This window comes from Pelodiscus sinensis, chromosome 2 (genome assembly GCF_049634645.1).
Source record: "Pelodiscus sinensis isolate JC-2024 chromosome 2, ASM4963464v1, whole genome shotgun sequence".
Lineage (NCBI taxonomy): Eukaryota > Metazoa > Chordata > Testudines > Trionychidae > Pelodiscus > Pelodiscus sinensis.
Genome location: NC_134712.1, coordinates 122,216,691 through 122,288,779, shown reverse-complemented (window position 1 = coordinate 122,288,779; position 72,089 = coordinate 122,216,691). Strand labels below are relative to the sequence as shown.

At 40.6% G+C, this 72,089-nt stretch overlaps 1 long non-coding RNA gene across 1 annotated transcript; it reads right to left on the bottom strand.

Annotated features, from left to right (window-relative positions):
- Positions 1-20,882: 20,882 nt before the first annotated feature.
- On the bottom strand, positions 20,883-64,884 carry LOC142826772 (uncharacterized). Its single transcript, XR_012901007.1, has 3 exons — positions 64,552-64,884; positions 25,403-25,491; positions 20,883-21,221 (listed from the first exon to the last, which is right to left on the bottom strand). It is a non-coding gene; the product is annotated as an uncharacterized LOC142826772 (long non-coding RNA).
- Between the last annotated feature and the right edge of the window lie 7,205 nt (positions 64,885-72,089).

Genomic DNA, 72,089 nt, shown 5'->3' with positions numbered 1-72,089 from the left:
GAAAGGTGGCCTTCTGCATTTTGAAGTTCTACAGCCATTTCTGGTCATCCTATCCCTGCAGGATGATGAGGTCCCACGAGTCCGAGCTTGTCTCCCTTTGCCAGAAGTGGCATTCCATGGTGTAAAGGGAATTGAGGACCATGAACAGCATCAGGAGCACCAGGATCTAGGTGATCAGGCCACACTGGGGTTTATTCTGCTGGTCCTCGTCCTTGTCCTGCAGGAGCACATCCAGGCAGTCTGGAAGTACTGAGGCGCAGCACGAGGCCAGTGAGTCTAGCACTGCTTTGCAGCAGCTCTGGCTCCATGCTGTGAGTGCTTTGGCATCCACAAGGGCAACCAGAACACAAAAAAGCATGTGCCCACTGTATCCCTTTTTTGTCCTGCAAGAGGGGAGGTGGTGGTGAAGTGGTTTGTGAGGTGCAGCCATAGAGAGGACCCCCTGTAAGCATGTGTCACAGCTTTCCTGACCAAGCCACCATAGAAAGCCTCTACCCTCCTTAATGCCTTCTGGGGGCTCAAAGTCCAAAGCAGGCTCCATTCAGTTTGGGTGTGCTATTTTAGACTAATTCAAACTCAGTTGGATGCTTCCCCATAGTGAGAACACTCTCTTTTGCTTTTGTTATATCGGGAGTTCTTAAGTTGAATAATTTTAAAATAGGTTCCTAGTGTAGACATGGCCTTATAGTTGTGTCAGGAGACTTGTGCCAGCACTCTTCTAGTGAAGGGCTGCCAGTCTATTCCATTAAGGGTGTTCAATCTCCTTTGCTGCTTACTAATTTACAGCACAAGATTGATTTTTGTGTTTTTTCTACACGGAGAAGATATTATAGCTGATACCTTAACTCTCTCATTCCTATTCTGTTACTTTTACTCGCATTATCTTTGAATGACTACCTTTTTTGTCAGAAAGCTTTTACATTGGGTTGTCTCTTTTATTTTGCTTAGCTGTACCTGGATCTCCATCCTGTTCCTAAGTAACTTTCCATTCCCTCTCTCTCTCTCCTTCTCCCTCCCCAATATTAATGTGGAACACTTCCAATACATTACCAGCTCACCAAACATGTGAATCATAAACTCTGATGACTGAAAGCTTCAGTGGGGTAGCCAAATTAGTCTGTAATTGGAAAAACTTTAAAAAACCGAATAGTTTAGTAGCTAACAAAAGACTAACAAAACATGTAGATTGTATCATGAGACTTCGTGGGCACAACCCACTTCTTCTGATGACTGAAGCCACCCCTGGCTTTTCACCTATTTGGAATAATTTTTCTGTTACAGTTTTTCTGTGAATTGTCCCTCAGACAAAATCTTATTTCTATAAATTATCCCTCACTCTATTGTGCTCATTTTAATAACATGCACACTTTTGTCATACTAGAAAATTCTCTAGTCTATGGGCCATAACTGATGGGCTAATATTGTTAGTTGATAGTCTGAAATGTCCGGCACCTGAACTGTTTGTTTTATGTTAATCCAAAAAGGGCATCACAGCTTCGCTCCTGTCTCTCTGTCACAATTGCTACTACTAAGTTCCCATTTCTGTTATGATATCCAAATCAGATGCTGCTGTTTCCATCCAGACCCCAGACTGATTTTTTCAGCTATTGAAAGTTCATGTTTAATAAAATTATGCAGCTCTGCAGATAACTGCATTGCTTTGGTTAATGGTAAATCTGGAGTCTGACATATGCATCTCTTAACAGTCATGTTTTTAAACTAGGGCTGAAGTCCCAAACAGTATTGTCCTTAGTTGAGAATCTATTCAAGTTTACAAGTTTTGCTTTTCATTTTAAAATGTATTTCCTTTGCTGATCTATTGACTCTCTCTCTTTCTGAAAACAAGTGAAAAACTGTTGAATTTCACATGTAATATTCTTTCTCAAGGTACGTATTACTCACATTTCTGTAAGAATGACATCCACATTATTTCTTTTAAACTTCTTCACAAAGGTAAATGTTTTTAAAAACCCTAATATTGTTTCTTTAGCCAGAGGCAGCATTCAGGAAATATTACATTCCTTTGGCTTTTCCTTTAACACTATAAGAAATAAATCAGAAATTACTTATGAACTTCTAGATAATTCCGTTTTTTTTTCTTGTTCAAGTTTTACTCACAGAGCTACAAAAAGGGTAAAATCCAGGTCCTCTTATAGTCAACAGTAAGACTCCCATTGACTTCAGTGAGCCCAAAATTTCACCCTCTTGGGATTCAGAAGGTGTCACAATGTGTCTATTTACTCATCCATAGCATCTAGGACTAATGCAGTAGGTATGTTTGGAACCAGCTCTAAGCATTAATAATTGCACAAAACCAGACACTTGGGTACATTGTAGCATGAGGGATTTAATGGAAATAAATCCAATAATGCAACAAAACCAGGACCCCCGCTTCATGAGTGGGAAGCAGATTGTTAGCATGTACAGCAATGGCAATTGCTTTTTAAAGGATGCTGGGTGTGGCTGCTGAGCCCCAAATGATGGATCTGTAGCTTTAAGCAAGGCAGTGGTGGCATTTGGCTGGCTGGCTGACTAAACGAAGGGAACAGTGCTTTATGGCTGGGTGGGAAGATGAAAACTGCAGCAAAAGGAGTCAGCATGATCACTAACTCATTCCCTAGAAATGCAAGGCTTAAAAGGAGCAGTATGGTGCCTGAAGTCTCCCTTTTACACACAGCAGGTAAAAGCTGATAAAAGCCCTCTAGGTATTTACATGGGGTTGTCTGCACTGCACACTTAATCTACCTGGTTGTCCTAGATATCTAACAATGAATGTGTGCCCTGATTAAATCCATGTCACATGTCTCTTATCCTATTTCAGAATAGCCCCACAAAGGCACACAACAAGCTAAATCTAGCTAGAGGCATAAAGGGTAACAAGAAGATGTTCTACAAGTATATTAGGAACAAGAGGAAGACCAAGGACAGGGTGAAACAGTAACAGGAAACTTGGAAATAGCAGAGATGCTTAATGACTTCTTTGTTTCGGTCTTCACCAAGAAGATAGATGGTGACAGGATGCCTAACATGGTGGAAATGGGGTAGGTTTAGAAGTTAAAAGAAAAGAACAAGTTAACAATTATTTAGAAAAGCTAGATGTCTGCAATTCAACAGGGCCTGATGAAATGCATCCTAGAATACTTTTGGAACTGACAGAGGAGATATCTGAGTCTTTAGCTATCATCTTTAAAAAGTCACAGAAGTTGGGAGAGGTTCCAGAAGACTGGAAAAGAGCAAATATAGTGCCCATCTATAAAAAGGGAACTAAAATCAACCCAGGAAACTACAGACCAGTCAATTTAACTTCTGTGCCAGGGGAGATCATGGAGCAAGTAATTAAAGAATCCATCTGCAAACATCTAGAAGATTATAAAGGTGATAGGTAACAGCCAGCATGGATTTGTAAAGAACAAATCATGTCAAACCAATCTGATAGCTTTCTTTGGGTATGTCTACTCTAGCCCCCTCGTTTGAACTAGGGTCAAAATTCAAAATGATTTGGACAAACTAGAGAAATGGTCTGAGAAAAACAGGACGAAGTTTAATAAGGACAAATGAAAAGTACTTCACTCAGGAAGGAAGAATCAATTTCACACATACAGAATGGGAAGTGATCGTCTAGGAAGGAGTGGTGCAGAAAGGGATCTAGGGGCCATGATGGACCACAAGCTAAATATGAGTCAACAGTGTGACTCTGTTGCAAAAAAAGCAAACATGGTTCTGGGAAGCATTAACAGGAGTTTTGCGACCAAGGCATGAGAAGTCATTCTTCCGCTCTATTCAGCATTGATTAGCCCTCAATTGGAGTATTGTGTCTAGTTCTGGAACCACATTTCAAGATGTGGAGAAAGTCCAGATAAAAGCAACAAAAATTATTAAAGGCCTAGAAAACACAAGCTCCGAGGGAAAACTGAAAGAATTGGGCTTCTTTAGTTTACAAAAAGAAGACTAAGAGTAGATATGATAGTGGTTTTCAAGTTTCTAAAAGGGTGTTACAAGGAAGAGGGAGAAAATTGTTCTCCTTGGCCTCTGAGGATAGGACAAGAAGCAATGGGCTTAAATTGCAGCAAGAGAGGTTTAGAGTGGACGTTAGAGAAAGTGTCCTAACTGGTTAAACACTGGAATACATTTCCTAGGAGTGTTGTGGAATCTCCATCACTGGAGATATTTAAGAGCAGGTTAGACAGACAGCTGTCAGGGGTGATCTAGACAACTCTTGGTCCTGCCATAATGGCAGGGGACTGGATTTAATGACCTTTTGAGATTCCTAGCATTTCTTTAATTCCATAAATCTATAAATCACTCGCTCCTTTGAAAGATGGGGCTTTGGATTGCTGAGAGCTGCAGAATGTAGTCAGCACAAAGGTATGGTTGCCATTGTTTCATGGTTATTTAATGGTTACAGTAAAATAACTTAGTATTAAATGCAGGCCTTTCTGAGAAGAACACCAGAGTTAGCTACCTTGACATGAGTGTTTGGCTTCTGAATGGTTAACCCGCTCCCAATAATTGTATACAGCGTATACTCAGGTACCCATAGCATTTGTCATTTGCATATTAATGGAACAGATAAATTATGTGGCTTAGTGCATTTGTTTCACAACTCTCCCACCCCTCCACACCAACCACATGTTGCGAGTGTGAGTGAAAGAACAATCCTCGCATGACATGCAGTACTTGAAGGGACTCAGATACTGCAATGATGATGGTGGTATGAGAACCCCTGTAAGTCTATCATCCAGCCTTATTTCCAAGAGTGTTTAATAACTAAAGCAACATCCAAAATACGTAGAAATTATTGAGAATATAGAAAATCATTTACAAACTTTATATAATTAATATTCATATGCGTGGTTCACTGTGTGTTGCTAGAACACACAGTACACATTTCTCCGAAACCATAATACAAATGCAATAGTGCCCCCCCTCATGTTTTGTGAATATTGACTTATGAATATGCATAGCTTGATTTTCTTTTTTTGCAAAACAGATCATGTAACATATCCATTTTATAGCTACAATCATCTGGATCTCTATATCCTATTTTTGTGCATGTATCATTCTTGTATATAAAGTTAAAAATATGAAGTGTGGATTGTTTATAAATCTAAATGTGCAAATAAGAGCTATTACTGGTGCCCTGGAAACCTAATGGATTGGTGATCCATGTAACTTTGCTTGTCCTATAAACCCAAACTGTAGTTGGTCCTAGAAAAAAAATGGTGATTCCAACACCTGGTACTAAAATCTATGCTGGATTTCATAATTGACTTTTAGGGATTGGTTTTCTACGTGCTGTGTCCTTATACCTGAGTCCTCTTGCAGTTGAACTGATTCAGCATTTGTGCTACTCTGTGCGTAGGCTGGAGGAGACCAGAGAATCTAGCCCAGTCAGAGTTGTAGGGAGCCCGAGAAAGAAGAAAAGTGAATGTCAGCGGCATGATCAACACACTAGGCCGACAACCCAAGGAGACTTCTGTGATTGTCACAAACAGAGTTCACAATTCACAATGCGTATGAAAGAGAAATATGCACCTAACCTGCAGAAGCTTATTCTGAAAATTTGTAAAAGCAATGCCCATGTACAAGTAGAAGTTTATGTGCGAGCGTTGTGGGTGAGATCTGAGAATGATAGGTATCTGAATCTCAGATATGAGTATAGATTCTGCACCCCCCCTTTGTATCAGTGAGAGTAAGACTCAAAGCTCCAAAAGTTCACAAGAGCACAATGTGCTTTGGATCACAAGCATCGGAGAAGTCCCAGTGTACAAGGCTGCCGAGCTGCAACAGCAGGACTCAGTGAAGAGGTTACTGTGTCCTGCCTGCCAACAAGGGATTCAAAGGAAACAGACTATACGGGAAAAGGAAGATAAAATAGAAGAGGCCTCCTTGGATAAAGTACTGCATAAGAAATGTGAAGAGAGGAATCCATTTCTCCCTGTATGGAATATACTTACATGTCTATCACCAGGCAGACCAGTAAGCCTTAACAACTTCTAGATTTCTGATACCATTAACTCAGATTAAATCTTAATTGTTGTAGAACTGTCCATGTTCTCTTCATAGCTGATGTGTCTTTCAAATGGACACAGAGTGAGCAGCCAATACATTTAAAACTACATTGAAGAAAAACTGTTTGTGAGTTGCATTCTCAGTATAGGCAACTGTGTAGATCAGTGGACATGCATTTGGATTTGCTTAATGCTTTATTACTGATGCCCAAGGGCTTAAACACTCTCTCCAGGCGATTCACACCTGTCACAAACCCTAACTCTGTTTACAAAAATGGACAAGAGACATACATACAGTGCAGTTTTACAAATAGGAGGACAGAAATAAGAGGCCAAGACCTGAGACCAAGGTTATTTAAAAGGCAAAATGTATTGGCTCTTATCTTGTACACTTTCTTGAGGGTAAAACTCTCCCTGAAATCTACAGGACTGGATCCTTCCATTTTAGAAAGAAGGAAATGCCCAAACTCAAATCTATATTTTACACTAACAGACCCATCACAAACATTACAACCTTCTGCTCCAAATGCAAAGCATATTTAACTTTACTTTATCTAACATAAATACATAGTAACATACCTCCTTAAAAAATATACCCTACTCAGTTTCACGCTTTGTCGACACTGCTGGCTTTTGCGGTCAGAGAGTATGCAAATAAGCACTTAGCATTTTGTCCTGCTTCATTTGCATAATCTATTTGAGCTGTTTTTGCGCGAGGGGTTTTTGCACAAAAACAAGCAGTGTGGATGTTTCCTTTTTGTACAAAACCCCCTTTTTGCATAAGATCTGCTATGTCTACACTACAGCACTAATTCGAACTAACTTAATTCGAATTAGTTAATTCGAACTAAGCTAATACGAACTAGTGCATCTAGACCTAAAAACTAGTTCGAATTAGCATTTTGCTAATTCGAACTAGCATGTTCACATTGAGTGGACCCTGAACCAAAGTTAAGGCTGGCCAGAAGCAGTGCCGGCAGGGCATCAGGTTAGGACATAGAGCGTGGAGCTGCTGTCTCAGGCTAGCCGAGGGCTGTGTTTAAAGGGACCCGACTCCCACCCCGGACAGATAGTTCTCACGGTTCCCCGCTTGCTTGTCTACCTCAATGAGGGACAGCAAAGCAGTCCTGACTTGGAGTGTCCTGAGTGCCCAGACTCGGCACATCACAGCACTCGGCCATCAGCCTGGCTGCACTTGCCACAGGCTGCCATCTGGAGGGATCAATCGGGGGGGTGCAGGAGAGCTTCCACCCCGCGTTGCCCGCAGAACCACCCCAGTCCTCCCCATCGGGGTCTCGTACCCCATTCCTCCCTCACCTCCTTCCACTTACCCCTCCCTAGCCCCCCTTCCTGATGTAAAAAATAAAGGACATGTGTGTTCAAAAATAGAAACTCTCTTTATTGAACAAAACTGGGGGATTAACCTCTGGGGAGACTGGGAAAAGGAGGTGGGAGAGGGGAAGAGAGAGGGTGGAAGAGGGGAGGGGGAAACCTGGGAGGAGGGAGCTGGAAGGGGGAAGCCAGAGGAAGAAGGAGGAGGGGAAGTATAAAACTATGGTACGCCATATCTTCAGTACTGTGTACAGATGTGATCTCCTCACCCCAGAAAAAATATTTTGGCCTTGGAAACGGTTCAGAAAAGGGCAACTAAAATGATCGGGGTTTGGAACAGGTCCCACATGAAGAGAGGCTAAAGAGACTGGGACTTTTCAGCTTACAAAAGAGGAGACTGAGGGGGGATACGATAGAGGTCTAAAAAGCACGAGTGGTGTGGAGAGGGTGCATAAAGAAAAGTTCTTCATTAGTTCCCATAATATAAGGACTAGAGGACACCAAATGAAACGAATGGGTAGCAGGCTTCAAACTAATAACAGAAAGTTGTTCTTCACAAAGCAAATAGTCAACCTGCGGAACTCCTTGCTGCAGGAGGCTGTGAAGGCTAGAACTATGAGGGTATGTCTACACTGCCACCCTAGTTCGAACTAGGGTGGCTAATGTAGGCATTTGAAGTTGCAAATGAAGCCCGGGATTTAAATATCCTGGGCTTCATTTGCATCTTGCCAGGCGCCGCCATTTTTTAATCCCCCTTAGAGCGGACTCCGTGCCCGCGGCTATACACGGCACAGAGTAGGTAGTTCGAATTAGGCTCTCTAATTCGAACTACCAGTACCCCTCGTTCCACGAGCCTAATTAGAGAGCCTAATTCGAACTACCTACTCCGTGCCATGTGTAGCCGCGGGCACGGAGTCCGCACTAAGGGGGATTTAAAAATGACGGTGCCCGGCAAGATGCAAATGAAGCCCGGGATATTTAAATCCCAGGCTTCATTTGCAACTTTGAATGCCTACATTAGTCACCCTAGTTCGAATTAGGGTGGCAGTATAGACATACCCTAACAGAGTTTAAAGAGAAGTTAGATAAAGTCATGGAGGTTGGGTCCATGGAGTGTTATTAGCCAGGGGGAAGAAATGGTGTCCCTGGCTTCTGTTTGTGGAAGGCTGGAGATGGATGGCACGAGACAAATGGCTTGGTCATTGTCTTTGGTCCATCCCCTCCAGGGTACCTAGTAGGGGGCGCTGTCAGCAGACAGGCTACTGGGCTAGATGGACCTTTGTTCTGACCCAGTATGGCTGTTCTTATGTTCTAAGCTCATGGCTCAGGGTCGGGGGTCTCATTGGACCACCTTGATTTTTATGCAAACCTTTGCATGTGGCCTTTGGTGGCCAGGCTGGCAGCTATCCTGCCCTAGACGGCTACTTTCCTGTGTCTAGTGCGGAGGTCGTGGACATTGGAGGCCTCCCCCCAAACCTGGATGAGGTCCACGATCTCCGCACTAGTCCAGGTGGGCGCCCGCCTCTTGCGGCCCCGAGCTGGCTCCTGGGAGCCGCCAGCCTGGTCCCGGGAAGAGGCGGAGGGCTGGGTGGCAGCGGGTGGCTGGCTCATGCCGTGCCAGGTGCAGGGTCTGCTGGCTGGGTGCTGGCAGGCTTGCAACTGGCACGTGCACAGTAGCCAGACCGTGCCCCTTTAAGGGCTCCGGGGCTGGGAGGGGGGGGCAGAAGAATTTCCCTGGTCGTGCCCAGAGTGGCCACCAGGGCAAGCTGGGAAGGGCTAGCCTCCAGCTACTCAGCCCTTAATTCGAACTACTTAATTCGAACTAGGCGTTTGTCCTCATAGAATGAGGTTTACCTAGTTCGAATTAAGCGCTCCACTAGTTCAAATTAAGTTCGAACTAGTGGTTTGCCTGTGTAGCGCCTATGAAAGTTCATTCGAACTAACGACTGTTAGTTCGAATTAACTTTGTAGTGTAGACATACCCATCCTTATGCCTCTCCCGAGGGTTTTATGCAAAAAAAAAAAAGGCCGTTTTGTGCAAAAAGGAAATGTCCACACTGCTTGTTTTTGCGCAAAAACCTTTTATGCAAAAACAGCTCGAATAGATTATGCAAATGAATCATGACAAAATGCCAAGTGCTTCATTTGCATACTCTCTGTCAGCAAAAGCTGGCAGTGTAGACAAAGCCACAGACACCTTAAAGCAGGCTGGTTTTGAGCACATTCTGAAACATGAAGCCTTCTATGGTGTCTCAAATTTGGGATCCAAAACTACTAATTATATTTGAAAATGTTGGTCTTAGGCTTTAAGGCTAAGTTGTTCAAAAGTGGCTTCTCTTTGTGTCACATTCATTCATCTCCGAATACAAATTTTGACCATTCTTCCTTTTTCACATGTTTATGCATACAAGCAGAGCACAACTCATTTTCTGTGTTTACATCCATCAAACAATTATTAGTGCATTAAAATGCATATGTAAGTGTCTGAAAAATGCATAATATGCGCACGCAACATCCGTGCAAATATAGTCCTTATTGCTTAAAACATTTGCAGCATACTGTTCAAAGTTTAAATTCAAAATTATTTTTTCTGATGAATTATAAGTAATTTCAACTAGAAATCTACAATGAAAATGCCACCAATTCAATTGCAACATAACAGCACAAATACTACTGGTCAAATACAGATGCAAACAAATATTACTAAATTATCCTTGAAACTAGCACAAACAGCTTTGTTTAAACAAAAAACAAAACAAATTATCCCCCCCCCAAAAAAAACCCCACAGGAAACCCCTGACATTTTACATTATGCTTTTGGAAACCAGTGTTCTTATGCCACTAATATACTCATTTTTTCATTCAAACGATTTCCACATTCCGCAAGGGCTTTTCTATGTTAATAATTACTGCTGTGTCCCATCGTAGGTTCCCAGAAGTGTTACAACTGCAGATTAGATTTAATATTCCTGCTTCTATATACACCATCCAAATAGCTTTTCCTTGAGTTCTTTTAGACTGCATATTGATTTACTGTGCTTGCTATCCTGAAATGTTCATATACGCGGATGTCCTTATGCAGCACTCATACAAATACCATTTCCATTTTTTTAAAGAATCCTGCAGTCACAAGCTGTACTTTCACTACAATTAATGCATTATTTTCCAAGGTAAGAACAGAATTTTCTCACTGGGTCATGGTACCTTAACCCTAAATTACATTGGGGAGATAGATTGTTTTATTTATTTGTAAGATCTAACCAACATTTTTATGAAACCTACATAATAACAGCACTACAGAAGGGATTTTCAAAGGAGTCTAACTCTCAGCCCAAGTATACACTAGGGCTTTATTTCAACCCCCCCTTAGGTCGAACTTATAAGTGAAGCAGCCACACTTTTAAGCCAGCTATTTTGAAATAACGAGCTGCTTATTTCAAAATCTGTACTCCTGTTTTTCTTGAGGAATAGTTATTTTGAAATAATGGTAGTGTGGCTGCTCCGGTGACACTATTTCAAAATAACTACTCCTCAGAGTAATTCAAATTATTACTCCCCAGTGATTCCTGGGGCTCTAAGTCGAGGTAGTGCATTCTCATTAATAGAGCCAGCCTCAGACTAATTTTGAGGCATCCTGTTAGTGGGGACACACTATTTTTATTTTGTAAAATCAGGAATTATTAAGAAAAATGTAGTTATTTTGAAATAATTTGCTAGTGTAGACATGGCCTCACAGAATATCAATAGGCATCTTAATTACAAGTCTTAATTCCTTTGGCACCTTTGAAAATTCCACCTATTGTAGTTTTCTTCCCCCATCTGTAGATCTTAAAGAACTGATGGTCCTGGTTTGAGAAATAAAATATCTAATATATTGGTTTGAGTCAAAAGCCCTGAACACAACTGACAAAAAACATTGATTTCAGTGAAGCCAGAATTTCACCGTAGGAGTTTTTCAATATTTGCTTCCCTGGGCTCTGTTCAGGACCAATGAGATTTAAGTATTACTAACAACATTGTTTCTGTAGCGAGTCTTTTACCATTCTGCATTTTTGCATCCTAAATAGGAGATGAAAGAGAAAAAAAGGTTGAATGTTCCTGAAAATTAGGGCTCAGATGAAATGTGAAAAATATTTTCCACTTTGTAAAGTAACCTTAGTCAGAAAGTTAAAATAACTTTGTAGAATTATGACATGTTCACTTTTTGTTTTGATTTATATACACAATCCATGTTCTAACCATGTGAGGTTTCTTAACCCTTTATGATTAAAGGTTGTAAGTGCGGGACACTGCTACCTCCTTTGTGGTAATTTTGTATGGAGTTAAATGTGCTCTTAGAAGACTTACTGTACTGAACAAGGATAAGAAGTGCAACTCTGCTTTTCCTCTAATTTGGGGATTGTGCTGGGAGCTAATGGGTGACATATGCATGCAGATAGACACCTAGACAGAGGCAGTTGGCATATGCCCAGTGGTAAAAATCTGGGGAACCTTTTATGGTGATAGTTTAAGTCCTGAGATATTTTAGGTGACTCCAGAATTAATCAGTAGCTCAGTAGAAGTTTGAAGGCAATCTCAATCATGCTTTGGGTATCTTAGCTCTGGACCTAAATTATCAAATATCTTTTGAATGTTGTGACTTTTTAGTCTCATGAATCTCTAGTTCAAACACTAGTACTGATGAATGAGACCTGTTCAGAACCAGTTTAATAATACCAACAAATGTGATCAGTCAATAAATAAAACTTGATATGCTCCCTGGAATTTGTTCTTGGCTCTCATATCCCACTTTCATCTTTCTTCATAATTGTTTTAAAAATCATATCAACTTTAAAGCTACTGTTATCTCCTTTTTGTCTAATTCCATGATTGCCTTATTTATTATTGATTACTTGCCCATCTAGTTGTTTTCTATATTCTCTATGGGTACGTCTACACTTGCACCCGAGTTCGAACTAGGGATGCAAATGTAGGCGACCGAAATTGCTAATGAAGCGGTGATTTAAATATTTCGCACTTCATTAGTATAAGCTCGGCTGCGCACTATTCTGAATGCCAGCTGATTCAAACCAGGAAGTGCGCTCCAGGCCGTGGTAGTTCGAATCAAACTCCTTGGCTTGAACTAATGTTACTCCTCAAAAAATGGCTGCTGCCCTCCTTCAGGTCTGCGGTGTGCCGGAACTTGTGGGGGGGCTTCCATGCACCGTGGGAGGGGGAGTTGGCCCTGGAGGAGGTACGCATGGGGGCTTCCCTCCTCTGCTGGGGCAGGAGTCCTGGGAGGAGGCTGGTACAGGGGATTCCCTGCCCCCATTGGCACCCTGTATCCTGCTGCAGAACTCTGCCCCTACCCCAGCACCCTGTCCCCTGCTGCCACTGGTACTCTGTCCCCTGCCCCAGCACCCACTAGCACCCTTTCCCAGTACCATGTCTCCAGCTCCCACTAGCACAGTTGGGGCCACATTAGTGAAGCTTGGGTGGTTTTGGGGAGGAGATTTTTTTGTTTTATTTTTCATCTCCCTTGTGTGGCCCCAACTGACTTTTCTATTAGTCAGTGACCCCCTTACTCAAAACAGGTTCCTTGCCCTTCTCAGAAATAAAGACAATGAAGAAACTTTTTGTGTTCGACATAGTACTTTATTTAAAAATGAAGCTTGGCCAACAAACCCCCAATTGGGGCCAAGCCCTCATCTGGCCGCAGCATTATAACACTCCTGCACCACCCCAGAACCTATATCTGAGACTATCATACACTGGAACCCGCTGCCCTGAGCCCCTCACATACTCCAACCCAAATTCCTGCACCCTCACAGCCACAAGCCTGTGGCTTGCTTACTACCACAACCCTCCATCTGACCCCATCACTCCTCAGCCTGGAGCCCCCTCCCCGAGCCAGCATCCCCTCTCTACCTCCTCCTGCATCCCAATTTCCTCCCAGACCTTGCACCTCTCACCCCTTCCCACATGAAAATCCCTCATTCCCACCTCAGAGCCTACACATCTTGTCTCAACCCAGTGAGGGTACGGCTAGACTGCAGGAGTTTTTCCAGGATTCCAGAAACATTCTGGAAAAACTCTTCTGCATCCAAGGATGCATTTGTTCTTCTGCTTTCTTTAGTGGAAGAGAAAACATGCCCTTTTGGTAACCCCTATATTCCTTGTTCCATGAGGAATAAGGGGGATTCCAAAAGAAGGGGGTTTTCTAACATTTGGTCCAATGTAGACAGGCCAAATGTTGGAAAAACCTCTTCCTACATAAGAATTGTGAAAAAAGTGGCATTGTAGAGTGTATAAGGGCTGGGGATAGCAAGTGATGGAGAGGAGGAGAATAGAGAGAGCGGGGCTTCAAGGAATTGGTGGGATCTTGGGGGAAGGATCGGGGCAGTAGTACTTTAACCTAACCATTGCCACACATTGCTACCCACAGCCTAGGAGCTGACAGTGCAGCTGGCTGGGAGAAATGTTAGGCATCATTGCCACCTAGAGGGAGAGGAAGGGAAGTAGCATATCAGGAATATCTGTGTGGGAGAATTTTGTAAGTGTCATCCCTGGAAATATGGGTACTGGCTTAATACCTTTGCACCACCTCCCACACCTCAAATTATTGCAACGTCACAGTTTTACACACACTGAGCACCAGAAGGTTTGCTAGCACTGCTTCATTGTCTTTATCTCTTCCTGGAGGCACGTGTAGTAATGTATATATGTTCCACAGTTTTTGTATCACTATTTGTCTATCCCCCCCATTTACATTGCTCTCATTACTGTGATACTCCATGACAGCTGAATTAACTGTGGGAAAGTTACTCTGGAACATGTTAGTGACTTCAGAACTGTGACACTGTTCAGCCATGTTTAACTTTAAGAACTTATATCCCTTTCCATTATCATATTATTTCTATGCCTCACAATCTCCAACAAGTAGTCATGATTTATAACCCTCATAGCTAATTCACCAATTGCATCTATTTTCCCTTTGGGGGAATGGAAATGTATAAGATGATGGTGAGCCTCATCAGGAGTTCCCAGATTATTTTAAATCCCTTTCACTTTGGTTTTAGCCTGGGTGCATCTCGGATACTGTTAGTTCACAATATTTTTCTTGCAGTAGGAAAAGGAAGAGTGTTGAAATAGGCTCTTCTAAATCTGACAAATATCTTGGATAGTAGAGTCCATAAAACTTTATTTGTCTGCCTGCATATTCTAAATATTGAGTTGTTCCTTTTGGGAAATCATTCAGCTGTTCTGATGACTCCATCATGTGGGATCTCATAGGGTCATTTTCTATTATCCTACCTGTTCAACAGGTACGCGAGGTTTACTGCAGAAAGAAAAAAATCAGCATGGGTTGTATGATCATCAAATAGGGCACGGAAACAATTTTTTCTTCTAATCATGTAGAGACAAGCTTAATTCACCCAAAGCAAAAGCAATGACTATGAGTTCAGAAAAGCTTCTTAAATATATAGCTAGGTGGTTTCTATGTTCACTGTAAAATGTCATTTCCCATTCAATATCAATCAAAACCACATCCTGTGGATGTTTCAAAGTCTGGGAGTACTATTATAGTCTAAAATATTCCAGTAGTGACCAAAAAACATTTATTCATATTCTTCATGTTGGATGGCTAATACCATTTGTCTCAAACCTAGAACATTTTATGATCATTCAAATTTTTGGAACTTCTAGGCTGCATTCTCATGAATATAAGATTGTCCCTGATAAACATTTCAAAGCTACATCAGAAACAGAATGTTGCTACCTATTTGTTGAACAGTGTTAACTGCAGACAATATGTTAAATGTGTCTTCCAGGATCCACACTAGCTCTCTGTTCATTTGTTGGAACAATTCAAGGTGCTGACTTTTTTCAAGTTCCATATGGTGAGATACACCTGCTGTTCCTATATAGTGTTGTGGTAGCTGGGATCAGTTGAGGAACATAAATTAATATTTACTGAATTTAACATGTCAGAATATTCTCAGACAGTGATTTTCAACTCTGGGATTAATTTCCCTCATTGTTCTGAGTACATGCAAATTTGTTGACCTTCAGGAAATGCCCTTTTCTCTGCCTTTTTCTCAATGATTGTCAAGGGACAGGGAGTGGATGGCATTTTATGTCGGCAAAGATTTGTTTCTTTTCTGAAAACTGATTTCTACACTAACTTCTACCAGCTAAAAATAATATGGTCCTATATATCTTCAGTTTAATACATGCACATTGAGAATAGATAATTAGGTGCATTTTAAAAATTAAATTAATTGTGTATAGGATTCATAGGAGATAAAAAAAATGTATCACTTTGCAGACGTGATTGATATATATCCTCTATGCTAACATCCATTTTAAACCAGATTTTGAAGCAATGTTGTCAGGAGCACTTATTTCATTTAAACCCTGTCACCAAAAATGCATTGTATGACAGGGGAAAGAAAGGAGACGTTCAGACTAAATAGGACAAAGTGGAAATAAATTAAACACCACATAGATACGGTCTACATGAAATTTATCACCTCCAAAGGTAAAATACACATTTTACTGTATATTAAATCACTAGCGTGTCAATTACAAATTTATACTTTTCCTTATGGACTTAACATTACACATACAACAAAATTATTACCCAAAATGAGGTGAAGTACTCTCTAGGTATGCAAAACTATCTCAAAAAAGAGGAAAAAATAAAACATTGTGTGCATTCATTTTCTATATTACATATTAGACAAGTTCTAATACACATTGTTATTTGGAGGGATTACACAAAAGTACCATACCAGAATAATAAGAAAGCCATCTGAATTGTAAAAAGTTAGAATGTAGTTAAAAGTTTGTTATAAAATTGATTAGATAATTAGCTGGTTATCTCAGTTCTAGAACTGTATATTTTCATAGAGGTGGCATATTAATTAAGAAAAAAGAGAAACAAATCTGCAACACATTTAATAGCGTGGATCGTTTCATCATTCTTGGTAGATCTGATACAGAAATACAATCTGATATTATTGTTACTTTTAAAATTTTACTTTTATTACTCTCACTAACTGAATGTGATTTCAGGACAATTTGACACTATCATTTGGCCTTAAAATACCTCTGAGTAACAATGTATCAAATCATTTATGTTTAAGAGTCACTCATTTGCAAACAGATGAAGACAGGTAACAGGCAATATTGAGAAATAAATATATTTTTCACATTTAAAAAAATAGAAATGCAGGAATCCTCTGCTTTGCTGACGCAATATTGAAGTAGCAGAAGATTCATGCATATAAAATATTTAATTTCTATTTTCATGTGTGTATATGTATGCGCTCACATGTGTGTATATAATACACATTCTGACATACATATGAAAATAGAATATACACACACACACACACACTCTACAGGGCTGCACCCCCTGCTCACTATACTCACCAACTCTCCCCCCCTTTCCCCCTCCCCCCCCCCGTTGGGGTAGGCAGCCCCAGCTCTGTACTCTTCCCCAGCTATTGGAGGAAAGATGGGATAAGGACATGGCATGCTAACTCTGGCTCACTCCCCCGGAGCACTGGGGAGAGGGTAGAGAGGAGGCAGGTGGCTGTCATCCCCCAGGAATTTTTTTTTAATACACACACACACACACACACACACACACACACACGCACGCACAGAAACTTTACAAAGTCTTACATTTGATAAGCTTCATGACCTTATGATAAGCTTTGTGGGTAGTGCATATAAAAATTTAAAAATTAGAGGTACTAAATTCCACTCCCTATCCATTATATTTTAATATCTAGGTTCAGAACACAGAATTATCAATCTTTCAGAAAGTATTGTATAGTGCATAGTCTGAAGCAATATTTATTTTGGACCTAATGGGGAAGTTTTTTTTAATCAAACAATGGTTCATGATCTTATTACTCTTATTAACCTTATCTGAAACATCTGACGTAAATCATCACTGTCTCTTTGATGTGTGGCAACCAAAACCTTTAATTCCTGTATTAACTATAAATGTGTTCCTGTTTCGAGATGAGCAGGACAAGATCAGAAAGAGTCAGGGAGGAGAACCATTTCATTTTTGTTTGTTTTTTTACATGATAGAAAGACCATGAATGAAAGAATCACTCCTGTGCACAGTGTAATTTGCTTGTAAATTAGAGAGGAATTTACAAGCTAGTGGCTAAGGTAGCAATCTAAGGCTTAGGCTATAGTTACACTTGCACTTACTAGACAACATTTTCTCACTCATGGGTGCTTACTCCCCTCCCCTGTGAGCAACAAGATTTTACCACAGCAAGTGCAATTATGAATGCTTTGTTGGCAGGATCTTGCTGACAAAGCAAAATCTGCTCTTCGGAGGTTGAAATATTTTGCTGGAAAAAGTGCTGACAAAAAGCATTAATAAGAACATAAGAATGGCCATACTGGGTCAGACCAATGATCCATCCAGCCCAGTGTCCTGTCTTCCAACAGTGGCCAATGCCAGATGCCCCAGAGGGAGAGAACAGAACAGGTAATTATCAGGTGATCCCTTTCCTGTCATTCATTTCCAGCCTCTTACAAACAGAGGGTAGGGACACCATTCCTATACATCCTAGCTCATAGCCATTGGTGGACCTAACCTCCATGAATTATTATTGTTCTTTTTTGAATCCTGTTAAAGTCCTGGTCTTCGCAACATTCTCTGGCAAGGAGTTCCACAAGTTGACTGTGTGCTGTGTGAAGAAAAACTTCCTTTTGTTTGTTTTAAGACTGCTACCTATTAATTTCACTTGGTAACCCCTAGTTCTTATATTATGGGAACAAATAAATATTTTTTCTTATTCACTTGTTCCACAGTAGTCATTATTTTATATATTTCAATCATAGCCCTCCTTAGTCTCCTCTTTTCTAAGCTGAAAAGTCTCAGTCTCTTTCATTTCTCTTCATATGGGACTTGTTCCAAACCCCTAAAAATTTTTGTTGTCCTTTTCTGAACCTTTTTCAATGCCAATATATCTTTTTTTGAGATGAGGCGACCACATCTGTAGGCAGTATTCAAGATGTGAGCATACCAAGGTTTGATATAAAGGTAATAAGTTATTTTCTGTCTTATTCTCTACCCTTTTTCAATGATTCCAAACATTCTGTTTGCTTTGTTGACTGCCACTGCACATTGAGTAGATGGTTTCAGTAAACTATCTGCAGTGACTCCAAGATATTGCTCTTGAGTAGTTGTAGCCAAATTAGTCCCCATCTTAGTGTATGTATATTTAGGATTATTTTTCCAATGTGCATTTCTTTACATTTATCAACATTAAATTGCATTTGCCCTTTTTTTTTTTTTTTTTTTTTTGCCCAATCACTTAGTTTGGTGAGATCTTTTGGAAGCGCTTCACAGTCTGCTTTGATCTTTACTATCTTGAGCAGTTTAGGATCATCTGCAAATTTTGCCACCTCGCTGTTACCTCTTTATCCAAATTATTTATAAATATGTTGAAAAGGACAACTTTACTTAAAAGCCTTTGGTGAGGGACCTTGTCAAAGGCTTTCTGGAAATCTAAGTACACTATATCCACCAGATTCCCCTTGTCCACATGTTTGTTGACCACCTCAAAGAACGCTAGTAGATTAATAAAGCATGATTTTCCTTTACAGAAACCATGTTGACTTTTCCCCCCAACAAATTATGTCCATCTATGTGTCTGACAATTTTATTCTTTACAATAGTTTCAACTAATTTGCCCAGTACTGACATTAGACTTAATCGGTCTGTAATTACCAGGATCATTCTAGGTCCCTTTTTAAATATTGGTGTCATATTAACTATCTTCCAGTCATTAGGTACAGAAGCCGATTTAAATGATAGGGTGTAAACCATAGTTAATAGTTTCACAATTTCACATTTGAGTTCTTGGGTAAATGCCATCTGGTCCTGGTGATTTGTTACTGTTTATCAATTTGTTCCAAAAACCTCATCTAATGACACATACATGCAGACTTTCAGGAACAGGATTGTGTCGACACAGCTTGGTCGCTAAAAGCTGCTCAGTGTAGCTATGTCTTTAGAAATTCAAAGTCTACAACCTTGTTCCCCCACAGACTTTCTGTGTGACCATGAGCAAGTCATTAAGGATATGTCTGTAGTGCAATTGGGAGGTGTGTCCAGTGTGAACTCATCAACCTAAACAAGAGAGGCACAGCTGAACTAAACAATCCAGAAACTTAATATTTGCATGTTTACCAAACATGTACGGAAACATAAGCATGTACATACTAAAAAAAGTAACATTAAGTCCACAAGGAGCTCTTGGGATTTGTTTTAGATTGTCATGTTACTTACTCTCTCCCCAACCCCAGATCTGGGTGGCCACTCATGCATTCACAGAATAGGGAGTGTTCTGGTTCTTCTGGAATGGTGTGTATATGGTCACACTGCACAAAGGATGCATTTTGAAGCTGGCACACTGATGTACCCAGCTGGTGTAACTTTGCATTCATGGAGTGAGCAGGGTGGGGTGAAGCAGTGCAGTCTTCCACATGCCATCATCCATTCGCTATCAATCAAAACTGCATCCAGTTTTGTCTCAGCACTGGACAAGGGACAAACCAGCCCCAAAAGAGGATTGTCTGGTTTAAAACTGAATGAATGGCCTGTTTGCTTCATAATGAAATGACGTCAGAAAAAATAGCTACAGACAAGGCTCAGATAGTTGTATAGATAATAGTGCATCAGAAAGCTGCCCCCCTCTCAAGTCACTTTATTGGGTTGATATTGTGATATACAAGTACAATCTAGCAGTATCACAAAGCAGGGCTGCAAAAAGGGAAGTTCAGCCTCTAAAAAAAGGCCCTTTGGGTGTCATCAATCCTTCCAAATATTGATTGCCAGAATTATAATATCAGAGAGAATGGGACATGTGGAAGAAGGTTGAATCTGGATACTTTTAACTCAGTTTGAGAATTAACCATATAGAAAAGAATAAATGAATGTTTGCCTAAAGGCAAACCATTTAAAAACATAATATTTATCCCTCAATTTATCAAATGCCCTGTCAAACTCAAGTTGGACCTGCAAATAACAGCATGGAATCTCATAATCCTACACTTCAGGAAATGTATCTCATCTGGATATAGTCTGCTTTGCAAATCTAACCTTGTTGTAAGAAACTTAGTATTAATCGAACTATGAAAGGTACTGTGTTTGTTTTGCAATCAGTAAGGCTCTACACTGGCCACTTTTATACAAATAATTAGCACTTTAGTGAACAAGCTAGATGGATGACTCTAAATATCAGAGTATAATCTCAAGGCATTAGGAGAATCTTTTCAAGAAATGCAAAGCTGAGCAGAGAACGATTAACCTCAGTAGCTCTTTAGTGCTTCAAGGAATTTAATAGCTGCTGAAGTTTCCTTAGTCGATACTAGGAAATCTAAGCACTTGCTTTTCTCGTGATCTATTGCCACTTTAGAAAATGCCTTTGGGTGAAATTCCATTTCAGATTAGTATAGTTTTGAGGTCAAATGTAACAAACTTTCAGCAAATATTTTTATCTTCTCCTACAGCTTTATTCTAGCTTGTCAAAATTGATTACATTAAATTTATTTTTTATTTCTCTTGGCATTCGTATAGCTGTGTCTTCACTAGTTAAACGTCTGATTGATTCTGTTTCTATTGGTGCTTACCATTTGTCACCGAGTCACAGGTCATGCCCACACTTGGTCTGTAGATTCCCCAGAGGAAACTCTCTTCAATATGACAGCCTCTTAGGAGGGTCCACTCCAAAGCAAGAGCCCCATCTCTCTCAGGGGTTAAGCGCCTCTGCCTGTGTGACTGCATTTCTCTGAGCCTTCAGTACACCTATCTCTGCCATGGGTCGACTTGCTCTGGACTCCCTGGGACCTCCATTCCTAAAAGAAATAATGCAGCCCTGTTCTCTAGATCGGAGCAGCTCTCAGCTAGCATAACACAGAAGGGTTTATTGAGGCCTGGCCTCATTCAGCACATCAGACTCTTATATCCCTACGGGGCTCTGCCTGATTTCTCTTTGCACAGTCCAGCAACCTCTTCCCTCCAGTCAAGCCTCCCATATTCCTCTCCAGCAGCTCCTCCCCTCTCCTTTGTCTTCTGGCTAGGTAAACAGGGGCACCAGGGCCCCTCTCTTCTCTGTCTCTCTTCTCCCCTTTTCACCACCTGGCTGAAAACAGCTCTTTAAGTCACCGGGGTCCTATCTCCTTAGCCCATTGTACTTTCACTGTCCAGTACAAGAAGTTAGAACTGGAGTTAAACCTGAATTAAGTATTTTGAGGAAAGTTTGCATGTAGTTACATCATAATGCCCTTTAGGATTTTAAGCCCAGATCCTCAAAGATCATCACTCCGAAAGCCCATGGGAGAAGTCTCATTGATTTCTGTGGGCTTAGAATCATACTCTTAAGTTTCAATGTAGGAAAACACATAAGCCCCAGAGTAGTTGATGGAATTACTAGCATGTTTACTTGCTTCAGGACATTAGGATCCTCTAGTGGGGCACACTCACTCTTGGAGTGTCTCCTGGCATCAGTGCAGGACAGTGCCACTATGTTTGTTCTCGGTGCCTCCTGATGGGTGGCTGCCTGCTTACTTCTGACTAAAGTTCAGCACTTCAGCTAAGCTTCAAAGTTCAGACCCCTTTGAAAATATATTCCCAATTAAATCTGGATACTTCCTTGCGTCCCCTGTGTCCTTTGCTTGTAGCTACTACAACACTATCTCAGGGCTTCCCTTTCAGGGGGTTGCACTGCTCCCACTATCTCTATCTGCTACCCTAACCCTCAGCTTCTCTGCGTCAGAAAGCCCTATCTTGTTTACAGTCTCCCTCTTCAACTGACCTCTTCAGTTTACTTCTTAATGCTTTTGTTCTACCCTCACTGGCTCAGCGCAAATTAGCTACTCACCTTCCCATGTACAAATGATGCTGAACGGAGTGCATTTGCTGTCCTGGGGGTTAAGCCTTATCACAGATCCACACAAGTGTGTTTCAGACTATTACCCATTCCTGGCAGTAGCTCAGTTAGGCATTATGACTGGTTTAGAAACCCAACAGAGTGCAAGGAGAATAAATCAGTGTTTCCAGTCTGACCCTGCACAGGAGTACAAGCTGTTCTGTAGGGGAGGTAGCATGAGCCTGAAGCAAGATCTGAGGACTGAACTATAGTCAGGAAAGTTAGACAGTGTCATGAACAAAAGTGAGGCCATGTGTTAAAGCAGATGCTTGCAATTTCACTGCCTGATACCAGTGTTCCTGCTAAGATTTTCTATCTATGAGTGGAGTGAGTTTTGTCTTGTGTGCCAATATTGAGGTCACGTGGGCTTGCTCGGGTGTGTGCCACTGTGGCACCTACCACGTACTAAAAAATATTTTATATATTTTTAAATGTTATGAAAGAAAGAATACTAAAACAAGGGATAATTAACAAGGTGCATGACTTAAAATAATATGAAATCAAATAAATTAAATTAATTAATACTGAAAATTTTTTAGCAGCCATGTCTGAATGTAACGAATATATAAAAAAGTGTTCAATTAGAAGTTCTCTTCAGTTGCTATGTAATTAATTATCAAATATGGACTCATTGACAGAGATCCACATTCCTTTTTTTTTTTTCCATTTTACCATTTCCCATTTTCTCTGTCTTGGAAATGACTAGAGGAATAATAGACATAAAGAGGCTACGTCTACACTGGCATGATTTTCCGGAAATGCTTTTAACGGAAAAGTTTTCCGTTAAAAGCATTTTCGGAAAAGAGCATCTAGATTGGCAGGACACTTTTCCGCAAAACCACTTTTTGCGGAAAAGCATCCGTGGACAATCTAGACGCACTTTTCCACAAAAAAGCCCCGATCACCATTTTCGCAATCGGGGCTTTTTTGTGGAAAAAAAATCTCTGCTGTCTACACTGGCCCTTTCGCGCACAAGTCTTTCAGAAAAAGACTTTTGCCCGAATGGGAGCAGCATAGTATTTCCGCAAAAGCACTGACAATCTTACATGAGATCGTCAGTGCTTTTGTGGAAATTCAAGTGGCCAGTGTAGACAGCTGGCAAGTTTTTCAGCAAAAGCAGATGATTTTGCGGAAAAACTTGCCAGTCTAGACACAGCCAGAGGGATTTTACTCGGTGATGTAATTTATGCATGGAATGCCCTATTAAAACATATACACCATTAAACTGTTCACTTTCTCTGCTTCCTAGATTTATTATTTGGTTTAAAGAAATTAAGGTTATTTGAAGATGAACATATTCAGGGATAGCTTAGGAGAGAGATAAGGTCACTTCTGCAAACATTAGCAACCACTGTCATCATTTTCCTCCTTGCCATATGTATTCTGGAAAAAATGTTCTGCAGCAGCTAACTGGTATTCAGGAGATAACAATGAGCAAGGTTGATCCAAGTGCACATTGGAAAAATGTAAAGTCCAGAGTGTGACAGTACTGAATCCCAGAAAAGTTGTTTGCTAAAACAAAGACATTTCTTGAGATGAGATGACTGCATCTTGTCCTTCCTCTGTTCCAATACTTCAGATCACATTTATATTATCAAAGTGTTATGCCAACATCAGCTAATTAACCCATGTTTGTGCAGATTTTAAACAAGGCTTAGAGAGCAGGAGGCCAGCATGGGCTGTAACAAACATAGTTCATTGCTACAGGCCACATTTATAGCATAAGGAATTTTATCAGGGGAAACAATGACTCTGAAAAAGAATAGCGGGGTCATTGTAGATGAACATGAGCTCCCAGTGTGGCAATGTGGTCTGGAGGGCTGATATAATACTGAGATGCATAAACAGGAGAATACTGAGTCAGGGAAGATGGTATGTATTACCTCTGTAATTGACAATAGTGTGACTAGCACTGCTCTAGTTTCGGTGAGCACAATTCAGGAAGGTTGTAGAAAAATTGGAGTTCCAAGATGAATCCTAAGAATGATTAAAGTACTGGAAATCATACTCTACAATGAAAGACTCAAGGAGCTGTATCTATTTAGCTCATTGAATGAGAAAATTAAGGGGTGATTTGATCAGAATATAGAAGTATCTACATAGGGGACAGAAAATTTATATTGGTGGCAAACAAAAGTATAACAGGATCCACTGGTTGGAATATTTGGACAAAAATAAAACGGACTCAGACTAAAAATAAGGTGCAACTTTTAACAGTCAGGCTAACCAACACTTGGAACAATGTAAAGGATATGGAAGATTCTCAATCACTGACCATTTTTAATTCAAGATTATACATTTCTCTAAGGATATGCCATAGGTCAAATAGGAATTTGTTCACTATGACATATATTACACATGGGCTGTGTCCACACTGGCAAGTTTTTCAAGGAAAAACTTGCCAGTTGTCTACACTGGCCGCTTGAATTTCCGCAAAAGCACTGACGATCTCACGTAAGATTGTCAGTGCTTTTGCAGAAATACTATGCTGCTCCCGTTCGGGCAAAAGTCTTTTCCCGAAAGACTTTTGCGCAAAATGGCCAGTGTAGACAGCAGAGATTTGTTTTCCGCAAAAAAGCCCCGATCGCAAAAATAGCAATCGGGGCTTTTTTGCGGAAAAGCACGTCTAGATTGGCACTTTTTGCGGAAAAGAGTCCGTGGCCAATCTAGATGCGCTTTTCCGAAAATGCTTTTAACAGAAAACTTTTCCGTTAAAAGCATTTCCGGAAAATCACGCCAGTGTAGACATAGCCATGAGGTCAAACTAGAAGATCACAATAATCCCTAGTGGTTTTATAATCTATTACTATATTTCCCTACCTCACAATGGCATTGTGAGCATAAATATTTTAACACCTGTGAAATAATGGATACCATATAAGTTCAAAGTTAGATACCAATGTTAATGGGAAATGTGAAGCACAGCAATGAAGTAACTTGCCCAAGACCGAACAACACAAGAATAAAATTAAGGACATCAGCCCTGCAGACCTGTGTCTGTTCCGTTGTTCCTGAGGTATTTATTGTACAAAAAGAAGAAAAACAAGCATCACTTTTCCTCCATCATATCTTGAAAACAAGGTGACAGAAGATAGCTAGAGCACGCACCTTTTCTGTCTAGTCCAATAACTGGCATCACCTTCAACTTCTTGTTGACCTACTCTATATCTATTGCTGACTGGCACAATTGCAGCAATCTATGAAGAAATTAAGAAAATACATTTATCATAGTGTTCAAGCAGTTACAGTTTGATTAAAGTCATGTTTATGGTCCTGTTCCCAATTATAAAGTAGAAATAAAATAGCCCACTTTCGTGAAATGCTAGCAGTACTTTGCAGTTCAAAATCTATTGCTTAGTCAGATGTAGTTAGGCATGATGTTGTTCAGAAGTCAATTTTGGCAAGACTGGCAAAATGCCTATAGGAACCAGCAAATAAATCCCATTAATAATCTTTGAAAAGCTTTTACAAAAAGCATTTTTGAGTTCCAAGTCAAGCATTGGTAATTGTTTTCTCTTAGTACTCTGAAATCACCAATTTTAACTACCACTCTGAGATCTGGAGACTAAATATTCTTCTCAATATTATATTGTTAGAGCAAGACCTTGTTAGCATTTCCTTGTTATTACTGTACTCATTTACACAAAAGATTGTCATGGAGATCTGAGAAAAAATAAGGGTACCAATAATGTATGTCTTCAAGACTAATTCATTTTTTGCTTCTCATTTCAAAGAAATGCAAAAATGGTATAAATTCAGTTCAGTACTTTTCAAACATCACCATCAGCATCAACAACAGGTTGGTGGTATGTATAAAATGAATTAGTAGTTTCATCCCAGTTCACAAGGGATACGTTTCCACTTACCAAGTATCATCCCAATCCAAGATTTTTATTAAGTAATAAAAGCAGAGAAATCTAAAGACTGGGGGAAAGGAAGGCTTAGTCCAGTTATTAGGGATTGGAAGATCCAAATAAAAAACCCTGCTGACATATAAGAACACACAGGAAGAGTATATGTCACATAGGTCCAGATCTACAAAGTATGTTCCACTGAAATTAGGAGCTACTTTTGACGATCAAGTTCCCCTTTCTTAAAATGGGGACAACAGTCCTTTTCTACTTCACAGAGATGGATTTGTAGTTTGAAGATTATGAGGTGCTCAGATACTATGACTGCCTTATAAAATATATGAAATGGTCAAGTTAGACTTAATTTTGAGAGGTGATTACACCAAACCATAGGTGAGACATGTTAGTGAAGTACAGTAGAATGGGAATTTGTAGTTTTTATTCTGTGGATAAAAGAAATATTTTATGCTTATCAAATTTCCTTATCACAAACATAAAATGTACCTTGTAAAGGCAAAATAGAGAACATTTTTGGATAAGGCAGTGGCTGTGTGTCTGTACAATATTTAATATAATAAACACCCAATTTGAGAGAAGCTTTTAGGCACTGCTGCAAAAAAATAATCATAAGAAGAAGTAATTATTAACATAGAAACTAGCTCCATTGTAATTATGAAGTGACTGCTGCCTATCATCTGAGTAACAGAAATTCATTCATTTTTTCTTTGGTAGTATAATGAACTGGATTCCTAAGCTTTTCATATTTACCCTTAGTCTTTTATTTTTCTATTTCTAGGATAGTTCCATGGGCATTTCATTAAAAATATAAAGCTGAAAATTAATGTTAATGTAATATAAACCTGCTAAGAGGCTTCTATTTCATCTGCATTAAATTAACTATTTGACTGTGGCATAAATCAATTTCTTCTTTATGGCTCATATTCAGATTTTGGCCTTTGATTTGAAAGTTCCATGCAGTTCTATTGAATTATTCTTCTCGTTCATTTGTATTGTCACCTTGAAGGCTATGATCATGATCCCTTGAGTCTTTTCATTTCATTTCTACACTGAGCAAATATGACTTATTTCAGTCATTTCTAGAAACCCTGTATCATTTTGGTTGCAGTTAATTGTCATTCTTCTCATTTTTACATCTCAGGCCTAATATACCACACAAGTATTAATCTGGGCAATATTAATCTAACTAAAAAGTAGTAAAACCAATGTTCTTCAATTAATTTTGTATTCAGTTGGTGCATCCTTAAGAGGAAGGATTAAACAGCAAAGCACACAGAACATTTTTGGAGCAGTATTTGTAAAAGAAAGCAATCCTTTAGAAATGATAAAAAACAGAATAACTGTACATGTTCGTGGTATCTCTTCACCATATCCCATCACCACTATTGTACAGTGTAAAGTGTCTTTCAGCACACCATTGTTACTGTTATAAAAGGAGGAAATTGCACAAACAGTTCCTTGTGACACAAAAATATATTGGAACTTCCAAGCCAAGAAGGAGCTCTCTGTTTCAGGACTATTTATCAGCACAGACAAGAATCAGCACAGGCCAACCTCAGTTTGACAGGATATCCCTGTTCCCTCTCTCACTAAAATTATATTGGATAATAAGCAGGACATTTGTGAAGTTGCCCTAAAGAAGTGCTTCATTTTATGCTGTATTTTTGTCTTCCAATACTAAATGCTACACTAACTTTAAAATAACAGTAGTGTGGAACTGATGTGTTTTTTGTTATTTGCCTTTTGAGCATACGCGTACAATTTCTTATTTGTCTCCAGAACATGAGAAACTTCCTTTAGCAGTACTAGAAGAGATTTCAAATAGACACAGGATTCTAGATGCTGCAGCTCGAAGAATATCATTAAATTATCAAAGTCACAATAAAATTGTTAGACTGGGTTATGAAGAGCCATAAATAGGTATTGTACAGATCAATGTCTTGCATTCATTTCACAGGATACTGCCATAATCCAAGAAAGGCTTCTTGCATTCTTTCATTAGATCCTTCTATTTAAAGGTTTGTAGCTGGGCAATATTCAATATATTGGGGGAGGGAGGAGAAGGGTTAGCTTCTGGAACTGACTCCTATTTCCACATTGATATTACTTAGACTTCAGCCATTTCGACTGTTCTTGCCTTGTCTGATGATTTATTTCAGTTAAGCTCAGCTTCCTGATTTATCAGCTCTCATATCCAATTTTGGTAAATTGGTCTCAAACACTATTCTGTTTTAAATTGTTTAATCCATATCAGTAAATGCACATAAACACTACCAAACATTGATTTGTGGGATCCATTTAGAACTTCTTGCCTGTTTTAGGATTTCTAAAATGCAAGAATTGGTGAGATTTGGAGATGGCATATATGCAAACCTACTGTCATAGATTTCACATCAGGGTGCTTTTCCGGGTTTTATAAATGGCTCCTCTCTTTCAGAACAAAATCTGTTGTTTCATATTTGTTAATATTTACAGTCAGCTGTAAAATATTATATCCCAACCTATTTAAAGAAAGTGGAGAATTGAGAGGCCAGGTGTTGGTTGGACTTTGGCTAGCACTGGTTGAAAAGGCACATGATTTTTCTGTATCAACTAATTATTGTTTGGTGTGTCACTGAAGGAGTTCTATCTGGGTTAATGTGTACAGTACTTGTAAAAACTGCCTCTCAGAGCCCTGACTGACACTAAGGAGTTATTTCAAAATAAGCCCCCCTCTTTCAAAATAATAAACGGAGTATCCACACTACCAAACTTACTATTTCAAAATAAAAGTCTGGTTATTTTGAAATCTGTATTCCAGCTTTCATTGGGGAATAAGCTTATTTCAAAATTGTTTTTTGGGGAGTTATTTCAAATTTAGTTATTTTGAAATAATTTCCTAGTGTAGACACACTCATAGTCACCACTGAGCACCTAGTGGTGGAAATAGAAGAGGAGGTTACTCACCTCCTGTAACTGACGTTCTTTGAGATGGGGGTGCTCCACATCAGGTCTAAAGTGTCCCAGTGCCTCTGTACGGAGTTTTGCTAGCAGTGCCTCAGTAGGGGCCGCGCATGCAGAGTGTGCGATGCATGCGAACTCCCTGACTAGCTATGCGCATACACAGCCCCCCACCTCCCTTTAGTTCCTTCTCTATCCGGAACCCGGTGGAGGAGCGTGATTAACATGATTGCTTTTAATTTTATTTTATTTCCTTTTTTTTTCTGTTAGGTTTCCGAAGTAGATGGGAGAAAGGGAGGGTAGAGAAGCACTTCCAGGGATGCTCATCCTGAAGAACATCAGTTACAGGAGGTGAGTAATTTTATTTCTCTATGAAATACAAAACTGCTCTAACTCTGAGCACTTCAGATTTTATTGTAACTATTTTATAAAAATCTATTAGTAGCCAAGTATTACCACCACATGCCATGTTTTAGTAGCCTACTATATATTCAACGTGTTATGGATATCAGCGAAATTACTAGTAGAATCCGATTTCCAATTCACAGAAATCACCATTACATTGGATCCTTGTTGGCAATTGTAGTAGAAGGGTCCAAGGTTATGGGCCCAATTCTGCAAACTTTTAAGAATTTACTTAATTTTAAAGACATGAATAATCTCATTGAAGTCCATGGGGTTGCTTGCATGTTTAAAGTACAGGCTTCAAATGTTTGTAGGACTTGGCCTGGACAACTGAATGTTGTACTTCCCACCCTGAATACTCATTTGCACCACATGGGACCATCTGTAGCACGTAGTGTTATGTTCACTATTTACTGTAGTATTTTCAGGATCAGGACTAATGGGAACAGAACTAGGCCCTGATATGCAGGTATATATGACAAGTGCTTAACATTAACCTAACTCTTCTTGCTATGGATGTTTTACCATTGACTTTATTTTGAAAATCCAATATTTAAAACCTGCATTTCTTCTGCTCATCCTGAATCAGACTTGTGGAAAAAGTGAACACCCTTTTGAAGTGGTTTTGAACTGATAGTGTACTTTTCAATTTCACTAAAAAACTGGAATCTAAAAATTAGAAAAGGAGATATATATTTTCCCAATTATAGCATTTTATAGAATAATTATATCAATACACGAAGTAAACTTAAACATGTTCTTTGGATGAAAAACTATAGTGTAATCATTGACATGTGTAAGCATGCAAAGCCAACTAAAAACCTAAAGCTTACCCTAAATCAGCTCCTTAAACATGTACATTTGAAAACCATATTATTGAAACAGCCTCCACAAATTTGCCAGACAGAATATATTTTCCTCTGAGATTAAATATTTCAGAATTCTAAGACCACCTCACTGATTCAGCTGTTTTTCATAAGTTTTTATATTACATGATCACTTTTAAAAAAAAAATCAAGTGTACTTTGTGAAGCAGAGAGATAGTCTCAATTTTTTCTATATTTATCTAATACCACAAGGTTCTGAGTGCCCTTGGAAACTGCCTAATGTCCTCAAAACTACTGAAGGGTAGTTAAGGGTGTGCTGTATTTCAGAAAAGGCTGTCAGTATATTACACCATCATGCACTACATACACTAGTAACAATTATTCTTTACTGTCTTTTTCCTCAACATACTTATTTTCCTTTATGGTTTCAGATTATAGTTTTTCATTGCACTGCATAACCAGGATAAACTGAAAATGATGTTCTGCAGCAACTCTTAAAATGTACAGTGGAATTGTCTTTTTTTTTTCAGTAGCATTGTAGACCAGCGTTTCAAAATAACTGTATAATAAAATTTTGTCACATAAACCTTAACTTGACTTTTTTTATCATTACAAGTTTATGGAGAATATAAATCATCTTAAAGTTATTCACAGAAAATTTGTTGGCTGTTGCAAAACAGACATTTTCTTAATCTAAATTAATTCAGACTGCTCACAGTTGACATGGAAATTTAATAGTACTATCATAGTACTTTTATACCTTGGAGATAGTAAAATATAGTAGTTTTATATGTCTGATGCATAAAAAATAATACATAGGTCTGTTATTTTCAGGAAAATATGCTTTTGTACAACAACTAGGAAATGGACAAAGCAGAACTTGTGATAACTTGAACAATTTAGTTTTGTTCTTGATAGAAGATATGATAATGCTCGTAGCTAAGAATATTTGGAACATAACAGCATTGGGTTGCTGTTCCATGGGTAATATGCTACTTGCTTTGAAAATATGTATCCTATATATGCCAGGAGCATAGGCTGGAATATTATAAACTTTCAATCATCCAAATACCTTCAATAAACACAAGACTTTTATGGATTATATGGATTTATAAGATTTATATGTATTAAATACAGGCAGTCCCCGGGTTACGTACAAGATAGGGACTGTAGGTTTGTTCTAAAGTTGAATCTGTATGTAAGTCGGAACTGGCATCAGCCGCTGCTGAAACTGATCAGTTTCAACAGCGGCTGAATCTGGACGCCAGTTCTGACTTACATACGGATTCAACTTAAGAACCCCAGGCGTCCCCAAGTCAGCTGCTGCTGAAACTGATCAGCGGCTGATTCCAGGAAGCCCGGGGCAGAGCAACTCTGTCTCGGGCTTCCTGTAGTCAGCCCATGGTCAGTTTCAGCAGCGGCTGACTTGGGGACGCCTGGGGCAGAGCAGCTGGGGTGCTGCTGGGTTGCTCCAGTAGCGCCACTCCTCGGCGCTACTGGAGCAACCCAGCAGCACCCCAGCTGCTCTGTCCCAGGCATCCTGATTCAGCCACTGCTGAAACTGACCAGCAGCGGCTGAATCAGGACACCTGGGGCAGAGCAGCTGGGGTGCTGCCGGTTGGTACAGTAGCGCCGAGGAGCGACGCTGCGGGACCAACCCGGCAGCGCTCCAGATGCTCTACCCCAGGCGTAGGCAAGAAAAGCCTGGTCTGCTGGGGGGGGAAGGGCACTAGCTGCATCCCCGCCCCCAGCAGACCAGGGAGACGCGGGTGGCGGGACCGCCCGCGTCCTCCACGGCTTTGCTCCGTCTCCCTGGTCTACTGACCAGGGAGATGGAGCAAAGCCTTGGAGCACGCCCACAGCGGGACAGCCCAGATGCGCCCGGGCTGTCCCGCTCCGGGCGTGCTCCAAGGCTTTGCTCCCGGTCTCCCTGCAGACCAGAGAGATGGGGAGCAGCTTTTCTCACCCCGGAGGACGGGGGCGGTGGGACTGCAGCGCATCTGGGCGTCCCACCGCTCCCGTTCTCCGGGGCGAGAAAAGCCCCGTTCGTAACTGCGGATCCGACATAAGTCGGATCCGCGTAACTTGGGGACTGCCTGTAATACATATATCGGTTAGCGAGGGCTTCCTGGATCAGGCCTATAGTTTGGGAGCTGTTAATAGAGACATTTTTTGTTTTTGCTTCATAAAGAGAGCTCAAATTACGTCGTACCTGTTTATACAGCAGTCTCTAGCCTATTAAGCCATGTAAAAACACAAACCCTTTGAAACTTGTGCTAGTGCACAGCTTGGTATCCCCTGCTTGTTAAGTGGTGCATCTCAGTCAGAGCCTTTCCTCTTCGATGTGTCCTGCCTGCTTTCAGTTTCTGGGTTGAATTAAAAACCTTTGGCCTATCAGGGCAAACATTAATCTATGGGATTTTAGCTCCAAGCATCTAAAATCTTCCTGAAAATGAGATTTAGGTCTCCTCAATCAGTTTGGCATTGCAATACTGAGCATAGCTATGCCTAAATAGCTAGGCCTCAATGCCTTGGATCATGTTAACATCAGAAATTGTCATTCTCTTTGTGCCACAAGACCACTGCAGTAATCAGCACACAGGCTCAAGACACAACTCACAGATAGACAGGGAACTGGTGGTAGAATTATATTCCTTGAAAGATTGCTCCTACCTTGGTCTGAAATAGCCTGAGCTTCTTGACCTGAGTTTATCGATTTACTCAGGAATTGGGAAAAAACGGTTTTTTGAGGCTTTCCCTTCTTGGGGGGTGGAGTTGGGGGGGGGGGGGAGAAAGGGAAATGTAGTAGGCTGTGTGGTCTTGGGGGTTGCTGCTGGATTAACTGTTGGGATTCATTTGCTATTTCACTGATTCTATTTACCTTTATTTAAAAATATATTTTCAAAAAGCATTCGGAGTGTGAGATAGGTACCTTTTTGTATCTATTTAGCAAACAAAATAAACAAAGGGAAAAAATACTGAGCTCCCAGTTCAAAAGTAACTCTAACAGACTATGAGAGGTTGTACAATTGACTGGTAAAACACATAATGAACAGCATTGTTTCTATCAGGTAATTCTTTTGAAAGGTTTAGAAATTATTTTGATTTTAAAAATACTAAAAAGTCTAAACAAAAATATCTAATTTACCTAAGGTATTGTTAACGTGTCCTTTAGGGTGATATCTGGACACCAATTTATTTAGCAATCAGTAAGAGATTGGTCCAGATCCTCAACTGCTGTAATAAAGCTTGAGTGATTTGACTCAAAGAACTATGCTAACGTATACTAGTGAAAAATCTACCTAAACAACTATTGGTCTACATGACCAAAGGCTAAATGGACAAATAATACAAAAAGACCAGACAAAAACAAGTCGTCATGATCAGAATAGCTTTCATTCTGCTGTATGTCCTTGGAATGGGCATATGCTACCAACAGTATGTGTCAGACGTTTTTCTTTGTTATCTCTGAGGAATTGAAAACGAAAATTAATTAAAGCTTACACACAACATTTTCCCCTTGAGCCACACAATATGCTTAAGTGGCATGATGGGTACCATTCATTTTTCTAAAGCTGCTCATTAAATAACTCAATTTGGTTTAAATACACATCATTTTTTTCATAACTTTTCATAATTTCTCTCCTTGACTGTATAACCTGATCCTATCAAGAGACTCAGGCGTGTGTAATTATAATCATCTCTGCCTCCAGTAAAAAGACAATATGAAAATATTAATGTGTTGATGTCAGACCGCACAAATGAAGAAAGTTACCCTTTTAAGGTGCTCATCTCCAAGACAACTGACAAGTTTAAATAGTTCTGGGAATTCTATATTATTAGCATCCAAAATAAAATAGTCATCCAAAACGGCTCAAATTTCCAAAATTAGGCAAGTCATAGACTAATCAGGTGCTTAAAATTAGGCACATACATTCAACATTAGGCTTTGTTGAATCAAAACTCAAATGAGATTTTTTGGTACGTTTCTGTTTTACTGTCATACCATTTGGCCCAGTGCTACACATAATCTCATTTGATTCATAACATTATGGAAATCATTTGCTACAGTTTAAAAAAAAACCACACACAAACACTTAGAGCTGAGGGAAGAGTAAAAAATGTATTCACTCAGCCCTAGTCTACACTAGGGAATTATTTTGAAATAACTCCCTTAGGTCAAAGTAATAAGCACAGCATACACACTACCAAGCCCATTATTCTGAAATACTGGGCTGGTTATTTTAAAATCTGTACTCCAGATTTCCTCAGGGAATAACGCTAATTTCTAAATAGCTATTTTGCACATTGGAGAGCAAGTGAGAGCCATGTGCGAGGCAGCAGCCAGCAAGGGAGCCATGACAGACCTCAACACTCCCCCAGACCTTCCCACAGTTGCCAGGACACCTGCTGCTCCCTTGTTTACCACTGGCCAGGGACACAGAAGAGCTCTGGCTTGGACTGGCGTGGAGATTCTGGGCCTCACTGAGGTCTGCGAGGAGACGACCAACCTCCAGAATCTCCACACCAGAAAGAGGAATGCGGAAGTCTATGGCTGATCACCACCAGCGTGGACAACAGAGATCACAACCAGACTCTGGACTAGGTCCGCATGAAGATTAAGGTGGTCTGGCAGGCCTACCACAAGGCCAAGGAGCAGAGTGGATCCTCAGGGGTGGCACCGCACATCTGCCACTACTTCAAGCGGCTGGATACCATCCTGAGGTGGGGGGCTAGTCACCTTTCCCCCATCATCATGGAGTCTGGCCAGGACATACCAGACATCAGCCTCCAGCAAGGAGAAATGGAGGATGCTTCCAACAGGGAGGACGAGGAAGAGGTGGCCAGCCAGGTGATCATGCCCATCAGCCAGGACTTGCTTCTCTCTCTGGAGCCAGTTCTCCCACTCCCCAGGATGTGTCTCAATGTTTTGAACGAACCCAGGGAAGGCACTTCAGTTCTATAACCTTCCCTATACACACACGGGGGCAGGTGACAGGTTGTGAGGGGTTGCAATATTCCTCTCTTAGTCTTCTTGCCCTGGGGGCTGGAAAACAGCCTGGACATGTGGGTGCACATGGAGTGCCAGTTGGGAGCACTCAACCCCATGATGCTCACACAGGAACACCTTTCTCCTTCTCACAAGGTTCCTGGAGAGGCCTGCCTTATTCCGGCCTCTGTGGTGGGAGATCTTCCAACGGCAAGCCTCCACTAAGTAGTCTGGGGTCATGGAAACACAGCAGTGCCGCACAGTGTCAGGCCCACATGCAGGGAGCATCTGCTCCTGATCAAATGTGGCAATGTGGGGGAGACTGATCCTGTGCAAGGGAACCTGCTGGGATGAGGTAGAAGATGGGATCCCAGTAGCAATCTCTCTGGCAATCTCTCTGTTCACACACACCTCCCCCAACACCCCTCCCCCTCCAGTGGACAGGGATAGAATTTCTCCCTCTGCGAGAGGCTGCCAATGCTGAACCCAGCATGTGTGTGTCACATAGAAGAAAGCCTGGCCACCCCATCCCCACTCCCACCCTCAGGTTTCTGGCCTGGCTGGCACCTTCCCATGCCTGCTTATCCCTGGAACATGGGAATAGCAATGCTCCCCTGGGATATCTGTGCCACATGGTGTTGCTTGAAGCATATCACCATCATCTGGACGAAGATCTCCAGTGTCAGCTCAGAGATTAGGGCTAGGCTTCATACACAGTTTCTCCTGTGATGACTGTCCTTGTAACTTTTCTTCACAGCTGGATCAGCTGTGAGCTTGGTGCATCCCCCACCTCCCATGTGTTGGGGAAATCTCGCTCTCCTGGGGTACAGAGTCCCCAGAAGGGTCCGAGGCTGGAGGTCAAAGCAGTAAGGCAGGAGAGAAATCTAGAAGGCAAACTTTATAATGCATGCATGTATGCATGCAGGCTGACAGATACCAGAGTGAGAGCAGCAGCAGCCCTGAGACACAGTTTCAGGGATCCTTTATACCAGTGTTTCCCCAAACTATGGTCTGCGGCCCAGTACCAGTAAATATATTTCATAATTTATTGGTCTTTCATACTAATAACACATCTGTACCCAACAAAGCTACAGAGTGGACCAGTGCTAAAGGGGCAGTTGCTGGGTTCAGCTAGGAATATCCTCAAGTCCAATCTTGTCCTAGAACTTAACATGGAGCAGCTATTGAAAACAACAAGAATTGAAAACATGAATCCACCATTGTTCAGTCTTCCTCAACACCTACATTTCACTGGCATATAAGCCAGTATAATCATTGCAGTTTCATAACAAGCCTGAAGTTACAATGCCCTCACAGAGACTGCAGAAGGGACCCAAAATGGCATAATCTGCAGTTATGCAAGTATCCTTCAGTATGCTCTGTGAAGCTCACCAAGTATTTGATGGTTGTCATCTGCTCAATTTCCCATCTGGATGGGTTAATACTGAGCTAATCAGAAGCTGAAGGCTAACCTGGTAGTAATGGCCAAAGATTTAATAGTATGTGGATTAATAACCAGTTCAACGTATGCTGCTTCTTGCCTTACCAGACTTGCCATCAGCTGCAGCTTTCCACAAAACTGAACCAACAAAACGATATAATCAATTATTCAAATCTTGAAACAGAATGGTGGTCAGCTCAACACCACTGACAACTGCTCCCTCATGCTCATCCATCAATCAGTTAATATCAACCAACCTTGAACCCTAGTGGTGACAGTATGCAATCATTTGAATACTCCATGGCAATAGGAATCTATGCTATGTGTTTCCTATTGATTAAAACACAGATTTTCATTCAATTATAGATTTCTTCTATCAATGATACTATCTTCCCAGTGACAGAGTTGCCTCACTAGATCCCATAAACTGACTTGACACACTGAACTGAAGTCCTAAGAGAGGTCTATAAAAAAATATTGCACACAGTTTACTTAATTCAGCCACCTTTTTAAAAAGCTCACTCAAGGTAAAGTTAAGGACACTAGGACTTTCCTATAGAGAACGTAGTAATTCACATAACCAGACCCTTAAAGTTGTTTTTCTGATATAATTTTTCGTTTTTTCATGAACGAAAAATATTTCAAGGTCTTTTGCCAGGTATAAAACAAAACATGTACTATGTTTGGCTCTTACATATTGCAAATGAATAAAGATATATGCCTTTTAACACTGAAAATCCTGGATAGATTTTTGTGAAAATAAAAGTAAATGGCAACCTAAGTTCACCTGAGGCAGTGGGAAGATATATACTTAAATACCATTCCTAATGTGACTTGTGCACTTGGGAGCATCTGAAGACCATTTTTTGTCAATGAAATAGTTTGCATTGATTTCAGTTGCTTTGGATAAGGCCCATAAAGGCTAAGCCTATAAGGACACTCTGCCCTGACCTAGTGAGCACGTTGAGTCTCGGCAGGACTGTTTCAGCCTTCATTTTTATTGCCCTGTAATAAAATGCTAAATGAATATTTTTATTTTAATTGCTCTGCAGCTTACATTCTTCATGCCGATTTTCAGAGCACAGTGACTCTTTTTAATGTAATGCAAACTAAGGTTTTATTTTAAAAAAATGCAGATATGACCTAAATTACTGTTGTTAAAATTGTGACATTTATATTTATATTTATTTGTAAGAAAAAAGGTGCCAGTACTCCAGGCTCAACATTGTTGAGCAAAAAAACCAAATAAAACCCCAAAAGCGGTCGCAACCCCTTTAAGAGCTGCATGTCCCAAGCAGGCTTCCATCAGGAGCCAAGCCACCCCAGGGGTATACCAGGGTGTACCGTCACCAAAAATGCTATATATACATACATACATACACACACACACACACACACACACACACTTATTTTATGAATCTGCATAACTTTGAATCTCAACTTTGCATTCCAGAGGATCATAATATAGCCATTCATCTGGGAAAACAAAACAACCCATATATTAGGTTCTGTTAAAAACCAATGGGACTTGTATCACAGCAGTTTAAAATGCATATGCACTAGAATTCATTCAGAGGCCAGTTCACTGGAACATACGAAATTTTGTTTCCCTCTTCAGTTTGTATGAATTTTTGAAGATTATAAAATCTTATTATCCAGCTAGAAAGCATTATATGAATTACAAAATTCACTTTTTATGCATCTGTCTCAAAGAAAGTCATATTCCTTTCAAATATAAAACCCAAATGGCTGCCCCAAATTGAAATTAAAATTACACCCCTCTCAACCATTTCCCCACAAAATTGAAAATGTGGTAGCAATGGAGGACTGCAAGAAAAAAATATTGTGTATTAATGCTTCTCTTCTTGTAATCTTGACTTTACTGCAGAGTAGTGTTTGCCTAAAAATCAATCTGTTTGGCATTTTTATTACCATTGTGCAAATGGAAAGAGAACAAATGAACCATTTGCAGCTTTTATTTTCTGTGTAGAGCCATGCTTCAGTTTTCCATTTTACTGTGCTCTACCCTTCATTTAAAACAAAACAAAACAAACACACAAATCCTCACCCTCAGTATCAATGAAACTGTAATTTTTAGTTATGGAAGAACTTTGATTTTGTATCCCTTGAAACCTGCCTACTGCAGCACACAAATAACCAAGCACTGTTGTAAATAAAAATTTGGTTTAAAAGGTTAGGAAATAGCTCCATAATGAAATATCCTAAGGCTGCCTGAAGTACCCCGTTAGAGAATGTGCTGACTTGGTAGAAGGCATAAACAATTTTTATATTATTTGTCCTTCACCTTTTACTATTCAGGCTTTAGGTTAGGGGATGTGAAAGGAAAAGAGAAGGAAAATGCATTTTTATACGTTTTTCAAGTGTTTATAACCATTATCTAGTATTTTTTATCTTGTTTAGAGGGATAAAGTTCAAACTTTTGTGTGTGAATATGAAAACATAAACCATCCCTGGAGCACTGCGACTGAAGCAGAAGGAAACATTAATTGTGCGTAGTAAAATGATTCCCAATCCCTCTGGCTAAAACAAATGAATATTTTACTTCCAGGAATATTAGAAGAAATAAACTGATAACATGCAGCCTTTAATGCAGATAAAAATCATACATGTATGGAACTTTGCTTTGAAAATATATAGGTGGCTTAAAAGATAAATAAAAAAAAAAATCAACACATCAGCAATCATTCCTGAATAGTAAAGTAATGTGTATTCACCAGCATCTAATGGCACAATTTGAGGGTTTTATGCTTCAAATAGTAGTAATTTAGGAAGGACTAAATCTGAAACTTACAGGAGTGAAATCAGCTTTAAAGGAGAATTTTTGCTAAATGTCTCAGTGTTGCATTTTTTACACACACTAAAATTCCATTATATTCAGTTGGAGTTTTAGGTTCCCCAGGAATGAAAACTTAGATGAAGAATTCTTATAGTATACCTTGCAAAGATTTTTTTAGTAATCATAACTCAGTACCCACAGATTTTATCTAGGCAGCCTAGAGCTGAACCCTTAGTTGAAGATGGCTGAGCGAGGTAAAAGTGCGGCATATCCTGAGTTGGAGGCCAAGCTGGTTGAATGGATTGCTGAGCATAGACATCAAGGCGGTGGCGTTAGCATTGCAGAGGTTAGAATGAAAGCTTTAACCATTGCCAAAACGTGCGCTAACACAGCCGAGTTTAAAGCTTCGCATGGCTGGGGCGATTGGTTCATGAATCTCCATGGCCTATCGGTCTGACGCCGAATAACAATCACACAGAAGCTACCCATGGACTCAGAGACCAAGGTACTACAGTTCCAAAAGTTTATCATAAAACTACGCAAGCAGCACTGCTACGACCTTTCATTAATTGGTAACGCAGATCAGACGCCATTAAATTTCAATAATTCCTACAACAGAATGCTTGAAGTGAAAGGTGCCAACACCATCTCCATTGCTACCACAGGCCATGAAAAGTCTAGGTTTACCATAATGCTTGCTTGCATGGCTGACGGAACGAAGCAGCCTCCTTATATTGTGTTCAAGCACAAGACAATGCCAAGGAATGTAATCTTCCCAAACACTGTTCACATGTGTGTTCACCCTAAAGGCAGGATTGATGAAGCTTTAATGCTTGATTGGCTACAAATGGTTTGGGCGAAGCAGCCGAGTGAACTTAAGAGAAAGCGGTCTCTAATAGTTTTGGATGCATTTCGGTGTCATTGTATGCCATCCATCAAGAAAAGGCTTCAGCAGGACAAAACAGACTTGGCAATTATTCCTGGTGGAATGACCAAAATGTTGCAGCCGCTTGACATGACAGTTAACAAGCCAATGAAAGATGCATTACGCAGGAAATGGAACACCTGGTTGTTGGAAGGTGAACATACATTTACTGCAGGTAGACGTATACGAACACCGACATTGCAAGATGTTACCCAGTGGATAGCGGATATCTGGGTTGAACTTGATCCCACTATCATAAGGAAGGGGTTTCTGAAATGCAGCATCTCAAATGCTATGGATGGCAGCAAGGATGATGCCCTGTGGATGGATCCGAGCGACGATGAATTGTCCGAGGGTGAATTACTGGTATGCAAAGATGACCATGATTTGTATTACCTGGGTGAATATGTCAAGAGCTATACCCCGGAAGATATTGCTCATCTGTTGGAGGAAGATTCTAACAAACACGAATTTGAGATTAGATAGATAGATAGATAGATAGATAGATAGATAGATAGATAGATAGATAGATAGATAGATAGATAGATAGATAGATAGATGTATATAAAATCATGTGTGGTGTGGAGAGGGCTGATAAAGAAAAGTTATTTATTAGTTCCCTAAGTAGAAGAATTAGAGGACACCAAATGAAATTAATGGGTAGCAGGTTTAAAACTAATAAAATAAAGTTCTTCTTCACACAGCGTGTAGTCAACCTGTGGAACTCCTTGCCAGAGGAGGCAGTGAACGCTAGGACTATAATAGAGTTTAAAAAGAAGCTAGATAATTTCATGGAGATTAGGTCCATAAATGGCTATTAGCCAGGGAATAAAATGGTGTCCTTGGCCTCTGTTTGTCAGAGGCTGGAGAGAGATGGCAGTAGACAAATCGCTTGATCATTGTCTTCAGTCCACCCTCTCTGGGGCACCTGGTGCTGGCCACTGTCGGCAGACAGGATACTGGGCTAGAAGGACCTTTGGTCTGACCCAGTACAGCTGTTCTTATGTATGCAAGATCAATTAAAATACAGTATTTGCTTGTTTGCGCTGCAGTGTTGATTTCATTTGTTTAACTTACCTTTTTGAAATGGTGTATATAGTTGCTTCTTGATGCTAATAAAAATCAACTTAACTCTTGTGTCCAGCGATTAATTAAGTGCCACAAAACCGGCAGACGAAAACTTTGAAAAAAACTCTTATGGATAATGTGCACCCCGAATTTGACATTAAAAAAATGGGAAAAAAGGGCACACTATACTCACGACTTTACGGTAGCATACAGCTTCCTCAGTCTACCTATATATGTAGAGGTACTTTATGCCGCTTCAAGTCAAGTCAAGAAGTTAAAAATTCACAGAAAAAAAGCTATTTAAATAAATTTATACTGTCTGTTAGTATTTAATTACAGAATTTGTATACAGTAATTATTTTGTATGAAGTGAGAATACTGGCAATACTGACTTTACACTCATATAATACTTAGTGGGTTAGGGTTATTAATTCTTTGCTTAACAAAGTAGTTTTCCTAGTTCAAATTCTAGTTTGTATATAGTAATTTTGATTTTTATATAGTTATACTAATGTAAAAGTGGATTAAATCTATATAGCTTATTCCCTTCCCATAAGAAAATAAAATCTAGAATAAGCACATATATAGTGATGCATCTGCATCCTTAGGTATATTTTAACTGTGATATAACGTATGTTCATATGTGGACAAGGCCTTAGAATTGTATTGGGAATTATATTTGTATATCCCCAAAACTAGGAAGATAAAGAATTAGATTCCCATCTGATATAAATTGGCATGGCAAGGACAGCCGTGTTACAAATGCGTAGAAGTGGAATTCAAGACACTTCATTTCAATTTCTAATATCTGCCACACAGTTCCTTTAAGACTTTGGGCAAATCATTTAATCTTGATGTGTCCCAGGGTCTTCATCATTCATATAGGAGAATACTTCCATGTCTCAAAGAAGTGTTGTAAGGAAATCATGGGACCGTAAAAGTGAAGAGGGGAGATTTTATATATAGTTCTAGCCTCCTTTCTTAGGAATGGTCTACACTAGGGGATAAATTCAAATTAAGATACACAACTTCAGCTATGTTAATTGTGTAGCTTAAATTGAAGTCCCTGGCCTCTGTTTGTCAAAGGCTGGAGATGTATAGCAGGAGACAAATAGCTTGCTCGTGGTCTTCAATCCACCCCCTCTGGGGCACCTGGCACTGGCCACTGTCAGCAGACAGGATACTGGACTAGATGGACCTTTGGTCCGACCCAGTATGGCCATTCTTATGTTCTTAAGTAACTCAAATCGAATTTTGGCACTGTCCACACTACAGGAATTCAAAGGGAACACACTCACCCTTCAACATCCGTTTCTCCTCATAGAAGAAGGACTACTGGCATTGATGGGAGCGCTCTCTCAATTCAAATTAGTGTGTCTTCACTTAACCCGCTAATTCAAACCCTAGAAGATCAACTGCAGCTGCTTCGATCTTATATGTAGTGTAGACATGGACAAACTAAGTGGGAATCATTCCTTTTGGATGATATCAACTGTCATTTTAACCTTTCCTAATTTGGAGACACTTATTTCCTTTCCATAATTATGAATTCAGAAAATTGGAATATACTCAACTTTACTTCATTCACTTACAATATCTACTGATTAAGAAAAGAGCCTTCTGGTAATTCGTAACTTCTAAGTCTTTCACTTTGTAATGTTAGATTTTCACATGTGATACACACAGATACAGATAAATTTCATTTTCAATTTCTAACATTTCAAATGCACTCATCACTTTGTAAGCAGATTCATATAATACAATACACTGATATTCCAGACAACTAGGAAAATATGAAAGTGGCATGTATGTAATGGGTGTAATTCAAATTTATTCTTATGCATATAATCTTGCATTGTGCTGCTTGATGGTATAATGAGTCTCTGACAGTAGCTCTCACAGCAATAACAAAATGAACAATTTGTTTGTTGAATTACTAGAGTAACAGCAGCAGTTAAGCTCCCTTATTGATTCTGACAAAAATCTTGATTCGTTCTCTGCCTCATCTTCTTAACATAGTAGATGCTATATAAATTGTGTCTCACAAACACACACTATACATATATATTCATAACTTCTGAGTCCTTCACTTTGTAATGTTAGATTTTCACACGAGACACACACAGATACAGATAAATTTCATTTTCAATTTCTGACATTTCAAATGCACTTCAAATACACATACACACACACACACATCTCACTGATAGCTTTAAAGAATAATTTTGGGGGTGAAATTTAAAATAGAATTAAGATGCTTGTGATAGTTCAATGACTATTTTGACAACCTAGCTGCCTTGTTAGCTGTTTCCTCTATAAAGAATCAGTTATTGTTTAATTTATGGTAAACAAATTAAGTGATAATTGCAGTCTCTGTAATTTGTGTCAACTTTTCCCCAAATGACCGCTATGAGTGTGGATAAACATCTTCTTCTAAACATATTTTAGTTTCTTAATTTATTGCCTGAGCTAGCAAACACAGAAAAGATAAACAAGGCACACAAGGAGAGAAAAAAGGCTTCTGTCACATTCAGTACACAGTACAATACCAAAATTTACAAAACCTATAAATAAATCATGTCTCTTATTGTGCATCATTTCCTGTATTTGTAAAAGCTATATAGTTAATTTTCTCAAAGTCATTAAGGAAAACATTGTATTGAAAGTATTGCTATTTTCATTGTGCCTATTGGTTTCAGCTCAATTTCTTTAAAACGTCTGTCATAATAGATATGGTTATTGCAATACAAAATCATTGACTTCATTGGGCACCACAGGAGCTCAGGATTTCTGAAAGTCAAGCAACTTTAATGCAGGAATGTAAATGTAGGTATCCAGACTGATAGGGATTCCTCCCCACCCCCAATTCAGAAAAGCATTTGTGCCTTTGTTTAAGTGATTTCCTGAATGGGGCCCCCAGGCTTGAAATTTTGGCCCCAGCTACTGTATCCTCTTAATTTTCCCACCCCTCAGCAGAATGAATTTTGTTATGTGTGCCAATATGGAGGTGAGGTGTGACATGGAGGTGATGTGTCAGTCATTGAATCCTAGGGTTGGAAGAGACCGCAGGAAGTCATTGAGTCCAACCCCCTGCTAAAAGCACATCACCTCCTTCATGTTGGTGTCGTACATCACCTTCTTCAGGTTGGTTCACGTAACAAAATTCATGTGGCAGGGCGGGGATCAAGGGGTTCTGAGTGTGAGAGGGAACTCTGGGATGTGGCAGAGGGTAGGGGTGCAGGACTATGACAGCTCCAGCTGGGGGTATAGGCTCTGAGGTGAGGCCAGGAATGAGGGGCTCGGAGCTGGAACAGAGGGTTGGAGTGCAAGGGCTCTAGTTGTGAGTGTGGCTCTGAGACTGGGGCAGATGGAGAGGTGGTGAGGCCCTGAGTCTAACAATTTAAGCTATGAACACATTCTTTTGAAAAATACATTTTATGCATCCTTTTTATGTTGTTGGAGTTATTTTTTGTTTTGTTTTGTTTTTTTGTCAGCTATAGTTGAGTATTGTGTAGTTTGGAAAATTTAAAGAGCCTGCAGTGAAAGAAAGAAGAGGAGAGTTCTGTATTTTTCTTTCATAGATTTAAAGGACATAAAGAATCATCGTGACCATCTAATCCAACTTCCTGAATACCACAGATGTCAGAACTTCTCTGAAATAATTCCTAGAATGTATCTTTCAGAAAAGAAAAATCCAATCATAATTTAAGTATCATCTGTGATGGAGAATCCATCACTCCCATTGGTAATGTGTTTAATGATTAATTCTTCTTACTTTGTTCTGAATGTAGATTTTTATAGACTAATCAAGTCATGTTTTAATTTTCTGTTTGTTAAGGTAAATACATTCAAGGAGCTTAGTCTATCATAAGTCTGTTATCTAAATGTTAATAATTCTCTCATGGCTCTTCTCTGAAGCCTCTCCAATGTATCAACATCCTTCTTGAATTCTTGTAATCAGAACTGGACATAGCATTCCAACAGTGGTCACCCCAGACCTCACCAGTAGAGTAACTTATCTACTCCTACTTAAGATTACCCTATTTATTCATCCAAGGATCAAATTTGTCCTTTGGCCACGACATCATATTTGGACAAGGGTGGGCAATAATTTTGAGGGGGGGGACTATTTCAAGATTTTAGTAAGTGGTCAAGAGCCACACTTTTCTATGGAATGGGTGAGGGGTCTCAAACACAGGTTGTGCGCAGTAGGAAGCTCGGGGTAGGGGCCTGGGATGCAGGAGATGGTGTGGGGTCTGAAAGGGTGAAGGAGAGTTATGACATGGATCAGGGTGGTTAGAGTGCAGAGAGTTTGGGTTGTGACCTGAGGCAGGATATTGGGATGCAAGGTCTGGGAGGTAATGTGGGTGCTTGTGACAGGGTGTCTGTCCCTCACAGGCCCTTTTAAGGGGTTAAAACCCATCCCTGGGTGAGGGCTGGAGCCAAGGAGCAAGCAGCTGCAGCAACTAGTTACCAATTAGGACCCGGCTGTGGACTGCATAAATAAGGGCTCCAGGAGGGAGGAAGGGAGAGACTCACTCTTGCTCTGGCTGGGGAGCAGGAGGGACCTAGTTGCTAGGGAACTGGGGAAAGGCAGACAGAGCTGGGGAAACTCTGGCCAGGCAAGTTCCCAGGTTGCAGGGCCTGAAGCAAGGCCTCAGAGTACTAGGCCTACAGGGAGGCAGCCAGGGTAGGCAAAAGCACCAAGTCCACAACCCCTGGCCAATGATGAGTGGCCATTCCAGACTGCAGTTTGCCCCTGAGGCAGGGGCTAGATGAAGACTGACAGTGAGTCACTGAGGCAAGGTGAGCATAGGGGTATTCCCAAAGGGGGAGGACTCCAGAGTGTAGGAGCACTATGGTAGAGCAGTATCCAGGTAGGAGGGTACCACAGTTTGGGGGAGACGTGGGTCCTGACAGAGTGGTGGAGAATAATAAGTAGCAGCAGGTGGGATGCCGTCTGGGGCGGGAGGAGGGCGGGAGACTCTCCAGCACCAAATTCCAGGATACCATAGGTGACCAGGAGGTGTCAATGGTGGTGAGGCCCACCATGTTACAATGCAGGAGAGGGTTCTGCCCTGGAGAAGGGGTATAAGAGGGGATTCAGGGTCTGGGAGGAAGTTGTGACTTGGGGCAGGAAGGTGCAGAAGGTTTGGGAGGTGACCTGAGGCAGGGGATTCAGGTACAGGACCAGGAGGAGATATGCAGGGGGGAGTTGTAGGAGGGAAGAGATTCTGGGTGGGAGTTTGGGGTACAGGAGGTGGTGGTGCTAGACACAGGCACAGCAGGCTGTCTGCCTGAAAGCAGCCACAGGCTACTCAAAGCGGCTGACAATTCTGCGTGGCTCTGTATTCTGGCGGCAGGGAGGGAAGAAGGCTTTGCACACTGCCCTCACTCCCCACACATTTTCTCAGCTCCCATTTGCCAGTTGGAACTGAGAGATTGTTCTGGAGCAGGGGCATCATGTGAAGGCTTCCCCCCACCCCAGCTCTTCCCCCCTGATCAGCTGTTTGTCGGCTCAGCGCGATAGTGTGGACGCGCGGGTGGTGACATCATAGGTATTTGTCGACCACCCAGGTAAACCTCATCCCAGGAGGCTTACCTGGGTGGTCGACAAATACCTTTGATGTCGACACCCGCGCGTCCAGACTATCGCGCTGAGCCAACAAACAGCTGATCAGCTGTTTGTCGGCTCAGCGCAGCAGCCATGTAAATTTAAATGAAGTGACGACTATTTAAATCGCCGCTTCATTTTAAAATGTCTGGTAGCCTAATCTACATGCCTCTGGCGACAGAGGCATGTAATCTAGACGTACCCAAAGGGAGTAGCCAGCCACTTTGATTGGTGTTATGTTCTGTGCTGCAGGGGTAGGCTATAGGCTGCACTGGAGAACTGGATCCAGCCTGTAGGCTGGATCTGGCCCACCCCTGTATTGGGAGCTCATGTTCAATTGATTATCCAGCACAGCCCTCACATCTTTTTCAGTGTGATGGTTTGCCCCATCCTAAATTTAGGACTTACATTCTTGATTCCTAGATGTCTAAATTTACACATACTTACAGAAGAATCTGGATTTCTTGATATCAATTATCTGTACTCATCATTATGTATAATTCCCTGTCATGGGACTGGTACATGTGTCACCCTTTGGGATGGGGAAGAGGCATATCACAGTCCCACAGCCAAGTTTAAAGAGTGCCCCATGTCTTAGGTCTGTGTGGTTCAGTGTCCAAATCCTTTACTAATCTCTGTATAGAAAGGCAATGCTGACCAATGGCCAAAGTCAGCTGAATAGCCTTTGTGGTGAGAGTAATGCAGCCCAATGACCAGAGTAAGTATAATACCCCGTGGTCAGGGTAGTGTGACCCAATGGCCAGGGTCACTATAACACCCCTTTGGTGCAGCCCAGTGGCCAGAACCACTATAACTGGCAAGTTGGGCCTCCACCCTAAAGTAGGTAGTGGCCGGGGAAGGGGATCCTATGCCCTCTTCACTGGATCCCAACCCTGGGCCCTTTCACTGCAGATTCACCTGCCACTAGCCCTAAGGGGATCAGACCGTAACATACCTAGCCCTCATTTAGTTCTAACAATGTTTCCCCACCAAGTTTCCCTGGGTCACTTCCTAGCTGAGTCTCTGAAGTATATGTCACTTATTATATGCTGGTTTTTGTACCCTTTTCAATGCCCTCAGCTCTATGTCAGGATCTGGTCACATTCAGCTGGCCTCCAAGCCTTGGAGTGTAGGCGGTCCACTTTCTGGAGTTTGCAGTGCGCCTCTTTCTCCTCTGGCAGTCATCCCAGATTGAGCTCTTTTCAGGCCTTTTATACCCTGGACCAGTTAGAGTCTTCCCAGCAGAGCCAGGACATAGGATGGTCTCTCCTAATAGAGAAGGTTGTACCAGTGCAAGGCCAACACATTCCATCAAACTCACCTAACTGTTGTCTCACATGCAAACTTGTTTTTGTGTGTGTTTTTATAGAATCATAGAACACTAGAACTGGAACAGATCTTGAGAGATCATCGAGTCCAGTTTCTGCCGTCACAGCAGGACCAAGCACCATCTAGACCATCCCTGACAGATGTCTATCCAATTGGCTCTTATGTATGTCCAGAGATGGAGAGTCCACAATCTCCCTAGGCAATTTATTCCAGTGTTTAACCACCCTGACTGTTAGGAAGCTTTTCCTAATGTCCAACCTAAACCTCCCTCTCTCTTCCAAAGCACTTGCAACCCCTCCCAATTTGGTATCATCTGCAAACTTAATAAGCCTACTCTCTATTTCAATATCTAAATTGTTGATGAAGATATTGAAAACAGAGCCTAGTGAAAACCCACTCGTGGGTTTACATTATAGATTAGAAGTGAAAAAACAGATCAACAGAACCAAAGGAGTACCCAGATATGAAGACAGACCAAGAAGAGAAAAGAACAGAATTCCACTTGTCATCACCTATAGCCCACAACTTAAACCTTCCAGCACATAATCAACAATCTACAACTTATCCTGGAAAATGACCCCTCATTCTCCCAGTCCTTGGGGGAAAGGCCAATCCTCACCTACAGACAATCCCCTAACCTAAAACATTTTTTTCCCCAGTAACCACGCAACATACCTCCATCATAATCATTCAGGAACCCACCCCTACAATAAGCCCCAATGTCAACCACACATCTACACAAGCGATTTCATCTCTGGACCCAACATCATCAGCCACTACATCATTTAACTGCACATCCACTAATCTGATGTGGGCCATCAAATGCCAGCAGTGCCCCACTGATAAAGTCATAGAATACTATGACTGGAAGAGACCTTGAGAGGTCATCGAGTCCAGCCCCCTGCCCTCACAGCAGTACCAAGTACTCACTACCAGTTCCTCCTGATTTGTTAAAATCAAATCTAGAATAGCTTCTCCCTATAGCTTTCTCAACCTTCTGAAATAAAAATGTCTCCAATGAAGTTCAATAACTTATTGGATAATTATGCTTTCTTTCAGGTCATGAATAAACATTTAAAATAGTGTAAAATCAATAGCTGATCCCTGATGAATTCCAATCAAGCTCAGTGGTGATTCCCCACTAACAATTACAGTTTGAGAAAAAGACTGGCAAATAAAAAGGATTAGTCCTCTCATTGCTATCCTGCAGTAGACAGTCAAAAAAGAGTGGAACTTTTCAAATCAAAATAGCAAATGTGGTTCAGACTGACAGATGTTGGGATATTGACAGATACTGACAAAGAATGTCATGTGGGTGAAGGACATATAGTGTGTCTAGACTACAGTGGGTTTTTTTTGGAAAAAGTAGCCATTTTTTCAAAAAAGCTTCCCCTGCATCTAGACTGCTGCTGTGTTCTTTCGAAAGTAAATTGAAAGAAAGCAGCAGTTTTTTCAACCATGGAAAACCTTGTTTTACGAGGAAGAATGCCTTTTTTCAAAAGTGCTCTTTCGAAAAAAGGTGCTAAGTAATGCAAACTGTGCTTTTTTGAAAGAGAGCATACAGACTGCCTGGGTGCTCTCTTTTGAAATAGTGGCTTGCTTTTTTGAAAGTACTGGTTGTAGTCTAGACGCTCTTTCAAATGAGACTTGCAGTCTAGACATAGACTTACTTAGGGAGCATTTCTTGTGTAGAAATATAGATTTGGTAGGAGATAGGTGTTAGGAAGATTTAGGAATAAAACCTGAAAGATGTAGCCACAGCCAAAGAAAGAGAAAGAAAGCCCAAAGCATAAATTACTGCCTGTTTCTCAGTACAGGCAGTCCCTGACTTACGCGGATCCGACTTATGTCAGATCCGCACTTACAAATGGGGCTTTTCTCGCCCCGGAGCTCGCGGGCGGCGGGCCCGCCCAGAGCGCAGTGGTCCCGCCACCGCGTCCTCCGGGGCGAGAAAAGCTGCTCCGGGTCTCCCTGGTGTGCTGGGGGGGACTCCCCAGCACACCAGGGAGACCCGAGCAAAGCCACACAGGTGGCGGGGTCCCCCGCTTCTGCGGCTTTGCTCCTGGGAGCACAGCAGGGAGACAGGAGCAAAGCTGCAGAGGTGACGGGACCTCTGCACCTCCGCAGCTTTGCTTGGTCTCCCTGGTCTGCTGGGGGGGGGGGGGGCGCAGCTAGTGCCCCCCCCCCCAGCAGACCAGGCTTTTGCTGCGGGTCACCTGGGGTAGAGCAGCTGGGGTGCTGCCGGGTTGGTCCTGCGGGAACCTACCCGGCAGTGCCCCAGCTGTTCTGTCCCAGGAGTCCAGATTCAGCCGCTGTTGAAACTGATCAGCGGCTGATTCCAGGAAGCCCGGGGCAGAGCAGCTCTGCCTAGGGCTTCCTGTAGTCAGCCGCTGATCAGTTTCAGCAGTGGCTGAATCTGGAGCCAGTTCCGACTTACATACAAATTCAACATAAGAACAAACCTATAGTCCCTATCTTGTACGTAACCCGGGGACTGCCTGTACATCAGATATGTCCTTTGGCTTTCTGAGTCAGTGGAGGATTTTTTATGGAGCTTCATCAGACTTTTGCTTCATTGAACAGATGCAATCAAAAACTCCTTCCTAGGATTCAGTACAAACTTCCATTTATTTTGAAGCAATGATATTTCACCTACCTGTACCTCAAAAACCTGTTTTTCCATTCCATTTCTTTTGACTTGTCTTCAAGCTTCCTGAACAAAAAAAGATAGTCTTGCAAATGTTCCTTTCATCTTCAATATTTAATTGTCATCATTAGACCATGCTATTCCTTCATTAATGGATAAAATATATATTCAGCCCTTTGAATTACAAAAATCACACTTGATATGGTAAACCAAGTGCTCAGAAAGAAATGAATGGTAGGTTTCATCAGCCAACATCTCTGTATGATTTATATTCTTGTCTCCTGAATAATGCAGTATAAAAGACAATATCTAAAAGCAGTCATACCAAAGGCACCCTTCTCTCTATGAAGCATATCTTATTCCTTCCATGAATATTAAAATCTATGTTGAAATTATGCAAAAGCTTTGCAAGATTCAATTTTGGTTCTCCCAAGGAGCCCTAGTATCTCCCATGTTGGGTGGCCAGGCTAAATGAGAGATCCCAAGTAGTTAAGATATAGCCCTACTAGCTTTTATGATGGGCAAGGCAAACCACATCAAAGTGGAATCATTGCCTGCCCCATCTTTTAATTCATTCAGCTAAAATTGAATCCTGAATAAAATCCCTAGTTATAAAAGAAGTGTGCTCAGAACATGAGCCATGAAAAACAACATCCTTTAATCACTAATTATATCCTGTTTTTAGAACTGCTCTGGAATTTTTCAGCACAACATTTGTGGAAAATGGAGATTCAGCAAAACTGAAACTTTTCACAGGAAGTTTTATCAGGTCCAGGATGAAATTTCTAGTCCAAGAAAGAGAGAGATCTACCCACATTCAACATAGCATGTCTCAGCGTGTGCCCTGCTCCTAAATTGGAGGAGGAAGGAAGGAGTCAGAGAGAGACAGTCCTTGCCCAGACCCTGTGGTAAATAGTGAGCAGTTGGGAAATATAAAGTCAACATATCTGGGGTAAAATATGTCAAACTGCCCTTGGGAATCCTCTCAAACTGCATGGTTGCCACCCTTCCTGTTTTGAGTGGAGTGTGACTGAATGGACATTGGTGGCTCTGGTGGCATTTGTAGTCTCTGCTCTTTTTATGAGCTATGACTTATCTGGTTGGCTTCCTGTGAATGTTGTGGCTTAAATCTCTAATAAGCTTAAGGCCTAGGACATAAAGCCCAATATTTTTCAGTGTAGTTTGTGAGTCCTTTAATGTCCATAAGTTATTGTTTATCTGTTCAGAAAACACCACCTCCCCATCAACGGGAAAATCCTGTATCAACTGCTAAACCTCCATTGATAAGCCTGATAGGCACAATCAAGATGTCCTTCACAAGGAAATGACCATGTCTATGGTGTGTTTTGTGGTATCTGCCACTTCCAATGCTACCTGAAGGGCTAACTCTGCCCTGAGAATTTTTCAGTACTTCTGGGTGTCCTCAGGAAGCTAACCTTAACATTTGGCCATGGCTTATCACATGTTGAAGTCACCGTGGCCAAGGCAGGATTGGTGGGTGACCATCCTCATCTGCAGGCTGGACAATTAATTAAATTTGTGTCCAAACAAATCCTGCATCTTTGAGTCTTTGTTTTTAAATGTATCTCCTGTTTGGCCCTGTCTGACACTTATTATTGGCTGCTACTTCCAGGGAACTTAGAGCTTGGTGTGGAATAACGGTACTCATGACAATTAGTTGGCACAAAGTATTTTCTTTCTCATTAGAAATGGGTGGCAGAGATGAGCATGTCTGCCACTTGGCATTTGTGATCTTTGACACCTCATGCAGGGACAGAATGAGAAGTTACTCGCCCTGTGCAGTAACGATTGTTCTTCGAGATGTGTCCCTGTGGGTGCTCCCTGGTTGGTGTCATGCTCATCCCAGAACCACAGATTGGAGACTTTGAGAGCAGTGATTGAGTGGGCTGCGCAAGTGAAGAATGGTGCTCCCGCCTTTGAAGTAGCATGTGCAGCCCGCTTCTCCTCTGTTTCTTCTTTGATGCCCTTGTGGACTTCTATTATTGTCCAAAGAAGTAGGGAGGAGGGCAAGTAGTGGAGCACCCACAGAGACACACATCTTGAAGAACAATTATTACCGCACAGCGAGTAACTTCTTTCTTCTTCAAGTGATGTCCCTGTGAGTGCTCCACAGTTGGTGACATTGTAGCAGTGCCCATTGTGATGGACGTTGGGCTTCGATTAATTGCTGAAGATTGTACAGAGAACTTTGGTGGCTACTGCAGTATCTGTTGTGGAGCATGGAGGAATAGCATAATGCTTTATGAAAGTGTGATTAGATGACCACGTCGCTGCTCTGAGTATTTCCTGGAATGAGACTGCCTTTAGGAAAGCAGCTGATGTTGCCATAGTTCTGGCAGAGTGAGCCTTTGGATTAATTGGTAATACCCTATTTTGGAGTGAGTAGCAGGTAATAATGCATGATGTTATCAGCTTTGATATGTGCTGAAATGACAGCAGTTTTCCCTTGGACCTTTTAGCTAGGGATACTAGGAATCTCTGGGATGATCAGAAGGATTAGGTCCTATCCAGATAGCAGGCAATTGCCCTTCTGACGTCCAGTGGGTGTAATATGGCTTCTTCTCTGGAACGTTGTGGTTTTGCATAGAAAGTGGGAAGGATTATCGGTTCATTAATATGGAATTCTGAGCTCACTTTGGGTAAGAAGGATGGGTGTGGCCACAGAATGACCTTGTGCTTGTGAAAGGTCATGTATGGAGGCAAGTCCATTATAGCTGCAAATTTGCTGACCCTTCTTGCAGAAGTGATTGCCAGAAGGAACAATGTTTTCATGGTAAGAAAGCTAAGTGGTACGGTTCAAAAGTAAGTGGCCACAAGTTCAAAGGGTGGTCTTATGAGTGAGTGTAGGACCAGTTCTAAGTCCCACGTGGGGGGAATGGGTTTTTGAGGTGAGTGAAGGTTCTGTGGACCCTTCCAGAATCTTTTAGAAATGGGGTATGCAAATATGGAGAACCCATCCATGGGAGAGTGGAAGGCTGTAATGGTGGCCATGTGCACCCCGAGTGATTAAATTGACAAATTTTGTTGTTTCAGGTGCATGATGTACTCCAGTACTTGGTGGAGCAGCACCTTGGATGGTTCGACTGCCCTGTTTGTGCACCACGCATAAACCAGTGTCACTTGTATAAGTAAGTCTTATGTGTTGTCTCCTGCTATGTAGCAGGACATTTTTTCACTTGTTGGGAACACTGTTGCTCTGCTTCCAAGAACCAGATAGGTACCATGCCATCAGGTGTAGCATTTGCACTGGGAATAAAGTATGGACCCCTGGTTCTGAAAGAGCAGATCTGAGCGATAGAGATGTAGCTGTGTTAGTCTGGTGTAGCTGAAACAAAATACAGGACTATGTAGCACTTTAAAGACTAACAAGATGGTTTATTAGATGATGAGCTTTCGTGGGCCAGACCCACTTCCTCAGATCAAATAGTGGAAGAAAATAGTCACAACCATATATACCAAAGGATACAATTTAAAAAAATGAACACACATGAAAAGGACAAATCACATTACAGAACAGAAGGGGGATTTGGGGGGGGGGGAAGGAAGGTGAATGCCAGTGAGTTAATGATATTAGAGGTGGGGAAGGGGAAATGTCTGTGAGTTAATAGAATTAGAGGTGATAATTGGGGAAGCTATCTTTGTAATGTGTAAGATAGCTGGGGTCTTTGTTAAGTCCGGTGCGGAGAGTGTCGAATTTTAGCATGAATGCCAGTTCAGAGGATTCCCTTTCAAGTGCAGATTTGAATGTCTTCTGAAGTAGGATGCAGGTTAGCAAGTCATTGAGACTGTGTCTTTCTGGTTGAAATGACAAGCAACTGTTTTTTTCTTTGTGATCCTGTCTAATGTCTGTTTTGTGGGCATTGATTCTTTGGCGAAGGGTCTGAGACGTTTGTCCAATGTACATAGCAGACGGACACTTTCGGCACATGATAGCATAGATTATATTTCTGGAGGCGCAGGAATATGTATTCTTGATCTTGTAACTCACTTGGTTAGGCCCAATAATGGTGTCAGCAGAGTGAATATGTGGACAAAGCTGGCAGCGGGGTTTGTTGCAAGGGAAAGTACCAGGGTTGGTATTAGTGTGGTATGTCCTGTGGTTGTTGGTAAGAATCATCTTGAGATTAGGTGGTTGTCTATAGGAGACTATGGGTCTGTCTCCCAGAGCTTCTTGGAGTTTAGTGTCCTGTTCCAGTATAGGCTGTAATCTATTGATAATGTGTTGGACAGGTATAAGTTGGGAGCTGTAGGTGATGACAAGTGGTGTTCTATTGTTGGTTTTCTTGGGTCTGTCTTGTAGTAGATGGTTTCTAGGTATTCGTTTGGCTCTTTCAATTTGCTTTTTTATTTCTCCAGGTGGGTAGTTGAGGTTTATAAATGCTTGGTAGAGATCCTGAAGTTTCTGGTCTCTGTCTGTGGGATTAGAGCAGATGTGGTTGTACCGAAGGGCTTGGCTATAGATGATGGATCGTATGGTGTGTGCTGGATGGGAGCTGGAAGCATGTAGGTAACTGTATGAGTCAATGGGTTTTCTGTAGAGGGTGGTGTCTAATTTTCCATTGTTGATTTGTACTGTGGTGTCCAGGAAATGGATCTCTCGTGTGGAATGGTCCAGGCTGAGGTTAATGGTGGGGTGTAGGTTGTTGAAATCTCTGTGGAATGTCTCCAGTGTTTCTTGGCCATGCGTCCAGATCATAAAGATGTCATCAGATGTAGCAGATCTGAGCGGTTTGGAAATGTGCAGAGAGGTCATAGATATGTGAACCATGTCTGTAGGGGCCAGGCTGGGGCTATCAAGATCACACTGGCCCCACCCGTCTATATCTTCTGGAGGACTCTGGGAATGAGAGGAAAGGGGTATAATAGGTGGGCCCCTGAAGTGAGAAGCAGCACATCGCCAAGGGAGCCATGTCTTATGCCCGCTCTTGAGCAGTACTGAGGGCATTTGGAGTTCTGTCTGGTGGCAAAGAGATCAGTGGAACAGCTTGTGGGTGAACTGGTCATGTAGTTCCCACTCATGTTCTTTGAGGAAGTTGTGACTGAGGGTAATCGACCATAACGCTGTCTCCAGGCAGGTATTCTGCCAAGATAGTAATGTGGTGGATGCACCAATTCCAAAGCCTGATCACCTCTGTGTGTAGCGACTGGGATCTTGCGCCCCCTTGGTGGCTTATGTAAAACAGTTATATTGTCAGTGAGGATACGCACCAAAGAGTCTTGGATGTAAGGGAGGAAGCTCAAGCTGATTTATGAGGAGTCTGGACTTGTCTTTGGACCAGTTCCCTTGCAAAAACTGTTGTTGGAAGTGTGCACCCTATCTTGTCAGTGAGGCATCCATAGTAATTTGATTGGATGGCTGGCCCTGGTGGAAAGGCACTCTGTTACAGAGGTTCTGTGCCTATGACGACCACTGTAGGGAGGTGAGGGCTTGGGGGGGGGGGGGGAGAAGGTGAAATGTGCCTGTGGATCTGACAGCTGGCTGTTGTGTACACTAAAGAGATCCAGTGGTGGAAACACCAGAAGCTAGCCTGGCATGCAGAATCACATATATGGTAGCTGCCATATGCCCCATAAGTTTGAGGCTGGTTTCAAGAAATGTTTAGAGCATGTTTTTGAGCCCGTTACTGAGGAGGCCCGAGACTTTGCCATGCCTGAAGTGCCTGGCTCATCTCCTTTGCTAATTCTTAAGGGAAGAGAGTGGGCTGGTGAGGGTCCAGTTTCTTTTTTTGTGAGGGGGGGGGAGGCTTGCTGCTGTGCGGCAGTAAGAGCTGGCAGTGGCAGCTTTTGTGTTTTGTTTTCTGTGTAAAGAGAAGGGAGTCCTGAATGTCTCAGGACAATCTAAGCTGATAAAGTGATAAAGAGCATGCTGAGGAGGAGAGAGTTGAGCTCTGTCTGTAGCCAAGGGCAACGAAGAAAGAACTGAGGAGAAGCGGGCTACGCACACTATTTCAAAGGCAGGAGCGTTTCACATATCTGAAGACTTACATTCTACTTCAGTCTTCTTAGACTAAACATTCCCAATTCTTTCAATGGTTCCTCATAAGTTTACAATACATGACTTCTTATTTTTGTTGATGTCCGCTGGATTCTCTTCAGTTTGTCCACAAATTTCTTTAGGTACTCAAAATGTAATAAGGCCTTCCAGCTGAGGGCTCTCAAGTTCCAAGCAGAGTAGAACAATTACCTCCCATATCTTTCATGCAACACTCCTGCTCATATATATATATTCCAGAATGACATTTCACTTTTTTCACAGCAATGTTACTGTTGACTCTCATACTCAATTTGTGTTCTATTATAAGATCTAGATTTTTTTCTGCTACTGCTGCCTGTCCAACTAACTGTTCCCCATTTTGTATTTTTCCTTCTTGAGTGTAGTATTTCCTCACTTGCCTTTTTTGAATGATACTATCCTGATTTCTTTCAGACCAATTCTCCAACTTATCAAGAACGTGCTGAATGTAATCCTGGCCTACAAAATGCATTCATCACTGACTCTAGTGCATTCTAGATTCTCTGCACCACTGTTTGCCAGTTAGAGATAGCTTAGGTACTTCTGACCACCAGCAAGACAAAATAAGACACACAGTGAACTTTTGCTCACTTCTTAAATTCTAGACAGAAATCTGCCAATGTGGCAAAAGCAAGATAGTTGCACTCCATATTGAGGATTTACTGCTCTCAAATATTAGGGAAAAACCTAACCATTAGGAGACAGTGGAGACATAAGCCTTTATGCTCTAATTATTTGTATGGGAGTGGAATCCATATGCCAAGTGTCCTCCTAGAGCCCCAGGCTGGTGTGCCATGACTAAACCTCATGCAACTTTATGGAATGTTTAGAGAGTGGATGATTAAGATAATATCCTTTGACAGCAAATACTATCTACCCTTTGGAGCAGTTCTTTATGTGTTAACTCTATAGCTAATGACCCCAACGTGCACATGCAAGGAGTATATGTGAAAGTACACAAAATTTGAAGTAATACATTTGATTTTCCCCTCAAAAAAAAATTTGTGTTTTCCCTTTACTGAAATTCTTCTGCAAGCTAACAATATTTTAGCTGAACCAAAGGTCATAGTTTGGCACATTTCATGTTGCCCTTGTATTACAGGCTAGAGAGACAGACACACTGTGTTATGTCTCATCAAATATTAAGGTGATTTATCACAACAAGATGTCTCAAAATGATTAAGCACAACGTTGTGTGTCATAACTGAACTAGTAGTCAGAAAAATGGCATCTCACATCCAAAGTACAATAAAACCTGTGTTATCCAGCACATTCAGGGATTAGGGTGTTCTGGTTATCTAAAAATTCCGGTTATCTGAAGGTCCCATCAACCTAGGAAAAACCCATGGACAATAATAGTAAAACTCAAGTATTTAATATTGGTAGTTTTGTAGTGTGAGGCAGTTGGTCTCACCTTTCTATTTTGAGTTAAAGATGATTAGTACTTCTTAATTTTTTATTTAAGCCAATCATGGTAAACCAAGCCAGGCCTGTGAACTGAGGATGTGACAGTATTGTGGCTGGGGGCGATGCTGGTTAAAGTTTTCTGGTTAACCGAGTGCCAGATAACAAAGGTTTCACTGTATATACTAATATTTGGCAATTACTCTGTTAATATGTTAGATCCATTCAGCTATTTTCATTATTTTGCCTCTGAAGTAGTAAAAAACATGACACTGGTGAATTTGGAACAGTAAAATTAGTAGTTGAAAGGGATTTAGTGTGATGTCATTTGTATGTACTCCAATGTCTTGCCACAGATAATGACAGACTATTTGGGAGTCTGAAAATGAAATAAAGTCTGTTTTGAAAACCTTATGAAACAAATACATTAGAAGACTAGTTGCGAGCTAATTTATATGGCTAGTAGTCATTGCTATATGTGCAAACTGGGCAGCATGTGCAAATGATCAGTTACAAATGTATCTGGGTCATTTATGGATCTAAATACCTGAATTATGCATCTAACCAAGCAAATTAGGTACATAACTGTACATGAAATGTACATAAGTTAGACTGTATAGGCATATAATTATTTCAGGATTTCATTTATAATTATACATTTCATATGCTTTCAATAAAAATGCAATAAATTCATTGTGTTAGGGAGAACATTGGAGCCTTTAAAGTTATGTTTCTTTTAATTTATCCATTGCCTTTACTAAGCTGTATAAATCCAATTCATACCATTTTATCATTTTTGGAATTGCCTGTACAATAATTTATTTAAATACTATGAATACAATTGTTCTATGAATAGATTCCCTCACAGGAAAAACAAGATTACCCTACCAGACCTCAATATCTGAAGCTATAACTCAAATCTACAAATCAGGCTGATGTACCCACAGCAGTCACAAAAACATGGAGAAAAAGTTGAGCTTTGTACTAAAACAGAGGCCAAAAGAAAATCTTTGCATGTGAAATCAGGATCACTGGAGAATGCTCTTGAACATGTGATTAGTAATAGGTTGCAGTGTCTTATGACTACCCATCCCAATATTTATGGGAAGGAGCTCAAAATGTTTTTCTATTGTAATATGGAGTCCCAGTAGAGAAGAAGTTGAGAACCAATGCACTATGTAATGAAAAGGATGTGGTATTTGCCTAACATACCATCTGTTTTTAAATAATTCCAGTAAAAACCTAGAATAAAAAGGTGTGGGGTATGGAGAGGGTGAAAAGAAATCATCAGATACAGGACAATTACATTGCTCTAGGTTCTCTGAAAGCTTTCATGTTGGATTTTTCTGGTTAATTCTGGTTCATTCATTCTGGAAAGCTTTCACTGACCATTTGTTGCTCTTCAGGAACAAGAACAAAAATAATGATAAAATGTATTCAATCATAAAATGAATGTTTTCCTATCATAGTAAAATATTTGCTATAGGGTCATTTATATGCTTTTAAAACATCAGTAATAATTTAATGTGGTAATAATTCTGCTCTCGCCATACTTACATGCCCTGCTGACTGATTTTTTTAAATGAAATAATATCCCAATATGCAGGAATTACAACCAGAAATAAGAACACTAATTACTAATTAGGTATATCATTGTGCACAATTTTTTATTTTAGAGCCATAGGAAACTACTACTATTCCTACTTATAGAAGAACTTGGCAAAACAGAAACCCACAAGCTTCAGAAATCAAAATAAGGACCTCTCAGGTGGTGAATATTACTTCCAAAGGCTGGAACAACTTCAGTTTCCATTAGGAAGCTTGGCATCTGACTTTGCTGGGGTTGGAAGAGTCTCAACATTTTGCAGGAATGAGCCTTAAACTGCATATGAAAATCCCTAAATGAAACTGTAAATTAATACTTACTAGTATTGAGCTAGTCTCTTATACATTCATAACAATGAGTTTAGAGCTGTTATCAAGGTTTAAGTGGAGTGGAAATTTCAGAAAATGCCAATTTGCAGAATTGAAGTATTCTATTTTAAGGAAAATGTTGATGGACTCCTGCCCACCAATCTGATTTTGATGCCTGATCATAGAGTAGGTTTCCAAGCAAAGGTGCCATTTTGGGAGAGTGGAGGAAGGGAGAGGAAGGGTGTAGCAGACTTGTGTAGCACGATACAACTTGCTTTTCTTCCTGTTCCCGACTAGAATGGAGCAAGGGGAAGTACTTTTATTCCCTGAATCACTCTTCTGTCCCCTCCCTTCACCAACCAGGAATGAAAGGCATGCACAGAAGCCATGTACTTCCCCCTTGCTCCCTGATAGTCAGGGGAATGGGAAGAAGAGAAAGCCGTGTCTCAGAATGCAGAGCTGCTGCCCCACATTCTCCCAAAATGGTGCCCTTGTTTCCAAGCCTGGTTTTCTATCTGCCGGATGTCTTAGCAGCTCAGGTTTTCTGGCTCCCATCCTTGGCATCTTGTGTGACAAGCAGCTGAGGATCTGGAAGCCTCAGACATTATTCCAAAAGGTTGACATGAAGTATCATTTTCATGCTTTCAAAATGAAGTTTTGGATTTCCTGTTCCATGGGAAATTTTAAATATGTTCTATTCATTCCACTATTTTTCTATTATATTAAATTATTTCCAATAATTTTCTATTCATCTATTCTTTTTTAAAAATGTAAGTTCTTACAGAATGAAAATTCTAGTTGTAATAGAATGAGAGAGCCTGAGACATGAGCTTTGGTACAAAAGCCCAGTGTCAGGCATAAGACCCAAACTAAAATCTGGCCCTGCTCAGTCAAAAAGCAGATGCTTGCTTCTAGTTTAACTGTAACATGTGAGCTTGGCAAGTACAGGGCTGGTGTTGCAAAAGCACAGGCACATAGTAGTCATGTAAATATAGTCCACTTCCCTACATGGTGTGGACAAAGCTCCCAAAATGGCACAGTAAGATACTAATCCCTCTTAAAGTCAGGATGACAGGGCAATGGATATAAATACTGAATGGAAAGAGACATGGTTAATTATCACCCTTTAATGGATAATGGGTGATAACTAACCATGTTGGAGGGGCACTATGTAGCTTATTTCTATCAGTGTATAAACAAAGGATCACAGAGTGGGGTGTTTTTGTCCAGCCAAGAGGAGAAGAGAAACTCCTGCCATTCAGTGAGCTGAGTCCATTGTAATGAGCATACGCAAACCTGTAAGCTTTGAGCCAGAGCTCTAGGATTGTGTTTCATTGACAATAAACCTGGCTGACTGCCGTTGCTACAGAATGGAGTCTGTGGTCTTCTTGGGCAACTCAGCTACATCCTTCTATACCAACTATCGCTAGACCCGATGTAGAATGAAGAATTAATACATTCATGCACCCAACAACTAATGACACTAGTTTTAGGCAATTTCTGCTGATTCTTACTAACTACATTTCTTGGGTCCTCCTGCAGTACCAGATGACAATGACAGGAAGGCACAAGAAACATTGTTGGCTCATGCACATGCATGCACACGCCAGCACCTGACATACAGTGAGATACAAAACCAGCCTGGCTGGCAGAGTTGTATCCGAAATGCCATTCAAGTGTCTTGACAATGAAATGTTTCAATTTTGACAGACTGACATTTTCTAAAATGTTTTATATCACAATTAAATAAGCAAGAAAGTAATTCCAGAAAACCAAAAAATTAATGAGGAAAAAACACTAATCTTAATAATAATAAAAGATTCCCTCCTCTCAACAGTATACAACTGAAAGTTGATTTACATTATAATCCTGACTGCCTGTACAGTACAAATAACACACATTAAACTACATTAAAAGAGCTACAAAATTGCAAGGTCAAATACTCAAAAGTAAATACAATACACTCATCTTAAGAGTGCCGGGGCAACCATAAATCAACCCTCTTGTGTATATGCATTGCAATAAAAATCTTTAATGACATAATCACATTCTTTTTCAAAAGATCAAGCTAAATGTTAAGGCTAATCCAAAAGCAGAGCTTTGTATAGCTTGAAAGCTTGTCTTTCACCAACACAACTGTTCCAAAGAAAGCTATTACCTAGCCACCTCTTTCTACTAACCTGGGGCAAACTCAGTGAGAAAAATCACTGCAAATAATTAATCTCAACTTTCATTAAAAACATTCTAAGTCTCCTTCCAAGCACATTTAAATGCCTTGATTCTTCCAAATGCTTGGGTACAAAAGTGACTCAGGAAAACAAATCAACAGGATTTAAGTGTTCTGAGAATTCCATCCAAAGACTCCTACTAACTCACATACATACTCCTACTGACATATTTAAAGTTAGGCACATTTTTAAGTCCTTCATTGAGATGAGGGCTTAACATTTATAGGTATCTACCCCATATTCACAAAGATTTGTTTTTTGGGTTTTTTTAAAATATGTCTCTCAGTGGAGACTACAGGATCTGGCCTAAATCGAGGCATCACCTTTACTGCAATGGGCTTTTGTTGAGGCTCTATCATGCAATGGAAAAAGCATGCTTTTTACAATGACTTTTCTTTTAATTCTTAGAGGTATTTTTCCACTTATTCTAAAAGAAAGGTACTTCCAACTTAAAAAAACCCAAAATAAATGGAAAAACAACAGTAACCCTTTTAATTGCAAAAGCAGCCTTAAAATGTAAATCAGTTATTAAGATGAAAATATTATGAGTGATATTTCCCAAAAGTCACACATTGTTGACAATGTTTCCACTGCTGCCATAGGCAGATTTTTCGCATCTTAAAATTTGAAGCAACCGGTGTTACAATTTTTTGTTTTGTTTTGCTGAACTTGAAACCAATCCATGGTCTGTGTAAAGAATAAAATAAGAATAATCAACACAATGTATTATGTGATTGGGCTAATCATAACAATTACTTGAACTCAAATCCCATTGAACTCAAATCGATTTTGGCCCTATATATATATATATATATATAAATAAAAACCACATTAAAATAAGAGAGCCTGATTATTGTTACCTGATTCTTTTGAAGGTTAACAACATTTGTGCTGATGCCAATATATCAGACAATAATAAGGTTCTCATCCCAGAATCAGGCTACACAGATTTGAAATCGTGAGTTTAATGTCTTGGCAGGAGCCTTGGGGTGTATGACAAGGACATTCACCCTGAGGACAACATAAAGCCTTAAAGATTTGTTAAACTCAATAAAGAACACAGAAATCCTCCAAGTCACATGAACCAATAGGAGTAATGCATTATTGGGGATATCTATGTTATCATGCTTTGCATAAGCTTCTAGGTTTGCATACATAAATCCTTCCAGATCTGGTGGTAAGAGACAAAGGACCAGCCCAGTTCTGGGCATACCAAATGAGTCTGCTGGTTCAAGGTCAGGGAGTTGAAAAGCCAACTAAAAGCTAAAAGACCAAAAGCTGAAGAATGAACTCTACACGAAGTAGCTCACCCTACTACTGTATAGGACTTAAGCACTATTATGAATATGCATGTCAGTGCTCAGCTTTCCATGCTCAAATCTACCCAATCTATTACCCAAATAATACTGAAATGCACTTAATACATTCAGTGACAAAGCTCCTCCTCAACCTTGGTGAGTTCTGTTTTTACAGGCAGATTACTTGCTTCAGAGACTCACAGCAGCCCTTAATTTAGACACCAGCTTGCTGTTTGTTGAGCTACTTTTATCATTGACCAGCATGGGGAAGAGAGGTTAAACCAAGTTTCATAATCCCTGTGGCCCCTACAAGTGATACAGGGCAGGACAAGCCCTTTTACCGAAGCCAGTCTTTTTCTAGTACCGAAATGGGGAGTTGGTGGTTTGGGGAACCCAGGCCCACCCTCTGTTCCATGTTCCAACCCAGGGGCCCTGTGACAGACATCTGTAATGTCTCTGGTAACAGCTGTGTGACAACTATGAAACCCTGGGCTGTTTCCCCACAGTTTTCCCTAGCACCTTCTTACCACAGGCTTGTCCTCCTGGTACCTGCTTGTGCTTACTCCTCCAAGATCCTTCACAGCTGCTTTTCTCAAAATCTCCAACACACTCAACTCACAGGAAAAGAGCTCTTTTTAACCAGTCTCAATTGGTTATTAATTAGCCCCAGGTGTTCTGACTAGTTTGATGCACTTAATTCTGGAAACTAGTTGGCTTCAGGTTGCTCAACTGGCCTGATTGTCCTGATCCATTCTAGCAGATTCCTGCTGGTTCTGGGTTAGCCCGTGCTAGTTTATCCTGGGAACAGGGACCTATTTAATCTGGGGCTAATATATTTTCCTTCCACTACTCTCCTGTAGCCAGTTGGCCCAACTCTATCACAATTGTAGTGCCCCCTCTCCACCTGGTTACCTTCTTTAAAGCCAATCTCCTTACAGGTTTGGATGGACAGGTCTGGGTTCTTCTGGATCCCGCCACCCACTCAATTTTATTCTTTCTGATTGATTGATTTGGCAGTGCCTCCACCCCCCTTACTTCTTCCTGGCAAGGTCACCAGGGCAGCTTGGGAGGAAAATTCTAACCCAGGGGAATCCCCACGTATTTGCCAGATAGTTGGAGACTCCCAGAAAATAGCACAAACACATACACTACAATAAACACAATTATATTAAACAGGAGACAAATATAACAGAACAGGGTAAAACACTATTTTAGGGTCACCGGTACCCAGCAACTGTGAGGTTAGTGTCCCGTTGGTACGCGTACTTTGTTGGGGCCCCTGATGACTGTTGACCACAAAATCCTTCTCTGCAATGGTTTAGCAGTGGGGCTGACTAGGTCCAGTAAAGCCCAAAGGACTCACACATGAGAGAAGGCAATAAATCCCTCCACAGGTTTAATATGCTTCAGATAATAAAATCCCCAAACAAATTCCCTGACTTACTAACTAAAAATCGGTGCACTCACACACTCCATGAATGAGCCTCAGGTTGAGAGATGACTCAGTCACTGCAGAGGGGCTGCTCTCTTCTCACAGGGATCCTCTTCAGGCAGGAATCAGGCTGCTTCGGTCCCAGAATTTCCCCTCACCGCGAAGGGGTGCAGGGCTCAAGGTGCAGGCCACACAACTGCACCAAAATTCAAACTATGACCTCCTAACCCAGCATTCAGACCCACACAGCAGGCAGCAGCCCTGAACTCGCTGCTAGAGCAGAGCTGACCATGCGGTGACTGGTCTCACCCAGGGAGCTGGAGAGCCAACTCAGCCTGGCTGGGGAAGCCTCCCAGCAAACTCCACAAACTGGGAATCAACAGTGGAGAAATAAAACCCAGCTGAGGGATCCTGCCTTCAGGTCCCTAGAGGCTAGTTCTCAGGGGGAACCCTGCATGCAGGCCTGGGCTTACTAGCTCCCACACAGCCAGTCCTCCCCTTGCCATGGCTGGCTCCAGACGCCCCTCAACAATGGTCTCTCCTTCCCCCTGGGAGGGGCATCTCACTCCCTATGGGTTGCTGGGCAGACTTTGGCCCTTGTAGGGAGGGGGAGCCAAGGCAAATTCAGAGTACCTCTCCCTGAGCTGCCAGCAGACAAGGCCCTGGGGAATCTCAGTAATCTCCTTGGGGGTTACACAATATTAATGCAATTTAGCTCATTACCATAGCAATCATCTCTTCTTTAATCCTGTTTATGGTTATTACTTCTATGCTCCTGCCGTGTTCCTGGGATTGACATTTCCTGCCACATTCCAACTTCTAACATTATTGCTAGTTTGAGGAAGTTCAAGTTCCCCAAAATCACAGGATCTCTGTCAAATCTTTAACTGCAAAAGGTGACAGGCCTACTATATTTAACAAGACTTACGCTAATTTGCTTAAAATAATCTCTTACAGGATACAGGCCTTTAAATTCCTTGAATTATAGCTGAATATAACAAAGGAAAGCTAGGTCTGTGAGCTACATGATGTACTCATCACTTAGCCATTGTGTTCAAAAGGACAGGATGAGGCCCCATGCTGCACAATGCATAAGGCTAGTATTTTACAAATGGAACACCTGAGATTGTTCTATGTTCTAATTTTACTAGAGGCATTCACTTCTTATATCTTTTAAGTAATTGCTTTTCTAGTGGGAGGACATAGGAAATTGGATGTTGTATATAATCAGATTTTTTATTATAACACTGAGGAACAAATATGGAAGAGGAACAGCTTCATTTATTGTGAGTTTTTTTTATTTTGTTTTGTCTTTCTTTGTTTTGTTGGTTTTTAATCTCCTAAATAAAACATGTTACATTATAATTAATGTAATTTTCCCCATGCTTTTAATTTTAAACATGTTGTAAGTAATATCAGACTTGTAATACGTCCTTCTAACTCTTTTAAAAGTGATCTCTTGGGGAGAAAAAAACAGCAACAACAGATGGCATGAAACAAACAGCAACACATTCCTTGATGTCAAATAGCATTTTACTTGACAGAGAAAACCCCTTGATAAATTAACCAGTGTCAACAAGTGAAAGGTATTTAAAAAATAAAAACTCACCTAAAGCCATTAAATCTGAGGTGCTGGACACTAGTCTGAAGGGGATTAATTACAAAATTATAAATATTTCATATTTTTGTACTGTGTTTTATATCAGCAATACTTTTTTAAATTTTCATATCAGCAGAAGATTCCAGAAATACCTCAGATAAGCTAGGTTAAAAAGGACAGATAAATGGAAGGATGATTGCACTTGTTTTGCCAAATATGTGCAGTACATGTGAGGTAGACAAAAATAATCTAAATTATAGCCAATCTCCCTCTTTGACAATCACAATAATTAACTTTTCACTCAAGCTAATTAGAATATTTATTGTAGATGGCTTTATAAAATACAGTCTTTTCCCCAAAGGTCCAAATATCTTTTTTAAAGAGACATTCAGGTTAAAATTTTCTGTGTCTTACACATGCATCTTCTGTTCAATGTTACTAGTGACTCTAAATTATTAAAAGTGACAAATTTTATTCAAATGTACTATACAATGTTCCCCTTCTACATTCTGCTTGCTTAAATAAACCAGGTTGCTCACTTTCTGTGAAGTTTCACTTATAAGAGACTTCTGTTGGTGAGAGAGAAGACTTCAAGCTACACAGAGCTCTTCTTCATGCCTGGGATAATATTCCCAGCAAAATGCCTGTATATAAGAGATTTCTGGGTGTATTTGGAGTGGTTACTGGATCTATGAAGGTAGATGTGTTAATTGGTGTCTTGTCGTGGATGGTTGTCTGTATGGTTGTATTGTTTAAGGTGATTATGTTGTCCAGGAAGCTGATACTGGTATACAAATGTTCCAGAGAGAGTTTAAAGGATGGGTGATAGTTGTTAAGGTTCTGCTGGAAATCTATGAGGATACATATAGACAGCAGCACTATTTCGGGATACTGGAGGTATCCCAAAATAGTTTTTTCAGTATCTTAACTGGATGCAATAGAAATAATGGGCTTGCTATTCCAACATCTCGGTAAACCTTGTTTCATGAGGATTAAGGGACTTGTCGGAATAGCAGTCTATTTCAAAATGTAGCGCTGTGTAGACAGCATCACATTTCAAAATAAGCTGTTTTGAAATAAACTCAAAATAAGCTATGCAATTTGCATCGCTCAAATTACATCGCTTATTTTGAGCTGAAGGTGCAGTGTTGAAGCACCCTGAGGCAGTTTAAAGTGGCCTTTCCAGTAGATTAAAACATCATCAGTGTATCTCAGGTATATCACTGGTTTGGAAGGCCATTTGTCCATAAATCCTTCTTCAATATAGCTCATGAAGAGATTGGCATACCTGGGAGCCATTGTAGTACCCATGGCTATTGCACAGTTTGGACAAAATGGTGTTAACCTCAGTTTCCTTGTTTGTCTATTTTATTTGGACTGACTAAACTACAACTACACCAAGTTTCACTTGTCATTTTCACATTAGTCAGGATGTTATAGTGTGTGGCTAGAGGCAAGAGTTATTCATTTAAACATCAGTAATTATATTGTGCTCTTTAAAGAATAGCCCTGCATTGTGAGTTGTATCCCAGTGGAAGATCTGGTATCACAAAATAATCCTTCAAATCATTGATAAACAGCCTAACTCTGGAACAGAAATGACATAATGACATTGCGCTGTAGAGCAACAGACCACTGGATTGGAGCAGACATTCCAGACATTGGAGCATAGGCACTCAAATCCCAAACCTGTTATGTTGATTACAACTGGGGAAAATGTGTTGTATAAATCATTCTTTTGCCACCAAAATGCAGATTTGGGTCATCTAAAGCAATTGGTGACTTTGGGCTCACTTCAGCAATTTATTTTGGCTGAATAGCAAACAATTTTGCAAATGTTAAAACAGATCATTTTGTAAAGCCACTTCATTTTGGAATTTCATTTTAATGTATTCAAGAAAGGCCTATAAAACCTCAAAAATTGAAGTGTTTTCTTTTGGGTCAAATAAAATATTTCAGTCAACCTGGATGAACTTGTCTTTCCCTTCACTTTTTATAAAAATAAAAAATAAAATGTAATTTTTGGATGTTATGTTGGGGATGGAGGAAGAAGGGAGGATTTCCAGTTCTACCAAATTGCTCTATTGTTGACCTCTGTTGGGTGGAATCATAAATTCATACAACAGATCAGTGTCACAGAGAGGAGCAGAACCCTTGACTCTCAATCCAGCATCTTACCTAATAGACTACATCGCTTGTTATTCATGCCCATATTCCTGCAGAGCCCAGGAGTGTTAGGATTACATTGTGTAAGGTAGATGTTCCATCTGCTATTCCCCCAACTAATGCTCCTGCACAGAGACAGCATGATCTTGCCCAAAGAGCTTTTGATTAATTAAAAAAAGAGCACAGACATATTTCCATAGTAACAGCACAAGGAATGAAAAAAAATGGAAGCAGAATATCAGTACTGCATCTACTCAGTGTTGTTCCCTAGTTAGTCCTGAGATATTAGAGAGACAAGTGGGTGAATGAATTGTCCCTTGAAATATGTGTTAATTATGTATAGCTGTGACATTCTGCATAAGTTTCCGACACCTAAAGAGCTCTTTAAGGTTTAAAGTTTGCATCTCTCACCAACAGAAATTTATCCACTAAAAGATATGACCTCACCCACTTGTCGGTCTAGTACTAAAACCAGAAAAATATCAAACTCTCATTTATATTCCAAATCAATAAAACATGCTACATTTCTTCTCAAATAATGATATTCCCACCTCTATAAAAACAAACAACAACAACAAAAGAAATCACCATCCAATTTTGGACCAGTGACAAGTACTATGATTGTGCTTGGTCCATTCTGGCACCAGCGTTGTGCAACGGAGGGATAGATTATTCTTTATACCACCATCTCTTTTTAATATCTGAGTGAAAGACTTGAGACAGAATTGCCCGAACCTCACTAGAAATGTGGGGGGTCACCAGTACCTAAATCATATGATGATCCCCACTCTGCCCCTGTCTCTGAGGTCCCACCCTTATGCAACATCTTCCCTGTCTCTCTGCCCTCTCTCTGTTGGTTCAACCTAAGTCAGAAAAACAATGGGAACGCATACATGGTACTCTGGTTCCCCTGTTGCAGCACCCCTAATTTGAGCCATTGAAAGGTAGAGCTGGTTTGAAGTGTAAACATTCATGGGGAAAAAAAGGTTGTGTAAGGCAGTTGAAAATGTCTGGAGTATCTTTTCTCTTAGGAGGGTGAGTATAGGTGGGAGTTTCATTTTCTGGGCCTGAATGCCAAAGGTCTGTGAGACACAAGATACATTTAGTATTTTCAGCAACAATAAAAGAAATTTTGTGCAGAAAATTGTTTCCTTATTTATGGTATTTTTATTTGTATTTTATTAGTATTCAGAACTAAAATGGAGTTTACTTGAACAGTTAATTTTTGAGAAAAATGAAAAGAAAGAACACCCCATGCCATTATCTGGAATACATTACAGATTCCTTCTCTTATTTCACATCTTTGTGAAAAACAAAAAGCAAAAGAAAGGAAAAATTAAATGTAATCATTTAGAATGTTATAGATGTTCTTACAAGATGTTATTTTTGTGACTGTGTAGTTTCACCACGTCGTGAGAAACTTATTCAGTAATTTCTGCATCAGGCCCATAAATGGGTCACTAATCAAATATACAACTGCTCATATGTTTTTTGTCAGGTGTTGATTGCTAAGAGAAACCATATGAAATCTAATTAATAAAATGTTTTTGCAATTATGAAGATGAACTGTTTTATCAGATCCTGTTTTAGTAGATATTAGTGACAATACAACTATTTGATAAGCCAGGTAAATGCAAAGAAGCACATAGCATCAGAGCACTGATTAGTGGAGAAAACCTTGGGTTAATGTTAAAAGACATCATGAGATTTCTTCCTACTCCATTCATTTGGTTGGTAACTCCTCATTTCCTTTTGTTACTCAAATTTCAAATCTTCTGTTTACTAATCATACAACATTTTGCCTTTTCCAAGAAAGCAGGGATGAGACAGCACAGGCAGTATCCTTTCAAAGCCATCGTGACCCTCCTTGGTTGTCCACTTGGGGTATTCATTATCTACTTCATACTTCCCCTCTAAAGATGGTCTTTCTTCAGGGAAATCTGTTGGATCTATAGTAGCTCTCTTGGCCCTGGTCTACACTAGCAAGTTATTTCTAAATAACCCCCCTTATTTAGAAATAATAAGCGGAGCATTCACACTACCAAGCCCATTATTTATAAATAATGGGCTGGGTATTTCGAAATCTCCACTCACGCTTTCCTCGAGGAATAACACTTATTTTGAAATAACTATTTCATATAGCATATGGATATTCCTGTGCTGCTATTTTGAAATAACTACTCCCCAGAATATTTCGAAGTAATTACACCCCAGCGCTTTCTGGGGCTCTAAGTCGAAGTAGTACAACCACAATAATGGAGCCTGTCTCCGACTCATTTTGAGGATCCCCATGCTATTTTGATTTTGTCATTTAGGGAGTTATTTCAAACTGAGTTATTTTTAAATAATTTCCTAATGTAGACATACCTTTGGGGTATGTCTACACTAGCCCCCTAGTTCGAACTAGGGAGGCTAATGTAAGCATTCAAAGTCGCAAATGAAGCCTGGGATTTAAATATCCTGGGCATTATTTGCATCTTCTCGTCCAGGCGCCATTTTTAAAACTCCTTAGTCCGAACTAACTGCCCGCGGCTACACGCGGCAGTCAAACGTTAACTCGAACTAAGTCCTTAGTTCAAGTTAACTGTTATACCTCATTCCAAGATATTTAAATCACGGGCTTCATTTGCAACTTCAAATGCCTACATTAGCCTCCCTAGTTCGAACTAGGGGGCTAGTGTAGACATACTCTTAGAGATTACTAGTACCTAAGTGTCATACACTTTGCTCAATGTGAGAACTGTTTTATTAAATGAAATTAGATGAAAATGCTTTTTGCTTTCCTGTGTACAATTCTATAGGAGATTTTTGGGTCTCAAGGTAATATATATATATATATATATATATACATATATATATATATATAT